The 65,185-nt window shown below is 36.4% G+C and overlaps 2 protein-coding genes across 3 annotated transcripts; both read left to right on the forward strand.

The window, feature by feature from the left end:
* Positions 1-10,150: 10,150 nt before the first annotated feature.
* LOC108758127 (protein atonal homolog 8) lies at positions 10,151-11,307 on the forward strand. The gene is made up of 3 exons (XM_018502922.1): positions 10,151-10,524; positions 10,600-10,804; positions 11,029-11,307. Exons 1-3 carry the CDS (start codon positions 10,223-10,225, stop codon positions 11,305-11,307), a joined length of 786 nt encoding a protein of 261 aa, XP_018358424.1. The 5' UTR covers positions 10,151-10,222.
* Positions 11,308-45,155: 33,848 nt separating this feature from the next.
* On the forward strand, positions 45,156-46,801 carry LOC108758124 (uncharacterized). Of its 2 annotated transcripts, XM_018502917.1 has the most exons (2): positions 45,156-45,379; positions 45,705-46,801. In XM_018502917.1, exons 1-2 carry the CDS (start codon positions 45,242-45,244, stop codon positions 46,668-46,670), a joined length of 1,104 nt encoding a protein of 367 aa, XP_018358419.1. In that variant the 5' UTR covers positions 45,156-45,241; the 3' UTR covers positions 46,671-46,801. The 2 variants fall into 2 exon arrangements, with proteins under 2 accessions (XP_018358419.1, XP_018358420.1); XM_018502918.1 differs by lacking the exon at positions 45,156-45,379 and having other exon boundaries at positions 45,635-46,801.
* Positions 46,802-65,185: the final 18,384 nt, after the last annotated feature.

Here is a 65,185-nt window from a genome sequence, read left to right on the forward strand (position 1 = left end):
TAAGCATTGCGGAAAGTTAAAAGTACATATGCAACGCTTAAACCTCCCGATCATTTCTTGTACAAAAGGAAAAGATCGCCGCGAATTTCATGTCAATTCACTTCCGTTGTAATATCATTCCAGGGCCTACTCTACTTTCTTTTCATACTTTCTGAGGAAATACACAACTTTTATACGTTTTATACAACGATACTTCTATAGATAGTTTCTCGCAATAATGTTGCGCATCTAATGTTGAAAGAGTCATTTTGAATTACGCGGAAGTTAGAGACTATTTGAGAGATGGAAATATATCATCTACAAAAAATATTTTGCTTTCGAACAGACGATGTGTAACTATAATCATTCTGATGCATTAAGTAATATAAAAATACTTAGTAAAAATAACAGCACTTTATAAAAAATTATATATATATATATATATATCTAATACCACAATATCATTTATATAGTTCGCATCCATTTAGTAATTGCTGTTACAACTTCAGTAATTATTTAAGGATTGCTCTCAATTTCAGATCCAAATTTCTAACCAATGTTAATCGGTCCTAGATCTAACTGGTTGCTGTTTCTAGAAATGATTATCTCATTAAAACTTGGAAAGCTGCGCCCATCAATGCGCCTTGCGCAAGAAAGTGAAATATGAGACAGCAGTCTTCACAATCTTAAAGAAAAACGGTCAACATTGTAAGTATAGTATTTGATTGTAAAATTAATACGATTACAACTATAATCTTGAAACTGAGAGATGTGTTTCAATTAAGGCAGAGCTGTCCAGAGTACCTCATGGAACATGTCGAAATGAATTCCGATCGGAATTATTTCGTTTTTCCTAAAAAAACATAATAGAAATCTAGGGAATAATTGAATAATTCCGATCGGAATCCATTCCGACCTTATTCCATGATAGGTGCCTAGGTCGGTGTTTTTCGGCTTGAAATCGAAATGTGTCGGTATTCACATCTATTACCGTTCCTGTTCCTTACTTCATTGTCGTTTATGAGACCAAGCATCGCGCGCTACGACAAAACAGCAATGAAGTGAGGAGTAGAAATGGTAATGGACGTGAATACCGACACATTTCAATTTCAAGCAAAAAAACACCTTGGACAGCTCTGAAAAGGCATGTAATGTGTTTTCCTAATACATAAACATTATTGTGTCAATGTACTCTCTCCCTCCCTACAAGTTCGGAACAAATTATCTTACCGTGGCGAATGTTTCATATTAGTAACAGAATGCTTTTAAGTATAGTGAAAGACACAGGTCAATAACTTTATACGATTTCAACCTAGTGTCCATTTATGAGACCAAGCATCGCGCGCTACGACAAAACAGCAATGAAGTGAGGAGTAGAAACGGTAATGGACGTGAATACCGACACATTTCAATTTCAAGCAAAAAAACACCAACCTTGGACAGCTCTGAAAAGGCATGTAATGTGTTTTCCTAATACATAAACATTATTATGTCAATGTACTCTCTCCCTCCCTACAAGTTCGGAACAAATTATCTTACCGTGGCGAATGTTTCCATGCACAAAACGAACATACCGCCAGCCGTTAATACGCACGGCGGCTGCGTTTTCATCATCATGAAAAGAACAAGTTTTTTCGTTCTAGGCGACGCATTGTACCAGTTCAAATTTATTCTGCAATTACAGATAAGAGCTTGCTCACATTTTACTAAGCTGTGCTTTTAAATTTATATATATTCATTTATTTACTGAAATTTATTAAATTAATATATTTACACGTTTTTATCAACAATATTAATTAATTTTACTCAACGTTTACGCGTGAAATACGTACAAATTAGTATGAAGGTATCCGCTATAATCTATCAATCTCTGAGCATTAATACATTCAAAGCATAGATGAAATAGTAACGCACAAGACACCGTTATTAGTCCCAAAAGCTCAGATAGATCATTTGATTTTGTCACAGCCTAAATGAGATTATATTAATCGCTGCTAATTAACTACAAAAATAATATTTTAACTCTAGGGTTATAGATCTATTTTTTTGTACATTTGGTAATTGATTTACACAATGGATTTTTTAAACCCCCAAATATACCTATTCTATTTTATTTCGAAAAAATAAACTTTTTTAAGGAGAATTTTACACATGGTAAAATATCATTATAAAATCAAAATTCACATTTCTTTAAATTACAAAATACAAACATTTAAACAATAAAAAATCTCAAGAATACAACTTGAAATATGTCACAGATGTATGACAATCCTAGAATTAATTTAATTAAATATACATATAACAAATTCAGTTAATAATTACATTATAAATGCAATAAAAGGTCTTTTCTTTAAACCATTCTTAAGATATTCACGAAACTAATTAATTGTAATTGTTCATCTATTAATGCATTACTAAATCAATTTCCAACTACCGTTATTACTACAATTAACATAATAATACAAGATGCACATACCCCAACACCTGTAACGCTCATAGCTATCATATTCAGTCCAGCATGAAATAGAAAGTGTTTGGAGTACACAATTTCTATGAGATTGACAAACCTTGATTCAAATATATTTTAATAAATAATGTCCCAATATCATAAAATTAAACAACTAAATCCTGTACTCATCTAAGACTAACCAGATTTATTTTTATTCCAAAACAAACAGAATGTTTAGAGATTTCTGCACTTAAATTGCAATGATTGAAGTACAAACGACACAAACCTTATAGCTGCTCTGTGATCGTGAACACACTGTACCATATTTCGGTACGCCGTATCTTTTGTAATTGGGGGATTGACATCTCCGGTCAGGTATATCTCCTGTATAGCTTGTTCTATTCGCGAGCTTCAAGGATAACGATATAAAATTGAGAAAGGAAAGAGCCCGTCGTCGAATCTCTGCCCGTGAAACGCTGTTACTCACCCAGTTATGATAAATAGACCGCAAGCGTGTCGCATAAATATGACAAATATTGCGTCGGTCGCGACAATGGACGTAACGCAAATTATAGCGGTGAAATATCCGTGAATCAGAATGTGAAAATAATACTTATCCATGTCGACGTAATATTCGACTCTATGCAACATAGGCCGGGTGACGTTAGTGACTTGAAGGATTAACGGTTGGAGGGGCATCACCAAAAATGCTACTGTTGATATATACATCACACCTAAAGAAAAGTGTTATTTAAAAGCACAAGCAATTAAAGATATAAGAAACTAAAAATTAATTAAACAATTAATTACTCACAAACATAAATGGTCGAGGATTTTTTGCCACTAACAGCATATTTTTCAAGCATCTTTATGTCATTGGAATTTCTTAACGAATAAAAATCATCTCTTATTCGATCGAGCAAGGCTCTTATCTATAAATGTAAAATATTCTTAAGTAAATGTTCAAATTGTTTGAGTTTTAACGTTTTATCGGAGTTAAATGTTTAACGATATATGCTTCGTAAATTGCCTTCGTACATTACCTACATTGAAATAACTTGCGAGCAGAAAAACGTGCTTTTATTAAATCAGAATAAGTAAGTTAATTATACTCTCTCTGATTGTGAGATACATTATAAAGAAAATGATCGTACGTACCTCATTCACGTACAGTACGGAATTCATTATTTTCGTCATACCTGATACATCAACCATTAATGGAACAAGACACTCGATCACAATATCCATATCGTGAATGTAGGAGAACATACCACATAGCTTGAACGAATGAGTTAATTATTATTAGTTATAAGAAAACATTGAATCCATGATATGATTCGTTATTTTAATCTTTTACCAACCGCAGACGGCATAATACTCAGTATAAAGATGCTTCTACATAATTCGCAAATCGCAAAAAGTAATCGCAAACGCAGACGCAGAATGACAATTTGCATTGTTTTTTTTATTGCGTGCGGTTAGTTTTCATCTGCGTGTATCTTGCGTGCGGTGATTGTCATTCTGCGTCAACATTTGTGAACTACGTTTTACGATTAGCGAATTATATAGAGACACCTTAAGAACGTCAGCCTTATTGACAAATGCACAGAACTATTATTGCACACAGTTGTTATAAAAATAAAAATTAAAAAAATAAAACAAAGTTTTATTTTTAATAAATAAAACTTTAATAAGTGCTTTATATTGACACGTTTACGGTAAAAAAATATGCGGCTCGCAATTCGTATTATATTTGTATCCGTAAATTGTTTCAGTTAGATTATGCAACAGCGGACAGCAAAATAATACAAAAAAATTTCTTGTACAATAACCTTTAAACATAATGTCATGAATATACACGAGAATTTATAAATTTATTTTCTTGAATTGAATGTTGATGCGATTAAGTATTAATCATCGCCGTACCTTGGCGAAAATTTGCGTGCAAACTATAGTTACTATGACGATGACTATTGCATGACTCGTCCTAGACGATTGGTAAGGCCATTGGCCGATTGCCAATAGTAGAATTTTGTTGACTCTGTAGTTGTGCCCGTCAAAGAAATCCATTTTACTTATGTTAGTAGAGTATTAAAGGCATTAACAGGTCTCTTCGATCCTTACCACATCGTCCAGTCGTACGCAATATCTCACAATATTAACAATTCTTTGTGTAACACGACTCTCGATGCAATTGTTCCTATTAGCTATAGTCGAATGATTGCTGAAAGGTATACACCTAATTTTGCGGTTTGATGTTCGTTGCAAAGCGACTTCGTAATTGCAGAACGCAATTTTCTTTGTATTATCCGTCATTTCATTCGAATTTTCAGAACGCTTCTCTACCTTTATCTTGCAATGTACACAGACTTTCTATCTTACCATAACTTTCTGTTTATTTTGTCACGAATTAATAACAAAAGGCTTCAGTATGACAAAAATAAGAAGACATTATTAAATTTCAATATCTACAATACACATTTTTGTCAGAAGATGCAAAGAATTTCGGAAAAAAACAGTGCAATTTCAAATGGCATGTTATGAATGTAGTTTTTTTCAAGTTGGATGTATATAATTGTTTATCGAAAATATTTGCAGAGATTTTAGAGATATTTTTATAAGCTGTTAAATTGGATAAATTATGTATCTTAATGATTGTTACATCAAAATGCTACGTAAGTTTTGCAGACGTTCTTTCGATGTCACATATAGATATGTGTGCACATATATTGTAATTAAATTATTTTATTAATTTCCCTGAAAAATATACCTTCAAACATGTATTGTTTGAAGGTATGTATTGTACAATGCACAATACGATTTCGAGCGTTAGAACAAGAAATTAAAAGATGCATCAAGGATTTCGCCACACGCTTACGATGCCATATGGCCCTCGGATACGTTTCGGATTCGTTTCCGAGAGCAGCAAAGTGTCGAAACTACAAACAACAATAGTCGATCTATCATACACTCGTCACACATTCCGCCCCTCGAACGGAGTTTCTAATTGGATGTGAAATAAGCTGACGAAAAGTTAATCATTATATGACGAGGGTACGTTCAATCATGACCGCAGTCAAAATCCAAAGTCAGAAAACACATGTAGAATATTTGCCAACATATCTTCAAAGTCAAATAGTTTAACATTTTCATTGTTAGCGTCTATAGGTGCAGCATTAAGTTCAATTGTCTTATGCCGTTGACGGCTATTGGCAGTCACTTATTTTATCAACAACTATTTAGTAACTAAAGCCAGTAGTCTGTTTTTATTTCAAAACCATCTTAAGTAATATCTTAAAATGTTAATTCGGCTCTGTGATTGATTTATGACATTTTAAGATTGTATTTAAGAAGATCTTAAATATATAAAAATCGACCATGAATACTGGCCTAAATATTGCGTATGTTTCAATTTTTATATTTAATGTTTGAATGAAAAATAGAAATCAATTATACAATGTTTTCTTCATTGTGAAACAATTCAGCGTTTCATTATTTCTGTAAAGAACACGCGCTGGTAAGAAGTCGTTGTAGTTGGCCATATATAATATCATTGCTAAACGTCTACCATTTATTTTATGTCAAAATTTTCCATAGCGAAAGTGTTATACCAGAATTAAATATTAACAAGACTCAGTTGTTTACATCGAGCGTGTTTAAATGTCCACTCGGCAGTACCGATTAAACTACTTTGCTCACCCGATTGCGCAAGGTGTCGTTCCTCATGAGTGCTTCTCAGGTTTCCTTCTCGTCGACTCCTTTATCACAAGATCTCCCGCTTTCGGTCACCAACACCTTACACTTTCCCCCCAAACTGTATCGCGATTCTTTAGTGCAAGATTATTAAAAGTCTCTTATCCAACGGCATCACTTCATGAGAAAGAATTAACCTTCATCCACCGCTTTTATTTCATTTGCAATGAGGAATTTGAAAGACAGCTGCACGCCACTTTCAGTAACAGAATACCCCATTTTCACAATTTTTTCAATATTTCATCACAATTTCATAAATTTTGAATTAACATTTCAGTCACCACGTTTCTTATATAAAATTAAATATTATATAGAATGTTAATAATTCACGTTAGGTATTCCAAATATTTGACGTTATTATATTATTGTTCATTTCGTACGAATATAAAAGAAGAAGTATTTTATTATCTTTACAATAATCCATTGAAAGCTTCATCGGTACCACGTCGCAGTTTGTCTTAAAGTTCCGGCACTATTGATAACGTTAACGCGTTTCAATATTACGGTAAGGCACCGAATGCAGTCTCTCGAGGGCTTCCTTCCGGCGCCACGCTCGTCTTTATCCTGAAATCTCCCGCCCTCGGCTGGTCGACACCTTGCGGCACCTCTCGTTATACGCTCGTAGACGAATGCCACGCGCGCCGAGTCTGAGGTCTGGCTCTGTTCCGTTTGTACGAGGGGTAGAACCCCGTAGGAGATGGATATCGCTAATTATCTTAAGGTGAAGGGGTCCGTAGTAATAGCACGCGACCGTTGTATTCTACTACCTTCCCTCCCTTCTCCTTCTGTATTTGTATCATTCCTCGTCGATGTATACGATTTCTTAATAGAGTATCCATGAATCAGTCACAAATCGATATCGATCAATATTACAGAATATCACTCGAATCATTTCAACGATACGCTATAAAAAATCGTAAAAGATTAAGATTCATATTATTTATAGACATAATCACATTATTAAACTTGAATTTCAAATGGAATATACTTAATAAAAAAATCGTACAAAATTATAAACAATATGATTTATAAACATGATCTGTATTTTTTGTCAAATGCAAGACTCACATTTATGTTTCCATAAATATTTTGGCATTAATATTTTTGTCGCATTTCACAAAAAGTTAACATAGAGAAGTTTTTGATATGCATTTTAAAGTGCAAAAAGAAAACTTTAAATCTGCGTTTGATTTTTTCTATGATATTTTGTTCCTAAATTAAAAATTAATATTTTTTTGCAAATATTGCAAAAAATAATACTTTTTAATTTAACATAATTTAGAAACAAAATGTCGTAGAAAAAATTCAAATGCAAATTTAAAGCTTTATCTTTGCACTTAAAAATGCATGGTCGAGAACTTCTCTACTATTTTTTTCACAGAGATATTTAACTTTTCGTGAAATGCGACAAAAATATTATTGTTAAAGATTTTTAGACGCTACTGTATCTTACAATTAGTCATATATGTTTGTATTGTATCTTACAATTAGTCATACAGCTTGTGATAATACACTTTTAAAGTTTAAAAGTCGCTCGACATATTCTCATTTTATTTTTCATTTAACATCTATTTGAATCTGTTTGATATAATAATATAAAGTTTGATAGAAAAAGTAGTGGTACTAATTAATTACTATTTTTGAAAAAGTTAATCGCTATTTTCTAACCATATCTAATTTCTGTAAAATTAATCATGCGAGAGCGTACAGAATTATTATCTTATACAATTATTTCAATATATTTTTAAAAGTAATAAAAAATCCTAATATATTTACCAAAGTAAATTTATTCATCATCGAATAATTTAAATAAGACATTTAGAAAGAAAATTTCATCCCACAATCGAATTTTAAACTGCTAATTTTAAACTTGTGTCTTTATTTTATTTTTAGATTGTAGACGACGGAAAACCGCGAGAATCATTAATGCTCGGTTTCCTCTCCCTTTCGTGTCACGTCTTCATTGTTCTTTTGATGCTACCTATACAAAAATGCGACGATATAACATGGTGCATACAGTTATTACACGTGTAGTGGCTTGTATTGTGAAAGCATCTGTTGTTCCGCTGTCGATCGTCGTGACGATTCAAACGCCAAGCAGAAAGAAAGACGGGAAATCGGAAATTGAAAATTAATTTCCGCACTGCCATCGTGATCAGTTCATCATCCGATCAGCGCCGCAAAATTCGGAAATATCACCGTGATATTGTAATGGACTCATTATCCGCGTAAGTTTTTAAGCTTGCTTAGAGCCGAGATATTACCGTGTCTCCTAACGAGTTCGTAGTAGTATTCAACAAATCGGGCACAGACAAATTTCTATCAAACTATTTCTGTCAGAAACTCATCAGGAAATAAGAAATTCTGACCATAACGGTCTAATCTGGAATCTTTTTAATGCTTAACTAATTTAAAGTGAATTAATGTATACTATATTATATGTACATACATATATACCATATTGTAGTCAATTGAATTACGCCCCGAAATTTTTCCGGACTTAAAACGCAGCTAAACTACCTAAATAATATCACAGTTAAATTTTTTAATGCTCAATAAACATTAGAGAGATCTTGATATAATTATATAGAAATCTGTAAATAAATTTAATTGTTTAATTTTTACATGTTATACTGAAGATGACCTGATATGAAGATTGAAACGTCTGTATATTAAATATTTATATCTATCAGATATTAAAGATAGATTAATTATTGGCAATTAACAACTAGCTTTGATTCGTAGCCTTTCTGCTTTGATCATTTTTATTTTTTTTTAAATTCTTGAGTCAGAATAATTTGATCTGTAAATAAATTTATTTATTGCGGAGATTATTACCTTGGCCGGAAGTCGAATCTCTTGCATTCCGTGCGAGCGTCCTAAGCCTTTAGACTACCGAAGCCTATTTATATCAGAGATCCCAGATGATGTTGATAGAATTAAATAATTTTAACGAATAATGTCATCAAATTTGATAAACCTATATTACAATGTACGCAAGGTCTGAAGGAGTTAATTTATCAATTTTTTATTTCATTTTTCATTTTTCAAGAATATATAGAAATAACATTTCCAATTTTTTAATTTCTTCTTTACGTTTTGCCGCACATTCGCTTATAATAACAGAACAATGAACTCTTTCCAAAGAACACCCGCGAGCATCTTTCTTTCAGGCCGCCGGTCGCTTCTCGGCAGGTCGCGGAGGTAGGACGGACTCGCGGCGCGGGCGTGCCTGCGGAACGGATGTCGAAGAACCTGAAGAGAAGAGGGGTAGATACAGAAGGAACCCGAATGAGCCGCTGCCAGGTGTACATATCGCCCATAGGGATAGGTAGAAAACAAGGTGGGAACCATATGTTGATCTGCTGACGGGAACTCTGGCACGCGCCAAGCGCACTCAAACTCGAGCCTTTACACCGCGAGGATCGGGGCTGTGGTGTCCACCTTAGCGTCCTCTCGTTGACCTGATCGAACGCCTGACAGTTCAGCTTCGATGTCCCTTTCTCACGGCCTACGGATAGAAGATGTTCGACACAAGGAACGTAGTGAACTGAGACACTATCAGCGAAGATACAGTTTGCGCAAAGATTCAATTGGATCGATTTCGCGTAGGTGATGTGTCGAATAGTACATGCAGTATTTTTCACGCACAAGAAGTCCAGCTCTCAATATTATATCGGATATATTTCGTTAGATGTAATGAAATCGTTTAATTAATACGATGTGTATTAAGTATTAGCGCTGTAAGATTACGTTTAAACTGTCTAAAAGTACTTGACTGCGTTGACAAACCCAATGAAATATGAATCAATCATGACGAATTTTGTGCTTCAACCCTTTCTTCAACGTAACGTCAAGAGGATTTGATGAAGACTGTAGCAATGGCGTGAAAATTTTGCTTATACAAAAATCTCGGATTGTAAAAAGAAGATTACTCTCGCTACACTTCATCCTACGAGACAACTCTGATGAGGCACTGTATATGCTACGCATAGAGATATATTCTCGTTGTGCCAAGTCGATCAAGTAACTTTTCCAACCATGGCTCTGCTATCGAATCACCACTGCAATTACCAGAACACACAATCTGACATGTTAACACCCGCTTATCCGAATTCAGCGAGGAGCTACGATCCCCTGTACCCGTCACCGTATAATTCTCCAAACTATGAGTCTACAAGAATCGTGTATCGAGACAATTGCACACACGAGAGCGAGCTCACGCCGCGAAGAGACATCGAGACACTGGATTACGCCAAGGACATGGTATCGGAATACACGAAAACTCCAGAAGGATACGATCGAGGACCTTATGGTGTTTTAACCCCTGTCACTCCGCAAAGGTAAACGCACGCGCTAAGAATAATCATTTCACCGAAATGATTATTTCAAGGTTCGTCATTCTCGCGAATTTACAGATACGAGCCGTCACACTCGATGGATCAGACCACGTCGCCGCGATCGACATTATACGAGGAAAGTTCAATGGACTATCAGTCGCCGTCGTATTGCTATGAGACGCCTCCTCAAGAACCGAGATATCAACCCCTGGAGAACAGCAAGCCGATTCTCACCATCGTCGAACCTCGCACCAATTGTTGGGAGCCCATTATATCGACGCAGGTAACTATCGCGAGTAATCTATGTTGTTTTTCTGATGAATTCTCGTTAAAACTTGATTCAAATTGCAATTTGACGGAACGGCTATTAGATATTTTGAGTGAATAAAGCTAATAATTAAATTCCAATAATATTTATTTATCCTAATTATTAACAATTGATGATAATAATAATCGAAAGCGTGCATCGAGTGCGTGATTTTTCAATCAAGCTGCAATTTTTTTCAGAGGATGCCGACGACGCCACCAGTAAGTCCGCGAAAGGGCAGACGGAGATCCCGCGATGTGCCACCGTCGCCGACAGTGCTAAAGCGTCGACGTCTCGCTGCGAACGCACGTGAGCGACGTCGCATGAACGGCCTGAACGATGCTTTCGACAAGTTACGTGAGGTTGTGCCAAGCCTCGGGACCGATCACAAATTGAGCAAGTTCGAGACCCTGCAGATGGCACAAAGCTACATAGCCGCCTTATGCGATCTTCTACAGAGACACGACAGCAAGAGATAGACACGGATTCCGAAAACGCAAGTATCATGTGTACCCTTTCAATGTTCTGACACCATTTCTCTAAAAATGCATTCACTTGAACTGATTTTCAACAAATCCTGCAGTGCAACAATAGCCTCTAATTATAAACTTTCCTAAAAAAATTAAGTTGAATATATTTTGAATTCTTTGACTAATTTTAATATTTAATATTTAAAATACCAAGAATGTAAAGGCTCGAATGATATACAATTAAATTAATAAAAGGGAAAAGCCTATTAGAGCCGACACAGGTTTTTCGTGTGTAAAAAATATAATATTTATTAATAAAAATCTAGACATTTCGATCATATTATTTTGGTCATCTTCAGTAACTGACGCAATATAAACTGTACGCTTTTAAAATAAGTCGCTTGGTAAATTTACGATAATAAAGATGTGTCCAAAATTTAAAATCTTGAAACATCATAGTATTCAAACTTCGTATTCAAACAAATGCTATGATGTTTCATGATTTTAAATTTGGACACATCTTTATTATCGTAAATTTACCAAACGACTTATTTTAATAGCGTACAGCTTATATTGCATCAGTTACTAAAAATGACCAAAATAATGTAGTCGAAACTTTTAAATTTTTATTAATAAATATTATATTTTTTACACATGAAAAACTTGTATTGGCTCTTATGAGCTTTTTTTTATTAATTTTATGTTTAAATAAAATTTATATATTTAAATAATTTTGATTTCAAAATTAATTTTCTCAAGCTCTAATAAGTGGATTAGATCATTGTTGTACTCTACTCCTAAATTTCAAATATTTAAATCAGTTATTAAAGCTTAATGTGTTTAAACTGCGATACGTATTATTAACATTAATTGTAAAAGGGATGAATAATTGTTAGTCTTTATCGTATGATCCTGAGATGTTTAATTACAAAACGCACAGACAATATTTCAATATATTTCTAAAGCGTAACAAGATATTTATAGTAATTGTAAAAAATTATAAGACTGAACTACACAACTGGTACCGAAGGCATTCTTAATACTCACAATTTAATCTAAATAAGTATATATCCAATAAAGCCTAATTATGTCCTTATAAAATTTTTGCTAATAATTATTTTTATTATTATTATGCAAAGAATGATTTTATATGGCAATAAGTTATTTAATTACAACTTTAATATACATATATGTAATGTGCTGACAATTTTTTCAAATACTTTTGAAAGTTTATACTTAAAAATTTCTAATATATCTTCAGTTTGAATTTAGCATCAAAAATAGTATTAACTAGATTTTGTACTTGTATCACAAATGCTATAGCGAACATATGTGTTTTATGTACTTTTTACGTATTTTAATATAAGATAAAAAATGAAACAGCTAAACATCCAAAGACTAAGCGCGATAGTAGCAAAGGAAGCTCATTGTATGTATGTTTGCATGTGTATGTACGTATGGCAGTTTTTTAAGACATATTTTATGTTTATTTATAAGGCTAATATATTATATTATATTATGTATCATCAACTCTCTGTACTTTTAACAAAGCTGTAATTTAACTTTTCAACTATTTCCGTCAAAGAAAATTATTATCATTGTATTATTACTATATTAGTCATCGGTATTATATAGACACACACACACACACACACACACATATATATATATATATATATATGTATGTAATTAGACATAGCTTTTTTTTCCTTAGTGTTAAGCGGAAATGGATATGGGTTTAAGATCAATTTATTCCTTGAAACATCCATATAGTACAGAATTTACAGCAATATCGCTGCAAAATCTCTGCAATATTGCTGCAACATGGTAATGTTGCTGCAACTTTTGTGCAACTTTGTGCTATAAGGATCTCATTGTGAATTTGTAATTATGTAGTATCTAGTCAAGATTACAATTATCAACTTTGATCATTTTTAAGTAAAAACACCAAAGATCTAAAGCAGAAGCTTAACTTTGTGAAGAACAATAATGACCAAATCGCATTCAGGAATTTATCATATAATCGGCTTTATTTAGCCAAAGACTTTTTATAAATAAGAAGTATTACGTAAACTATTTATAAACAAGGAAATATTCATAAATCGATAAATTACATGATGCAAATATTTGTAATATTAATTGTATTAAATAAAATATACTTTTGTACACTATTGTAAATAAAAAACAGTGTTCGTAATAAAGAGAAATAAATAAATAAATACGATATGATATTAATACTTCTTCTTCGAAAGGATGAAATATTAATATTCGAAAAAATCGCAAATATTAAAAGAAAAGTTCCATAAGCAGCCACCTTGTGTTACGCATGGAAATGATTTAAAAAAAAAATTAAAAATACTTTTTATAAAAAATTTAAAACGGTTTTTTGTGTTCCTCAGTAACATAAATTTCATAAGAGTTGTTTCATGTTACTGATCGAAACATATACAGTGTTCCAAAAGTAACGATAAATCTTTCGCAAAGGGGCAGAATGGACTAAACTGAGAAGAAAAGTCCATTTTGCAATTTTCGCAATAATTAAAGATATTAATTGCTAAAAATTACCGAAAATTGAATCATTTTTTACTCAAATACTATCAACTTTACAGAAAAACTGCAAAACTTTACACAAAAATTATTAATTTTTTTCTCATAGAGCTCTAAGAATTGTTTTAAAATTTTTTCAGAACTTTTTAATACCGTATTTTCTCATGCGAAAGATTTATCGTTACTTTTGGAACACCCTGTATAAATACTGTTAAAGCTGCTCGTATAACAAAGTATCAAATAATCAAAAAAAGATGGTTGTGATTGCTCGCCAATTTAATCGATATCCTGTGTCGCGTGTTGCCATTTAAAATTAAAACAAAAAAGAGACGGATGATTTTACTTTGTCTCGACTTTTTCAAGCCGTATCAGCTGTGCCGATTGGATATGATTAAGCAGAATGAATCGCTAAACCGCGATGCATGATGTCATACCGCATTCTTCCGGTCATCTCGTGCATAAATGTCGATTTTCCGGTTCTGCACGCGGGCGCGTGACCGGCACACGCACTTGTTGCCCACCTTTCCGTTTCTCTATGGAAGTCTGCGTCCCCTACCCTTCGGAACCCCTTCCGGATGCGAACGATTCACGTGCGCTTTCCTCTGACAGTGTCTTCATTATTTTCGGTTTTGTCACTATCGTCTTCGGCATAGCGGTCGCTTTCTCTCTCTCTCGAGGGATTGTCCAAGTCGCATGAGATGGTATTTGTACGTCTATTGCAAAATATCTTATTGATGCCGTGAGAATGCCTTACTTCGCATAGACGCTGCTCCGTAATTTCGCTCTAATTACTCGCGTCACGTCTGTCCTTTGTCCAGTTGTTCCTCGTGTTTCTTTCTTTCACTGCCGAAGCGACCGGACGAACGCAAATTAATATAGCGTTACGCATATGACAACCAGCAGCTGTCGCTGATACCATGCTTTGTGTTCGCGGCATACAATATATTGAAATATATACCGTTAATTTACAAACGTTTAGAACAATCATGTTATAGACATATATTTATATATAATTAAGCAACTCAATTCATGACGAAGTCAATAATGTATAATATTATAGCAGTATCTGTCGGATCCAAATTCGCAAGTTATTTCTTTTTAAATAGATATAATTGTGCAAGATATAGGATTTCCTATTCTTAATACAATTATTTCGTAAGAAAAACTTTCAGTTTGTGAATTTATAAAAAATTATATTTTTTATAAATAAATTAAACAGATTCAAAATAACTGCATCGTTTTTTCCCAAATTGATAATCAAATATTACTTTACAATGACATTCTTCATGGATACTGACAGTGCTTGTATAAACTAGAAAAATATCAATATTTTTCTTTTTCTTTAAAATAGTTACCCGCACGCTATAGGTATATCAAATGTGAGAAAAGAAAAATGTCACTCGTGCCAAACGCTTGTTGGACAACATCGCTTATGGTAATTTCGACGCCCCGAAGGTGATACAAGACTCGTCGAAAGCAAAATACAAGAAAAGAACATAATCGCGAACGATGAAGTAAGATACTGTAGAATAACATGAGAACATGACGATGTCCTTAAAAGATGCTGACGTATGAGTGCGTCTTAATTGAATTGATAGTCACTTGAATTAGTCAATTATTGAAATAGTCAATTAACGCATGTCGAATTGCTCTCAGCGGATTTATCATGCTGATCGCCCAAACGTATTTCATCTGCTAGCTCTCGAAGCCAAAGCATTTGACTACCCGCCGTTCACAGGTTCTTGCCCGCAGAAAAATTGATGGACATACGAGGGATTCGTAAAAAAAGATCTCGAGAATAAAAAGAATTAACTAGATATTTCAGCAAAAAAACGAATGAACGAAGATCTTTTCCTTTCAGAAGATTATAGTAAAAAATAAAAAACGATGTAGATAAAAAAAAGGCAAAAAATAATCCAATGTTTAAAAAATGTTCACATATGGAAGGATTAACTGTGTATTACAGCAATTCTATTAATAAAATAATATAATACGGAGATTTATAAAGTTTTAAGTTTCAAATTCTAGAGGCGATATTGCTGTTATGCGTCAAGGTTCAATGTGAAAGACGAAGATTGAGCGAGTTGTCTAAACCTATCCTCGGAAAGAGGCAAGATGACGAACAAATGGACAAAACACGAACGGAGGTTTTAATCGAGTCCTCTCCTTCCGTTAAATTGGCGAGATCGGGAGAAGGAAAAAAAGAATCCGTCACATTTCAAGATACGTAGGCGGACAGCGGCACGTGCCCTACAATAGAGCTCGTTAGCGATTCCGTATGATTTCCTTTTTCGTTTCTTTCTCTAGATGGACGTCCACCTTCCTGTCGTAAATAAGGATCCCTTCCAGCACCAGATGTCCAGTAATTAGCGATCATTAATTACCTGAACGAACGGACCAGCGTTCGGCATTGGCTGTTATGAGAGAAGATCCCTGATATCTTGCGATATATCTGCTAGACAGTAAAATACTTTAAACGGGATTTTCGTCCTTGGGGCAAATTACATTACATATAATTAAGCATAAAAACATATATAATTGAGCATAAAAACATCACGACTATTTGACTTTTTTTTTATAAGATCTGACCCTACAAATAGTATTTTACTGTGAATGACGAATAAAAAAAACAATTTTAAATGTGGTTTAATAACAGCTAAACGTAAAAGTATTTATGTCGCGTTTATTATAAGATTTTCCTTTTTGTTATTAAATTAATGTCTAAATATTTAAAAAAACTAATTAATTAAATTAAATAAGATATTTTATATAAACTATAAAAAAGTCATATACCGAGTGTTCGAAATAAAGCATTACAAATTTGTATCTCGAAAACACGGTATTATTGAGAAAAATTGTTCAGACAAAAGTTATAGGGTTCAAAAAGATATATTATTTGATTTTATTACTTTGACTTTGGGAGGTGTCGCCAAGGTCAAGATCACGTCGATTTTTTAAAATAGAATATCCTACTTTTCATTCCAGAATCTAATAGCCGATGTCGAGAGCTTTCCAAAATACTACATTAAAGTATTTTTTTATTAAGTACTTTTCGAGTTACTTTACGATGCTTGGAAGTTACAATACAGGAATTAATATTACCCAATGTGTCCGACGGATCGACGGCTAAAACCTCTTGAATGTTGTTGAGGATCATGTCCTCGATAACATTTGTCAAGATCAAAGTCATTGTGTGGAGATTATTCCTCTTATTTTAATTTTTGCACTAAAAATTCATTTTTACGTAAAAATAAAAATAAGAGATACAACCTCTAATGGCTTTGATCTTGACAAATGATATCCAGGGCATGATCCTGAACAACATTCAGGAGGTTTTAATCGTCGGTCGGACATCTTGGGTAATGCTAATGCCCAAGGTACTGTAACTTTCAAGCATCATAACTCAAAAAGTACTTAATGAAAAAATATTTTCTTATAGCATTTTGGAGAGCTCTCGACATCAGCTATTAGATTCTGGAAACAAAAGTAGTGTTCCATTAAAAAAAATCGATGTGATCTTGACCTGACTTTGGCGACGCCACTCAAGGTCAGTAAATAGACTTTTTTGATCCCTACAACTATTGTCTGAACAATTTTTCTCAATAATGCTGTGTTTCCGAGATAAAAATTTACGCTTTATTTTGAATACCCGGTATATTACTTTATACATATATGTATATATGTACTTTTGTGATAATGTATACCTATAGGATACATTACAAACCATAAAAGTGGTATAATTCGCGTTTTTAGATTTAGCTCTTAACACTAGACTAGTACAAGTAAGAAGAGAAACATATAGCTAATATCCCGTTAGAAAGGAGGGCGGAGAAGGGATACGTTCCCAAAGAAAACGAAGAGACAGCGGGAAACTGAGACAGATTTTGACCGAGTGGTCACTCGGTAGGGCGTGACCAGAGGTGGTCAAGCATCGAAAGGATCGCTGAAAATCGATTTCAGGCACAATTTGCGTCGAACGCATTGCTCCGCGCCCTTTCAACTGGGAAAACAAATTGGCCCGAGAGATTCGATTATCCTTTTTTTCCATTTTCTCCGCGTTGCTCTTCGTATGTATTAATATTTAATGAATTGTATGACTTTATGGATTTTACACTTCACGTATCTACAGTTTCTTGTTACTTGTCAGCAAATTAATTTATTAATTTATTAGTGTATTCATTAATAAATTATGCATTATTTGCATAATGAAATAAAGTTTCTTTCACCGATATCGAATACTTCTAAATATTCTAATTGCAAAATCCGTTTTCTTCTTCAATTTTATTATGTGCCTATTAAAACTTTATTATAATTTGTTATCAGGAATTTAATAAAATTATGTGAAAAAATATCCGATTAGACAATTCTATTAGACACAAAAAACATGACTATATATACTTTGAAAGTGTCAAGATCCCGATGATCGAAATCAAATTTAGATCGCAACCTTCTTTCGACGCGTCTCGTGGGAGAAGCGATTCGTTCCAGGTTGCAGGTACAACGAGAAGGCGATCTGGAAATCGAAAATTTCGAGACACCTTTCGTTACCCTTATGGTGTCAAAGTCGGCACCCCGGACGAGGATCAATTTTATAGCCATCTGACTCCGTGTCGAGCGGATTTTTCCATCACCTCGACATTCGGCCCACTTGGAAACTCGTTAATCCTTTCGAAGCAATCGTTGAGTAATAAGAGGATGCGCGGAACCGATTATAAAAATCAGTCTAACTCGTTCGCAGGATCGTACCGCCAAAATGCGTTTCACGGTTTTCTAGCACCACCGAAATTCGTTTTTTCGAATTTCTCTTGTGCCGCCCCAAATTCCTTTGAAAAAAAAAACCACAACCTTTTTAGAGAAAGGTACTAATTCATTTTGTAATGTAACTAATGATTAGTTTTTAATTTTATTTATTAATTGCTAAACGATAATAAGTTTTTAATCATAATTAAATTTATGATCTAATGTTTCTTATATTTTCTAATTGTGTGTAATTTACAAATAATTATATAACTTCATATAACTGTATATAACAACTTTCCTTAATTTATATCTTTAGAACTATCTTGATACTTATCACATCGAAAAAACGTTAACATAAATATTCTGCTTGAAAAAAGTACAAAAGATAGTAATGATACAAATTAATTAGCAGTCTATAATTTTCGTATCAATCTGCTTAGTCATTTAACTTCACGCTTTCCATTAAGGAGGAGCGTGCCGAAAAATAAACGAGCGCTTTGATATACCGACCGATTAGTTTTGCTCGCTAGTTATTAAACTAATTTTCAGGAAAACTTGTTAAAAAATGATCGAGCAGTTTTGTTAGTAGTAAAGTAAAGCAAAGCATTACGATAACATCAAGGCCGAAATTTTTATCGGGACGTGCTAATTAACATGCTTAATCAACATCGCGCGCAACGAATGCTCAGCAAAGATTCGAAGAAAAGAAAAAAAGAAGAATTTCCTCGAGCGAGAGCAATCCGATAAATCATAAGTGCTGCCACACTGCCGATCGTTATGATATAATAATCTGAATTCTCAGTAAGGATGTCCCCGGAGGACGTGCGCGCGTTCAAAGAAACTCGTTGCTCATCCAGAAACTGCACCACGCAAAAGATAGCCGGTTTTCGATCGCCGTTCGGCTGAAGCTCGAGTTTGATCATCAAACGCATTCTTTATTTCTATAAGGATCCTACTGTTGAAAATTGTACGACAATCCTTCGTAGATTAGATAATAAATCTGGCAGAAACTAATTTCTTCTTTGTCGGTTAAACTTATATTTCTTTCCTTTTATACAGACAGTACATATACGTGTAGATGGAAAAAATAATGTATATTAATTGCATTAACTAACAATTATTTAGTTGAAAATAATCTTCTTAATTTAATCAATAATGTAAAAAAACGACTATAAGGGTCAATGTAATTCTTGGTGCGAATAAGTAATTATAATGTTGTGATATAATTTAGGATAAATATATATAATTACACCTCTTAAATATTTCGGTTCCTCTTTGGTTCATTCTCACTTTATTAATTAAAGAACATTGATGAAATAAATACATCATGCGCTTGTTTTTTAATAAAATTTGATTTACTTCATTAATGTCAAACTGACAAGACATTATTTTCAATTAAATTGTTGTTAGTTAATACTAATAATTTTTCGTGTATGCATTGCCCCGATAAAATTAATTACGCTTAATAATATGTCCACATTCATATTGCGGTTAATATAAAATAAAGAAGTTTCTATTGCTAAATCTTTTTACTTTTTTGTATAGTTTATCGTTTGTAGAAAGAAATATTTTTGATTTTAGTCTATTCTTTAGAGCAAATTTGCATCTAATCAGAGATTAAAGGAACACGCCATCATGTGGTTCATTACATAATTCGCGGAGTTTGTGAAAAAAACGTGGCGCATCGGTATTGTATTAAGAGTTGGACGTTTCAGTCCGACGTACTTTTCTACACGCGTGGCATAAATGCGACTTCATAATAGCAATATGACGTCGTACGGCAATAAAAAGAAGTCATTTGAGACGATAGAAAAACGACGACACGCGGCGCGGCGAAAAGAAAAAGGAGTTACGCCGCAAATGAGTTCGCGTCACGCAAATCCACTAGAAATTATAGAAATAGTATAATAGGTGCGCGCAAGTGAGAAGCAAAAGGTACAAAAAAGGAATTAAAGAGAAACCACACATTATTAAAATTCGATTCACGAGCTATTCAGCACCCGACTGACCGTTCTATACATTAAATTAGGTGGTCCTCGTCACCTTATTATTATCTCTTACTGGACTTAGCTGGACGTCAGTTGTATGAGATAAAATAATCAATAGGTCAACGAGAAGCTATATCATAGTTTATTTCCGCTCTAATTAAACCACTCCTGATGCAGGAATCAAATATGTATATAAATATGTATACATATACAATGGAAATATATATATGGAAATTAATATAAAATATTAAAATTTGAAAGGGTAGAGATATCAATAACATTCATGTATCAATATCTTAATTATTAAAAAATATAGCATGAAGTAATATATCGAATTATATATAATTAATATATATTATATATTATTATATAAGTAGAGTATACACGCACGCACGCACGCACACATATATATATGTATATATAATAAATCGATACGCTATATCTTTTGTATATTCAAAGTATGTATCCTCAGATCAAATAACTACGGTTATTCTTTGCAAGCAATATTTTTCAACAACTTAAAATATTGACCCATTTGCATACGAAATAAAACTTCTTCACAAAACTTTTTTTTTGTTACCACGTGATATACATCAGATGCGCCGTTTATCGATGAATACGCGTATATATACGCTAATGATGCAAATGGGTTAAAAAATATTCAATTTTCTAAAATTACGTAAAATAAAAGGAAATGGTACAAACTCTTCTCAAGAATTACTTACTGCAGGTCTGACAGAATATTCAAGGATTACGAGTATTAAATTCCCGTGTAAGATCGGACGATTTTATTTCTGCAGCGGAATTCAGTAATTCGTTATGCAATCGTTATGTATTCATCACGACAGTTGCGCAGATATTTTACATAGTAAAAAAGCTGCGCAACTGTCATTATGAACACATAACGACTGCATAACGAGTTACAGAATACAGAGGCAGGAGTGCTATTCTGTATACGTCTACCGATAGCTGTTGTTGGTGTCGTTATGTCTTGTGCAGATATTTTGTATGGTAAAAAAGCTACGCAAGACACATAACGACACTGACAATTATTGGCGAGTACAGAATAGGCCCCCTGATCTTCGTAGGTACCGATAATACTGGAAAGGTTCCCTCGCGGTTCTAATCATCGGACACTGCCATATGCCATTCGCGATATCCTTATATTTACGTCTCGATCGGTAAAAATTATTGCTTCGGCATCGACGCCCTAGCATTATACCGTCGACTGTTGTGTCTCTGAATTCGCGTCAGTCTCTACACGATCGCGACTCCCTAAATTATTGCGTTCGCGGATGCCATATTATCGGCACGCGGCACGCGCCCTGTCCAAAATATGGCGCACAGATGACCACTATGATGAATACACCTCGCAGTATTCACGACGAACTTCAAAACCGATTGGCGCACGTCGCCGATCACCTCTGTCGGGACAGATTGACGGAAGGACATCGGCAAGGGTTGGTCACGAATCGGGTGGTTGTCTGGGATTCTTGAGTCAATCCGCCAATTCTGTTCCTTGAATTTTCAAATCGAACAGAATTTTAGTGAAATAAAAACTACTAATACTTATACACTGTTGAATTCATAATATCAAATTATACCTAATTTGAGATATTTTTATAATTTCAATAAGTCACCATTGCTCCAATTCAATATGTCGTTTATTTAACTATAACAATGGAGTTTAACAATTTAACTCAAGAAGATATATTAAATTTAATTCAGAAATTTATTATTTATTAAGTGTATAAGTTACTATAAACATTATTTTGAAATTACCACAGGAGAATGAATGGTTTATATTTTAATATACACCCACGGAGATAAATGTATAGTGGAATTAACTGAAATTCTGGTGGAAAATAAACAATCCAGAATTCTGATTAAATCTACTAGATTTTCTGGTTAAATCTACCACAATTCTAGTAGATTTAAAACGATTCAGTTCACTAATAATCTAATAGACTGAATCGTTCATTTTCCACTAGAATTCTATTGCTCCTTTGATATCTAACAGTGTAGATCTTAATAAATTTTAGAGAAATCAAAAAGCAAAATTATTGTAACTAAAAGCATTAAAAAATCGAAAAAATGTTATACTAATCAAATAGTGTCAATATATGCGTGTATTAAAATTGAAGATGTTTAGTTAATTCGTGAATGTACTATCTATAGCAAGTGACGGCATAGCAAGAAATCACATTGGATGCCAATTTAAATGTCTCTGACAGTCGTTTAACATCAGACCTTTAGGCCTTCCTTGTTGCCAACTGATCCTCTTATAATTGCATATCTAAGGTCATCGACTGTTAGTTAGGTATGATACTTCAAAGCAGTCTGTTTTGCATTGAATGTATCTATTCTAACTGTAAACGTTGCATTACGTGGCGAATCGATAGTAAATAGATAAAACCTAAACTCTCTTACAGGATAGAATATTAAAAAAAAAATAATGCAAAGTCGATGACAAATGAGTACTGTCCATCTAATCGAACGGTCTTTCGACATTATCCTCTATGCACGTCTTTACAGCGGCTTCCTTATAATGCGTAATAGTTCCTGTGTCAAGCTTGCATATATTGTCGTGCATCAAAATTAATGTTTCCAGACGAGAAAATATGTTTTAACAAAGATGCGTTACCATATAAGGATCTCAGGCCTCCGCAGAGCCGGGAAATAAACGACAAGTGTACGCAGACACGAAATAATCGAAGACAAATGTGTTCTGTCCATCCAATCACGAGATCTCTCCGAGCATTTCTTCTCACGCTCGCTCACTCGCTCGCAATTGCATTTTGCACATCTTCGTACTTTTTTCCAAAGCGTCTCTACACCGACGAGAGGTACGCATCATTTCATCGACCGCAAACTTTTCAATAAGTTCGATGAAAATCGACCGGTCTATATCTATCGAGACCGAACTAACCTGTCATTAAATAATTGTTAGGGGATACACGTTGTTAACGGGCCCAGCAATTAGGGGGTAGTTAGCCCCGTGCGCGCACCCTCGTTTACGGTGGCCGACTACCGCCGACAGTGCTGTGCAGTCACGCTCTGCCGGTCAGGATGTAACCGATGCAACAGATGACACCGACTTCTCGATTGCGCGCCACGCTATCCTGACTATCATGACGGGCCCGGGCACGAGAGTCCCCATTTATTGCTCCCCGGTCGACCGGTCGGCTCGTGCCATGTGGTGATCCCCCTCGTCTACGTAGAAACGATCGCCCCGACGACGACGTGTCATCGGTACGCCTAATTTACGATCGCACCGCTCTCTTTCGACCTGGTATACGCTAATAGACTGAGTATTCTCGTATATTTCAGCCTCGGTTGACGTCAGATCCGTTTATTCAAGCCTTTGAGTCCTAGCCAAGCTCTAACGTGCTCCAATTTCCAATTTCGAAGTTGTTAAATAATGAATCCTTGTTTAAAGAAAATCCGCCGACACAATTTTTATTTTTTAAATAATGATAATAAAATTAACATCGACTATAATAAGCTCAATAATTAAATTAGGGAACTAATTTTTTCAGTAAAGCTATAGTTTGCTACGTAAGTTTAACGTAAATTTATAATTAAATAGATTTAATGGTGTAGCAAAAAATTTATAATTGTAATTGTCAGAATGTTAAAACAATTCCTTGATGCGATAGAAATTTTTAATGTGCTAAATTTCGATCGACATAGCAAAAATATATATTGCCTTAATAAATAATAAATAATATGTCGGAAATTTTTAATTATATTTTATTTTTTAGAAAGTTACCTTTACTCTACCAATAAATCTGCTGAGCTATAACTAAATTTTACTAGTTGTAATCAACGATTTTATGCAACTCTGAGACTTAGTTGCTATAACAGAAAACAGGTTGTCCGTATATTTCTGACAAAGAAGATTTAAGTAGGCTAATCTTAGATAAGAAGAAAGATTAGAATGGATTTTATATTGTAAATGTAACAATTGTTAGAAAAACAGAGAGAAAAAAGGAATAATAACAAAATAAAGTTTATAAGTCGAGGAAACGAAATATTCTTTATGTAACTCGGATAGGATTAGTTTTAAAAAAAAGTGTTGATAGATAATATACAGTAATAAGTAAAAACTCGATAATTGCAATAACATGAAAAGTACAAGAAAACAATGTATACATTAACGTATATTTTTTATCTATTAAGAGCTTTTTTAGTATTACAATAAATTTTTCATTTTTCTATTATTATAAAAAAAGTATCTTTTATAAAATTATTAAAAACTTCTTAATCTGTTTATTTTGTTTCCTTAGAAAATAAACTTTCGATAATAGAGATTCTTAATGCCTTTGATAATTCATTCTCCAGAAATAAATTTTTCAAGAAGAAATTATTCATTTTTTTTACATGGATTTTCTCAAAGAAAAAAGTACGTTCCGGAAGGACTCGTCGTCGAATTGTCAGTACTGTCAATATTATCTTAAGTTTCCTTATAAAAATCGTGTGAAGACGTAACAGTTTCCTAATCTCTGCATTTTGTCAATCGTCGCAATCATTAACGAACTGTTAGACCGAAAATTTATGTTCACCGAAAGATTCGTTCCCTTTTTTCTTCTTTCGGTGTCGTCGGTTGCGACTATTGTCACGAGAGATTACTACAACAATAGATAGCCTCTTGTCTCTATCTCGTTGCTTTCCCGACAAGGGCCGAGCGTTTTGACGAGTAATTTGCAGTCAGTCGCGCCGATCATAAAATACCGCTACCTTGAACAGGCGCCGACAGACGACTTAGACTAAGCGAAGTGCTATGTTAAGCCACTTCAGTGTTACCATAGAACAGCCGCATTTACCTGTCCCCTGTTGTCTCGTAGGTTGCAAGATCGGAGAGAATCGATAATTATCCATGACTGTCCGCAATATACGATTATTGCTTTCTGCCCTTCGGCGCTACTTGAACCGTCGATAAATTTGCGGACGGTTATGATATCAGCGTAAAAATTATATAATCCGTTGGGACAAACGTAAACTACTAACTATCTTCCTTCTCTATCTTTTTCTTCTGTCATCTATTCATTTTTCTATCAGCTTGTTTTCCATCATCAACCTAACCTCTTTCTTTAAATATAATACAAGTAAAATGCCTATAAGTGTCCGCAGATGTTAATGCATAAATTACGTATGTTTCATGTATTAGATATAATTCGCAACGAATTGGGATGTACTTACCAAACAAAGTTTAATTAAATGCAAACAATTGCGACTCTGGATTTGAAGAATTATTTACTGTAGTTTGTACTTGATTTTCGCATTAAAGAGAACTCAAATCCAGACTCGAAACGTTTGTATTTACAATAGACGAAGGCTTTATAATTAAATCAATAATAATAGATCAGAAGATAAAAACTAACGCCATAGATATTTCATGCGTAAATACTGAAGATAACCTAATAATAAAGTCGAAACATTTGTTATTACTGGAAGATAATAAAATTATTTACGCATAATTTTATAAATTTCTATTCTCCAGTACTAGCAAATGTTTTGACTTTATTATTAGGTTATCTTCAATATTTATACATAAAACATTTAGCATAGTTTTTGTGCTCATAATTCACCATTTGTATTAACTTCGTTTGATAAGTACGTCCCAATTGGGCGAACTGTACCTATCGCGTCAGGAATACATAATTTATGCACTAATATCCGCGGAGATTCACACAGATATTTTATTTTTATTGGATTTATTCTTGGAGCCACAAATATTACTATTTTATTTTCTTTCTTTAAAGCTACCTGGTTCGCTCTTTCGATAATAGAATTTGTATTCTGTGTAAATTTTTCCTGATTGACCGATACAATTCCGATACAATTCCGTTACGCCGCGGTGCATGCGAAATGCAGGGTGCAATATCAGCAGCATGCCATCGGTAAAAAAGGGGTGGCCGGCCGGCCTCGACCGGGGCGTGACTCTTCTCCTACAATTACACCCCACGTGCTGCCGGTCGTGTGGCTCACCGTGCGTCGTTCGTGCGGTGTCGAACGTCAGGCACGTTCTCCCGTTCGTGTGGCTTTAATACCGCGCGCATAATGTCGTAATGTCGTATTTCGGTGAGTCATGTGCGAGAAATCGCCGTTGCGCCACATCGGACGCGACGGAGCGCGACGATTCTTTCCTCCTTTCCATCCACCGTCGGCATTCACCCTGTATTCCTTCGCGACGACGCACCTTCCTTACCGTTCCTTCGACCGAGCGTGTCGAATGCATCTCGTCCGACGCGGCCGAAGGCTTGACGGATTTCTGGTGACTCGTTAATGTCTTCCGATAGGAATTAATTTCTTCCGTGACGTTGAGATTCGAGACGCTCGTTATATATCGTCTACTAAAGATTTTTATATTAAGCTCAAGTATACACTGATAGACATCATCGGAGCAACGACAACCCAATCTCTTCATTCAAATAACATTTTGTCATTTTTAACTTTCATATATGTCAAAATGTAAATCAATCCATTTCTATGATTAGTTTCATTACAAGTAATATCCATATTAATATATCTTTTAGTAAATAATAACTAAATTCGAGTCAAATTTTACATATTTTCTTGAGTTAAATTGTTTAAGTTCAATGTTTTAATTAAATTAGAGATTCTACAACAGAGAATCTAGTTACGAGATGACAAACTTTATTGGTCCATCATTTTGTCAACTTCAATAAGTTAGAATAAGGAAGACACACTATCTTACAGTTAACATGATGAACTAATAAAAAATTTGCATTTCATAGCTAAACTCTGTCATAAGATCTCTAAATTAAACTAACGACATATTGACTAACAATTGAGGAGCAGACTTTCAAATGCGTTTTGTCCAAAATTAGTGATCAGAAAACGAGAAAGAAACTACGAATACAAGAAAACTACACATTTTACAAAAAATAACAATATGTCAATTACTAGAATGCGAAATATTGAACAAAATTGCTTAACAATTACTAAAAATATTAAACAAATACATTTTGTTTGTTTCTAGTTAAAAAACATAATGCACTTCAAAATGTCTGTTTTTTCAGCATATAAATTTTATTTTATACTTTCTGAACATCTCAGAGTAACTTACAATATAAGTCATTCAACACTGAACGCTACGCCATCTCTAACTAAAAAAATGAAATTTTAGACAAAACGTATTTTGAAAGTTTGCTCCTCAATTATAGAAATAATTAAAAATAATTCAAATTGGGTACAATTTTACTTCATGAACTTAACAATGTAATCTGTTGATTTCTTTACGCGCACGATAAAAAAGTCAAATTTCAGAAATAATTACAATTCGATGTTTTTTAACAGCAAATACTTATATCATCTTTCTTTATTTGTTATAAAAAAACTTGTTTAAAATAAAATATACAGATATAATCTTTTGGCCTTAACACATCCCCTGTTCAGTTAGAGTCATAAAACTTTTCTTGACATTAACTGTTAAGTCGAATCGCATCGAAACGTCAGAGGATTTCACTGAGATCTTCACGATCTTTTTCGTTGCCAATCGGGAAGTTATGGCTATCCGTTCGTTAGAGCGTTTTTCGAGAGAATTTTCTCGGTTAACACACGCCACGGCAACGTGACTTGACGAAATTACGTAGTCGTTGTTCTACGTTTAGAATTTATCATAGATAACGGGAAGATGATGACCATACGATTATCGTAAGTATCATCCGCCATCTCTCTTTCTTTCTCTCTTTCCTTCTCTCTCTCTTTCTTTTTCTATGCATCCGCAATGTTCGTCTCGTGACCGAGGTATTGTTAGGGCACAATTTACATTCTTACACCCACGCTAATGTCACGTATACAAACATGGATTCGACGCTAATCGTTCGGGCATCAAGTCAACGTCGATCTTCTCTCGCCGCGAAGAGAAAGATCCGTTGATAAGGAAAGTCGACACCATTTATTACAAAATTTCCTCATTTCCGCGAAGTAAATTTAAACAGACAATCGGCCTCGGTATCGCGATGTAAAACGTTCGTACGAAAGAACAATTTTATATATCAATGCTGTTAAAATTAAATAATAATTCTCCATATATACTTTAGAATCAAGACAGTAAGACAGGTACAGGAAAATAATTTAATAAATTACATGAGATAAGCAATTAATTAAGCCGAGATTGCAGCCAAGTAATCTCAGTTTGATATTCACTTCTAGAAGGAAACAACCACGTAATTGTAAACGCGTTAAAAACGACGCATTAAACACAATTATGGCGGACACTGCGTCTTGCCGTCCCTATTATACCTGTCTATAAAAGATAACGATCATAAAAGACCAGTGATAACTAAATAGAAATGCCTAATGGCGCTGGCACGGTACTCGAGCACTCGCGCAGGTACCAATACGACGGCCTGCGCAGGTACTCGACCGTACGAGAGCCGATTCCAGGTAACGGTGCTGCCACTTTAGCATATATATGTTTATACGCGTATCTATCGAAATAATAACGACGTTTTATACATATAGCAAAAGCATTGTGCGGACAACGTCGCGTCAGGAAGCAAGCAAGAAATTTATTTTGCGGTCGCTGTAATGGCATTTGATTATTTTCAAGTGTAGTCGCATCGATTTCTACTTTCCGATTTTCCTGATTTACATGAATGCGCAAACAATCCGGATAGCCTGAATAATTCAGACACTATATCTTTATCCTCTAGGAAGAAAATCTTTCACAAACGGTAAATCAACTTTGCTCTTCAACTTTAACTAAACTTAATCAAACGCAAAAGAGAAAAGAACCGCACTTGAGAAGAGAAAGAATTATGTATCGATATTTATATGATACTTCCCAATAGCACGATTCCAATTTCCTTTCTTAATTAATTACGTCGTTCTTCTTCGCGTTCGAGATACTCACATGAATGTAGTTTCCCGTGTCGAAGATACATCCCAGTATAACGCTTCGTAAATTGTACGGTTTATGGCACTTCGAATTTTACGATGCAGCTGATATTGCAGCAAAATCATGTAGACTGATAATTACAATCCCATCTGCTTCCGTTATTGCAAGCAGTTCCTAATATGTCCGATACATTTTGACGAAATACAAGAATGAAGACTCATTTAAAAAATTAGTAAAATATATACATAAAATAAAATAAAAAAAGAAAAATAAGTATTCGCTCTTCTATTTGATAAACATTTACGATTGAATATTACAACATTGATAACGTTATTGAGTAAAAATTAGGATATTTAATTGAGATTTTCTAAAGATTACTTTTACTGCTAAAAAATTAAATATTGTATTGATTGTTAAACGATAAACGCCACGTTGCGACGAACGTTTACAACTAACAATGCAATTTAGCCGCCGCCCTTTGATTCAGCACGATCGCGGTATAGTCGTGAGCAACGAGCCGTGGAAACACGAAAAAGAAGAGGGTACCCGATGGAAGCGCCCTATTTACAGTCTGCCCATGTAGATTCCAACGAACCTCATGCATTTCGACCGTTGCAGCTTGGAGTAGCCGTATTTTTAGCGGATAGTTATCTACAAAATCTCCCGCCAAAAAGGTGTGCGGCGAGTCGCCAAGCGTGAAGACGATCTCAACGAAGAGAGACCGGCGCATCATAGTAACGGCTTAATATCGCTATCTTCTGAAACTATCAAAGTAAACGTTCATTTCCCTATTAAGTGGTGAGTTCATCTTTTTTTTTAATACTATCGCAGATATTCGCAAGAAAATTGCTTTATGTTGGCAATAATTCGTTTATGGAATAAATTGGATATGTATAAGAAAATATAATCAATTTTTTTAAAAATAATTGTCTAATAAATAATATACTCGCTGTTGTATGAGACGCGAATAACGTTCACATTAAATTGAATAACGAGTTGGCAATTTATCGAGCGATTTAACGAGTGATCTAACGGTGAGATTCAAGTGATCAGGCAGAAATTATAATACATAATGTGCGAACCAATACATCAGGCTTCCTACATCCGGTAGTTCAGAAATACATTTAAGGACAACGACTTTGAAGATTCCGTTTGGGAAACTCCGTTAACTTCGAACGAATCGTTAATCTTGAAACAGGCACAACTATAACGTCGCTATTAGACGCAAAATCCTGTACAAAAGTGTGAATCACCGTTATCTTTAAATTCATCATTAATTTATCTCTATACCTATCAGTATATTTATATTATCTTTATCTAATTGTATATTATTGTTATTGTTATCATAATTGTCGGAACTCTTATATTTTGTTTTTTTTTCCTTATATTCTGCTTCTTATTCTACTTATGTATATGTAGCAGTTATTTGTATTTTAGTTCCAACTTTATTTTTATTTTCGAGTCTTTTAGACAACATTACTGCTTCGCCCATTGATTGCGAGTCTTCTTTCTTATTGCGTTTTATTGTATGTCTTTATTTTATTTATTATTACGCATTAATAAAAAGTTATTATTGTTATAATATAATAACTAATTAAAAAAAAAAAGAAAACATTACAAAATATTCTTACGTTTTTCCTATATTTTCATAATAGTTCCTTATGTATCGTTGAGATTGAGCCGTGTTAATGGCACACCGCCGTGTATGACGTTGCATTACAGCACGCGACGACGACGTGCAAAATCGACTATTGTTTCATGGGGCAAACTGCTATTTCCGCGGTTTACCCTTCGCGCTTTAACGACGAGCGGCGTGCTAAATCGAGCCGTATTAAATCGGCTATCGCAGCCTATCCGTGGCGCGTGGCCAGACCGGCAGAAATTAGTTACGCAGAAATTAGACACGCATCCCGCGCACCAGGAGAAGTCGTTAAGGTGGATGAGAGAAAAGAAAGAAAAAAAAAAAAGGCAGCTCCCGGCGATCAGTGTCAGGGGAGCGATCGCGTCAACCAGGGCCACTCGAGGTGGATCGATTTCAATATGGTACTCCGCCATGTTTAATGACTCGTAAATTGGTTCGGCCCACTGCGAACAAGGATACCCTCACCGGGGCTCGTCATCATTCAATTTTCCGTAACACGAGCGGCTAGAGGGTGTTATACTTTATTCCCCATGGTGGACCCCGGCCGCGCGACGATTATTGAAAAATAATCCTCGATCAAGATCACGATCGGATGAACGAACCGCAATTTGAGGAGCTCTGAATAAAATTTCATGGAGATGCGCGCATGAAAGTTAATGAGCGACGCTGAGGTCTTCGATTTCACGGATTTTTTAGAATCTCGATCGCGCGACGGTAACAGCAATTCTTTTACTTGAGAGAAAATTCCTCGCGGTGTTGATTAAATTTAATTGCTAGTAAGATAGCCATGATTACAAGAAAAATAGACAAGATCAGAGTTAAAGAAAACATGGGACAACAGTTTATCTAAAATGAACGAACGAATTCAAACATGTTCTTGCCAGTAAGCGAGCTCTATAGTGTAGGCGGGAACAGTATAGAGTCTATAACACATAATGCATAAGAAAATGAACCGATCGAAGTCCTTCATTTTCTTCCTTTCTATGACATAAAAAACTTTGGTAAATTTTCTTATGTTTTATGCGTTATGCAAAGATGCTCCGGTCTTATGCGATACTAGAACTCATTGGCAAGAACACGTTTAAATTCGCTCATTAAATGAACGAATAATTAAATTACTAAAACGAACAATTAAATTATTAGGACATTAAATGAACTAAAACAAATTTTATTTTAGATAAACTTACAATACCAGCTAATGGTTGCGTTCAACAGAGAAAGCGGCTTTTCAACTGTTGTAAAATTCTTTAATATGATTGATCTTGCCCTTTATAGTTCCTCTGCATCTAAATGTATAAACCAATCATATTCAAGAATTTTACAAAAGCTACTTTCTCTGTTGGACGCAACCATTGGCTGCGTTTAGCAGAAAAAGCCGCTTTGCAACTCTTGTAAAATTCTTCAACACGATTGGTTCTTGCTTTCGGTTTCTTACGGATCTAAATATATAAAGCAATCATATTGAATTTTATAACAGTTGCAAAGCTGCTTTTTCTGCCGAACACAGCCAATGTTACGTTCGTTTCACGTTACTTTCATCTTCGATCTTCCGTATTGTAGCATTGAGTCACAAAAATGTTAATAATATTTATACAATATATACTTGCGCGTAGTTTTCACTTATGCGTCACACGTATGTATAACCAGCAATCGGCCTAAGCCTTAATTAATCAGGATGTCTATCTTCACGCATACGTGCGCCCACCTTGCGACCAATTATGCCGCACGAGCTAATTTTAAATTACGTCTGAGCTTATCCCTCCTTCTGCATGCACGTTTTTGCATATAAAGAAGATATAGACGGTACTTCAGTAATCAATGATAAAAAAGACTTACGTCGGTAGTAAGTCATATATTCATTGGAATTAATTCAGACTTCACACGATTGAGTCATTACTGAATCGTATACGAGGTCTAAATTAATTCCAATGAATATGTGACTTACTACTGACATAAGAAAGTTTTTTGAATGATCGTTCGCGATATTCGGCAGCTAAATCGGTATACCGACGATCGTTGATTCGAAGCCGTAAATTATCAATCGAAGACTCGAGGCTCGATCGAAATGACTACAAACGAGGCACAAATTGGAGCCGCGTCCTCTCCTCGCGGACTCTATTCGTTTCTTTCCGCGAACGGCAGCGGCAGAATGACGTGGCAGGTGTCAGAACGCGCGCAGCCACTTCCTTGGTGGCGATGTTGTCGGCAACATCTGGCCAGCCGTTATCCACGGACCGGGATAACGTTGTTGGTCCTATGATTCTCCGATTAACGCCACACAGTGCTGTGCCTCCCTATCCCTCCCTCTCGCCGCTTTCCGCGCCCTATTCCTCTTTCTCTCCATGCGAGATGATACCGCTGTGATTGTGCGGCGCCGGTTTCTATCCGCGAAACACGATGCGCCTAATCGACGCTGACTTGCAATTAATCCACGTTTCGCGTTGCACCCGTAGAAAGTCCAATTTAACAAATTGCGCCGGTATGGTAATGTGTTTCGCGAAATGTCGAAGCATGACGATAATGGCGATACCAGATCTCTTCTAGCTTTGATTCGTCTTTATGCTCGTTGAAACTGATTAACGACATTTCTCTGCCAAAAGAACGGAAGTGTAGAAACTAGGATATTAGTGTGATTTAATTCTATCTGTCTCTCTGTTATAAAAATATATATAGTCGTACATTTCTATTTCTTTAAATAAACTCAAAATTGCAATGTTGATTTATTGCATATCTTGTAATCTTGTTCCTTTCTCTCTAATGTTTCTTTAATCCTCGACAACAGTGAACATTTTTGACGGTTGTATGATTGGTACTATGAGATGGTTTTAAATTGTAGGTAAAAGAAACTTTAAATCTTCCCGTATCGATCGCCATAAGGCGGAGTTTCACATGCATTCTGTATTTCAAGTAAGACGCTTTAAAACTTAGGTATAGTTTTTACAGCTATGGTTGAAGGTTAATGATAAAATCCTTTTTTACTTATACTATAAAGTAACATTATGAAAATAAATCGAAAGATCTGCATTTCTCTTCTGAAGAAAAGATAGTTGTTTGCTGAAAATAATTCCTTCGATAGCTAAAGCAAACAACTCGGAATCAACGAGGCCAATTATACTTCCGCTCGATGTCAACCGGACTGATATGTAGCCTCCGTTGCGATCTCGCCTACCAGCTTTCACGTTCGATCATTCTCGACGTCATCTTCCGAGCTGCTTGAAAACGGATCACTGGAGAGGAGGCACTTATCGGTAGGGTCGCCGGAGAGTCATATGCGATCCGGGCCGCTATTGCCATAAACGCGACGAGAATATTTACACAGGTCCGGGCATGAATACGTAAATGTAAATAAATAAAGTGAAAAAGCGAAGCGCTGCGGCAGCCGATTTGCATGCACTGGCTACCGTTGCCGTAGGGAGCTTTTTTCCCGGCCGGTTCGCATCGCCGCGGGGCACAGGAGTCGCGCCGCGCTGCAGCAGCCCATGTTTACGAGGGGGACAAACACAAGGGAGGGAATAGGGATTTAAATTAGCGGCGGCCTCGACCTACGTACGCACGCACGCACGCCGCCAGTGTAGTAGTCCGCGTACAGAAAAGAATAAGAGAGAGAGAGAGAGAGAAGAGGTGGTTGAGGCATGTCACACCTGCGGTACTTTCCCAAGTTGTTAACTCTAAAGGGTCCTCTACATAAAAGTCGTAGATGGCCGTGGAGTCTTAAGTCGTAGGAAACCAACCAATCACTATCAAATATAAGGAGAATACTCGATTGGAATTGGTCAGTTTCCTACGACTTAAGACTCCACGACCATCTACGACTTCTATGTAGAGGACCCTTAAAGCTTCAAACGACGACGACTGTATGGTGGCAATCCGATTATTACATCGATACGGGTCCCCCGTTAAATAATTCTAATCCTACGAATGCCGGGAAATACTGAAAATGTTATTTCCTCATTAATCACGTAGGATGAAGCTCCGGATCATCAAGGCGACTTACGGTGACACCGCGCACGATCGTTGGTGGTCTAAGTCGAATTTCTAAAGCTGCCGCAAACGCGCGCGATACCGTCGCCGGGTTCGTTCTGCCGGCTCTTCCGTTTTCCCTCCTAGTTCGCGATTCTTACGTAGTAAAGAATACCCGACTAACGATTCACCGGCTCCCGCGAAGCTTCGTCATCCTTGCAAACTATCCCGCGCGCGCGCACACACCGACCGACAATCTTGGCACAGGTGTAAGTCACGGACGCGACGACCAAGAGGCACGGTATATCTTGTCGGACTTGCAGGGCTGCGACTGTGCGATACCCCGATATACTCTGCGACTAGCACATTCGCGAATAGCCTAATCTGCAAGCTAATGATCGTGGTTGTCGCCGCTGGAAGCACCGGAGGAAATTACACCGTCGCGTTGACACTGATTATTACGGCGTCGTGATGAAAGACGAAACCTCTAAGAAAAACCTCTCCTCGTCTCAGCTTCACATTTATCAAGGTGGATTCCACACGTCCATCGGCTCTCTATCTCTTTGGCTTTACAATTATCAAGGTGAATTCCACACATCCATCGGTTTTCTATCGAGATGGCAAATATACTCGATCATACACTCAACCATAATGGTACTAAAAGGTGTTTAAGTATACGCGTAACAATGAAATAAGGAAAGACAAAGTTTATATACGATTCTACGAGATCGACTCTGTCCTTTGCGAATCTAAGCGTATCTATGCGTATATAAATAGTACGTGTTGTGTACGCAAAGAGTTCACAATTGCTCGATATATCGCACGTTGTTGCAGTGACTGTCAGTATCACGAACTTGACTTTGACTTATCTCGATCACTACTAGTAGTCGAGATTGAAATCGAAAATTGCGGTCTACGCTATTTTAACACAACTAAAATTTAAATCCCAGAAACTGATAAATACGAAATAGAACTTCAAATTACGTTAAATAACTGCGCAATTACATATGTGTAATGTAAAATATTCGAAAATATTAAAAAATCAATTTATTAAACACTACTATTCTTACGTGTTATCATCTGTTATTGTATACTTAAGAACTTTGATTATTTTTCTTATTAACCTTTCGAAGAAAGCTTTTTAACAATGAAATTAAAAAAAAAACTTATATCTTAAGGATTTACAGAGTTTGAAGTTACTGAATTCGCCTTCAGAATTCTTTAAATTAATAATAAGCTTTAAATAAAACCAAACTGAAAACTAGATGTTATTTTGCAATCAAAAATTTTCTAAAATTGATTTTTGTAATAATTATATTTTTTAATTTTGTCTACCATATTGGATCTATCTTTTCAAAAATTTTTTATTTTTAATCTTAGATTGAAATAAAGCACTATTAAATTACTCTATAAACTTTCATGAAAATCAAACGAACAGTTTATAAAAGTGTATATCTAAACGAGTATGCGTCCTTTAACAAAGGATTAATTAAAGTGATGTCAATTAATAAATTATGATTTCTCAATCTCTTTTTTTCTATTATATTGATACATTATAATATTAAGTAATGTAATGCAATCTTAAGCTTTCAACACGTGCATTATCCATAGCTTCGTGATCTATACTTTCGGCGGGACTTCTATATCGGCATTAAGCGAAGATTGCTTACATAAGTTGCTTAACCAGTGAATGATCGTTTGTCCATTAATATTGACGTCTCATTAAAGCGCTGAGATTTCTAATAATTCGCCGCGGTTCCGGCCGTTCGAAATTGATTCGCTTTGCGACACGAGCAACCGGGAAAGCTGACTCTCGTTCCGTAATTTCACTTGAACTTAAATAATTCGCCGACTCGAATACATCGCGCACAAGGGTAAGGTACGGGTGGTAATTCGTATTAATGCGCCTATAATTATTATTCAGAAGCTTTCACGCGGGAGAGACGTGAGCGGCCCTCTTGAGCACCGCTGGATCTTCAGAATGGTACTGCCAGTAAATAAGTAATTAGCACTATTACCGGCACGTGTTACGTCGAGCCAACGGTTCGCAGCGCGTTAAGTATCAAAGCATCTGCAATGATGCCGCGAAACGCTGGTGGTCCGAGTAAAGCACGTACCGCATTTAAGCGCTGATCTAAAACTATATTGTATAGCTATTCACTACAATGTATTATATATTTCCCGTTTTTGATATATAAATAAAAATATTGTTTTTTTATCAACTCGGAATCATTAATGACGCATCGATTTTCGATATGTAACAATTTTCTGACGATCATGACGCAAGTATTAATCTTTCGATACCTTGGATAAATCGTTCCCAAAATAAATTCAAATGAAGCCGCATCATAGAGATACTCATCGATTTAATGCGACAGCACGAGCGTTTTACAAGTCAGTGCCCTTCGACCTTGCACCTGCATAAACTGCGATCAAGGTACTTTACCACCATGACATGCATGTATGACGTTATCTCGTCAATTTTGTACCGATGAATTTAGCAACGTAAGCAATTTGTAAGAGAGGATGCTATTTTGCGATTGTCAACATTAATGGGATCAAACCGGTTTAGTGAAAGAATATTATTAATATGATATTGTGTGTAGTATCTCAACGCTTTATATTTAATTATGCTTTATCCTTGAATCAATAAATTGCTACACCTCATAAAACACTATTCTACAATCTCGTCTCATGTACATTTACACGATCAGCAAGCAAACACAACATTTTTTTAACGGCTAATAATCTGTTAACCGACCAATAAAATCCAGAGCTTGATGAAACACCTGTCGTTTAATATAGAATCACTTTATAAAGGATGGGAATACCATTGTAAAACACGGTGGTGCGTGTGCAATCTCTTCAATGCACGTCCCTTCGATAGCAAATAAACATCTGAATAAACGTGCACATAGATAAAATATATATTTTGCTCTCTTATTCACAGCAAATTTAATTTTTCCTAGTATTATAACATAACGTATCTATTATATAAATGAGGAAATAATGTATGAATATGTTATATTCGAAAGTAATATGACGTTTTTAAATTTTCCAATAGGAAATAGGAAATAAAAGTCCATAATGAACGAAATTGTATCTTTAATGCTTGAATAAGTTAATGTGAATTTGTATACTATGTATGTGCATGCATATATATCAGATTTCTTTAATAGATGCCTATTGAACATCAAAATTTAATTATGATATTATTTCAGTAGTGTTTAGCTGGGTTTTTAAGTTCAATAAAATTTCAACGCACAGTTCAAATGACTATACAAATATGGTATATATGCAAGTAATTATATGTATATAGTATATATATACAAATTCACATTGAATTATTTAAGCATTAAAGATCCAGCTTCGAGCATTATAGGCCTTTATTTCCTATTTTCTATTTGTTGAGTTTTCACATGTACGGTCCAATAAAATTCTTATTAAATTTTTCGTTAAGAACGATCGCTATAGTAAGTTCTAGATGTTATTACTGCACAAACCATCGTTATGCGTGATGGTTTGTGAGGCAATAATAACCTGTTAATCGGTCAATAAATTGTAGAAAAACTATCTCTTAATCCATGATCGTTTCTCGTCAGAGCCACCTATAACGATCTAGGGATACGACCTCGTCAGTTGGATTTTTGCGGAAGATCGTTTTAACGAGTAAAGCCAGGTCGCAAGTGTTCAAGCAGCAATGTGACGCGATATGTGATTGAGGAAAAAAGGAAGAAGGAAAATTCCGTGGGCTTAATCGATCGTATATTATGGACGGACAGGTAACAGGAAGTGGCGTCGATACTCCGGCGTAAATCATTTTTACAGCATATTTATCAGCCTAAAACTTATGTACCCGCGTGCTACATCCGCGTGGAAAAATTACCGCGGAGATTTAGGACGCCGGGAGACGTGAATTTCTCGACATGTTAGACTATGAGTCGTGCATAATTAAAGAGAAATTACTTTCTTGATAGATAGATACATTGGACAGCTGTATATAATTTATCTAGTATTTTTTTCATGCACACACAAGCACGCATACACGTATATACAAGAAGAACTAACAGCGATATCAACATCGTAATAAATATATTTTTTACGTACGAATGTGTACAAAATATTTTTTCCGGCAGAGAAAGAGTGATAAAGAAGAACAGAGAATGTAGCAGCAGGCATGTTTTTCGGAAAAACCCCAGTTAATCAAATGTAAATTTGAAAACGTTCACCGCCCACCGGCTGCCGTCCGTTTTTCCTACAATTAACAAGCTGTCAGTAAACAGCTCGAAATTGGCGCGATTCGCACCGTTTTGCGCCGAGGGCACAGCTTTAAGAAGTTCGGGCAAGCGCCACGGTCTAACCTGTAATTAGGACACCTTGGGTGTGATTCTAATTAAGGGTCTTGGTAGGTCATAAATCTCTAGCTTGTACGAGGGTCATGTTTGGATGAACCCTGAGGAATCGAGCCCTTGGACCATTTAGAAAATCAAATCACCCCCGGCCATTATATGATCAACCGGCCAGACAATGAACACTGTTAGAAGCATTAATAAAGATGAAAAAATCGATTAATACAAACAATATAATCGATCGAAACAAATTTTATAAAATAAGGAATAGAAAACATTAACTCTCTGTCTGTAATCTGGATCTTTTTAGGCACAAGCGAAATTTCACTCTCAAATTTCTTCGAAATACAGGAGAGCGAAGTCCGGTTTCCTTTCTTAAAATATCTTGTTAAGAAACTATTTAATAACTATGTAATACAGATGCTAGAAAGTAGCTCTAAGTTTCTCCATATTTTTTGAAAGCTTAGAACAATAAGAAACTAATTACAAACGGAGAGAGTAAAAATATGATTGTAGAATTAATGAAGAAGAAAGATATGTAGAAAGTTTACTCAAAATTGATCAATAACTCGAAATTGCCAGATTAAAAAAAGCTCTATAATATCGTACAATAAACACGTCATACACTGAAAAAGAAAATATTAAATCTTAATAAATATTTATTTGAATAGTTCTAATACTTCCTAAATGTAAACATATATTTGTTTGATACAGAACTATATTAATTTTATTAACTGTCATTTTTTTATTGAGTAAATATTTATTCACTATAAATAAATGTTTATATATTGCTAGTACTATTAAAGAAATATGTATTAAGATTTAATAAAATCTTTTTTTAGTGTGTAACGATCTTACACACATGCAAAAAAAGGACTTAGTAATATCAGTTAAACATCAGTTATTGGTTCAAACCTTGCTGTTATGGCTAAAAGTTGGCTATTGAAGATAAAATACATTTGCTACCGACATCCAATTTTATTAGTTAAAATTAAAAGCGTACTTAACATGAGTAGCTAAGTAAAAAAAAGTGGCTATTTCTCACTATTTTAGCCGCGTAACCGAACATTTCATTCGCAATTGTTTCTGGGACGCTGCCGATTGCCATTTTATTCTAGCAGAGAATATTTTTCGCTGCAGCATGTAAATTTTAGCAGATAATAAATTGAGCTTTAGCAGCAACGACATTAGCTGTCTCTATTATATAAGGATACATTTTAACTGCCACAGCTATATTTTAGCTACGTTGGCTAATATTTTCTCTGCGTGCATGTGACTTTTACTCTTTGATAAATATTCGATTTCATAGCGCATCGAAGGGATCATTCCTGAACAAATTATAGGTCACTCTAGACATATTCTTGTGCAAATGACAACGACGTTGCATCTTCGGGGTCCGGGAGCGGAGAAAATCGCGTGCACCTTCGGAATCGAGGTTGTACCTTGCGGCCGCAGGCGGGTAACCGTACGCATGCAGCCGATGCCGCAAACGCATCAAGCCGCGTGTATACGCGCGAATAGTCGCGCGAGTAAGCCCGCGTCAGTCAAACGCGCGCCATTATGTTGTAAATCATCGGTGATTGTCTGAACTGGAACTCACAGCGGCGAGATGCGTTGCCGGCTAGTAATAATCAATTTATGCACTTCATCGGCCGCAATAAATTTGTTATTAGCCGCAGCCGCTGCCGCCACCGCCGCCACCGCATCAGCCTGTGCGGCGAATCGATCCAGGATCGGATAAGAAAGATGAGAGATCTTACTGTCCACGACAAGGAAAAAGAAGGAAGAACGATTACGCTGATGTTGTGAAAGGCCCTAAAAAGAATTTTACCACGCAGCATTCGTTTCACCCGCGTTGCACGCGCGATATCGACAATTCGTCTAAAAAAATAAGACGAGATTTTCCTCGCATCTTTTCCACTCGGTCCGATCCTGACTCGATCGTATCTGTGTTGCAAAGATCTATAAATAGGTCCCTAGATCACATGAGCCTCACGTACACCTGAGATTAACGTCTCCGACGCATGTATTTGTCGCCTACCTCGCAGGAGACGTTAATATCGCGCTGATGGACAACGCGATGGTGTCGATGGATCGATCGATTGATGATCCTGCGACCAGCGCAATCACGCGCGGTTTTGTTGGACGCGAAATCATCGGGACTCTCATTAGTCTTTGTTATATAATTACGTAATGGTACAGCTCGATTGCGAGGACCTCACCTTATGGCTAAGAGCGATCACCGTGTGAATAGTGAATGTAAGTACACGAAAAAAATGATTTTGCTGAAGTATCTAAACATTTAGCTAGATACCAATCTGAAAATAATTTTGTTGGGTAATCAAACTAATTACATAAAAATCTCAAACATGATAAGCAATGCTGCAAAAAGTTTCGACGACCAACCGTCCTATGCAATTGTTTTGATGGTCCAACAAAATTCTTTTCAGATCTGCATCTAGCTAACTTTTTAGATACAAAACCGTCCTTTTCGTGTAACTGTGCGGTTTTGAAAATGTTATTATTACTTTAACGTACTCGCATTTTAATAATGGCAATGTATTATTTTTGTGATTTATTTCCGTTCTCGTATCTCAATCTATGCTATCACGGAAAGAATGGTTTGCTAAAATATCTAAAAATTTAGCTGGATGCAGATTTGAAAATAATTTTGTTGGACGATCAAAACAATTATATAAGATATTAGATAAACTGATTGCTGTCAAAACTTTTTGCAGCAAATCATGCTTAAATTTTATACATAATAATTATTTATCTAAACTTTGTCTAATTTAGATAAACTTTTGCAGCAAAATCGTTTTTTCTGTGTGATCTTGTTTAAAAATATAACAATTCATATATCGGATAATAATTAATTATATTAACGGTTGTGTTTTTTTGACAATTAAGATACAAACTAATTTTCTTCTCGATTCGTGTCACCTTATTGAAGAAATTAGACTATCTGTCAAGTTTACAATCTTAAGAAATTAAAATCAGGATTGGAAACTAATCTAACATTTTTCCCAAGATTCACAGCTTGTTGCGCAAGCCGCAAAGAGTGTTTTCAGTAAATTAAAATCCGCCAGTGGGCGTAAACCCTTCGGATTCATCGGGACGCGAACGTTCCTTTTCCTCTGTGGACCGAACGAACGCGATCGGCTCATTTGGTGTGTATTAGTGGAGGATAATGAACTTCTTGAGGCCGCCGCCTTTTGCGAGAATGACTTCAAATTCCCGACAAACGAAGGAAAACGAATGGAGATACGCCTACGGGAGTACCCGAGTTTCTCTTTCGGAAGGAGTGGAATAGAGCTCTGTTTTTCCTTAAAACACGGACGGGTTAAGTAGTACATACACTGTTAGAAATGTAACCACGAGCTTTCTTTACATGTAAATAAAGTTCGTGGTTATGAACAAAATTTACAAATAATGAATGATTTAACTGAAAATTAAGTTGCAGTAGTTACTTAAACGTAATAAACGTGTATATTAAATTTATGAAATTTAACATACTTTTCATAAAATTTTATGAAAAGTACATTAAATTTCATAAATTTTCATGAAAAATACATTAAATTTCATATGCGTGTGCACAAATATACTTTTCAGTTATAAATACATTAAATTTAATTGATGAAATTAAGTTCAAATTGTGTAGCTAAGTATATTAAATTTCATGAAATTTTTAACTGTATACATTCTCGCGTTTATTTAAGCGTCACAATATAGAGTATTACAAATTTGTAATATTATATCACGGTTTTAAATAAAGTCCAAACATAAACTTCGATTATTGACGTAGTCATTAGCATGTACGAGTCATTTACTCATTGCATTATGGCGATTCAAGATCGATCTCGCGGGTCTAAACGAAATGTCAAGCACTGTGACTACACACCAATGTCACAAAAATAGACGCTTCGAATAAGAACCGTCAATAGAGATGTTATTGTAACACTACCTGTGGTATGCATTTGACACAGTGCGCTTAATCAGTGTTATAAACACATTAAAGTGCATTACAATATACCTAGCCTAATTATCGATAATTGCGAAATCGAAGACGTCAAAAGACGTCATTCACGTTATTCATTTACTTTAGATTATTTATCAAGCACGTAAACACGCCTTACAAAACTCCTCGCTGCAAATTAACAGTCTCGTAAACGTTAATAATTTTGTCAAATTTGATTAACGCTAGTAACGATTAAAGCATGTTTCACAATATTTACTTTAAAGTATTACCGATGTTAAAAATGTTCTTAAATTTTTGTTAACTTTTAATATATACTGGTGAATGAAATTTAAATTCTCGGTAACTGTGTGAGAAGACTATTAATATATATGTCAATCAACCCTTAACTCTTAAGTTATGAAAAGCTTATATTTTATTGACATATACGTTAATGGTTATTTCAATTACGGTTAATTAAAATGTCATTCATATCTGTAAATGAAAAGTATAGTAAATTTCAATACACTTAATTTTCCAATTATTATAAACTTAAATCTTGTTAATATTATATATATTAATAAACTTTTCAATTACATAGAATTTAAATTTCATTCACCTATGTACATTATAAGTTAATGAAATTCAAGTACATTTCTAACAATACCTATATAATAATTGACGAACTCCCAGATTTTCGCAACCCTCAAAGCTTTTCATTCTGACCACTTCAAAGGAAACTTGTAAGAAGCATATGGGTTTTAGAAACCTCGTAAAACGATCAGAGTTGTCCACACTTTCCAGCCCCATCGTATTTAAAGTCTCGTAAAGCACGGCAAGGGGCTTTGCAGAAAAAGTAGAAGCTGACTTCAGGTAAATAAGGAAACACGGGGCCAATTAAAGTTCCGTCATTCGTTTGAGAAAATATTTTGCCAACATACACCTACCAATGACACAGCGAGTTATGTCACGGTCTATTTTAAGACTAAAGTATTTTACACTCAGCGATGGTTAAACGTGTTTTAATACTATTAATAATTCTAGTCAACGCTCGTTCATTTCTACGCGGTATCCTTTCCTCGCATCACAATACTACGGTTTTAGCGGAATGGTTGCGCTACCAATTAGTGTCAGTTAGACGCATCCATTTTTATGCGCATCAGCGTAATTCAATAAGGACCCATATCAAGAAAGTTTTACTAATACCATTTATAAATCATTTCCAGGTGAGTGTTAATGGGTTTTAGACGTGCCAAACACTTTCCCTGGTTCATGTTTGACATCAACGACCTGGAAAGTTTCGCAAGGAAATTATTTTTGCTATTATCTTGCGAAATGTATTGTATTCCATATACGTGCCACGTATCCATTAATATAACACCTGCGTTTATTGTACATATGATATATTGTCAGTTAAAAATGTCACGGGAGTCAGTTCGACATTACATATTACGCAAGAAAATTTTACATTTCTTTCTCTTAATCTTCTTTAGTGACTAATTACTATCCTTACTAATTACAGCAAAGATGGTACCAATAAGGAATAAATTAAGATGAAATGCATGATATTAAATAGAAGTCATAATATGTTGCCTTTCTCTAGGAGAAATTAGAATGTCACGAGGGTATTGTGCAAGAAAGGGAAGAAATAAAATCCAATTAGTGCAAGAAGAGAATGCGGGGGACGCAAGATCGCAGCTCGACGACCGGCGGCCGCGGATCTCCAATGTCAAGAACGCGGCGCCCGGTCGGTGCGTGCCACACGATCAGGCTTTTCTTTTTTCGAGCTCCGATCGCCTTTTGACTCCTTAGAGGGCCCGGAGAGGAGCCCCCAGCGAAGAGAAGACGAAGGAAGACGGGGGGCGTGTCTGGTCGCGCGGCTTCTACAAAGAGATGCCCACTTCCCAGTGGACCCCTTCCATTCTTCAGGAGATCCCCTTCCACGTGGGCCCAGGACTCCGTCTCGACGTTCTCCCCACCAGTAGGCCCCAAGAAAACCGGGCGGCATGGTCCAGACCACGAGATCGGCAGGTAAAGGCAGTTTACGGAACGCTTCCGTACACGAAGCATACTCGGCGGAGATCCTCAAACGGTAGCCTGAAAAACTGACGGACGTAACTTCAAACATTCCCGAAAAAACCATTACACCTTGCATCTCGAATTCGATCTTTAGATCATTCTTAACGAGATTTGTATCGGCATCGATCGATCGGTCAGTCATCGCAAAATTCTACAGTGAAGGCGATGACAATTGGTTGAGAGTTTTCGCGACCAGAAACACGTTATGATATAAGATTGCCAGTAGCCAAGGATCAATCGTGCACACATGAGGATGACCTCCTACGTGGCCTTCCAGCAATACGACCTCCTGGACTCCGAGGGCTACGGATCGGCGAGCAGCCCGGAATCGAATCCACGTGGTAATTGGCATCATCAAGAGATTTATCCGCAGCCGCCGCGGTCCAGGGGCAGCAGCTGCGGGAGCGTTAGCTCTGTGGATAGTCATCACCAACAAGAATACCAGGAGAATAGTGGCGGTGCCCCCAATGGAAGCCTCCACGTGACCGCCGGTTTCAATTTCGGTGATTTCTACGAGGGCTACTATCAGGAGGGTGGCTGTCGGAACGATCATCAGCCAACGTTGAACGGTGACGTTACTAGGAACGTCACGGATCTTCACGCCAAGCTGATCTTCAGGATGAACGAACAGTGTGCGACTTACGATGATACCGCGTCTAGGATGGCCTTCAATGAGGGTATCATGAATAAACAGGATCCAGCAGGGTACATTCAGAAGATGGACCATCTTTCGGCCGGTGCGTATACGAATTCGAGGACCGACTTTGGTCAGAGTCAGCCTGTCTTTGCTGCGAAGGGCTATGCGAAGATCGGTGCCTATCATCCGCGGAACGAGAATCACCGTTATACTCAGAGAAATCACCCTTACGTCACCTACACTGTGCCGAGAAACGAGTCTGGATTGTCGAGCGGCCAGCCAAGCAAATGCGATCAGTCGAGGTATCATCAAAGGAATGACGGCCTTCACGTCGTTTTGCCGGCGGAATACACTAGCCAGAAATCCAAGGAAGCAGCCGTGCAGAAAATAAAGAGCAGCGCGCCTGGTGTCGAGGTGCTGAGGAAGAGAAGACTGGCGGCGAATGCCAGAGAGAGAAGGAGAATGAACAGCTTAAACGACGCTTTCGACAGGCTACGCGATGTCGTACCCAGTTTAGGCAATGACAGGAAACTCAGCAAGTTCGAAACGTTACAAATGGCGCAGACTTACATCGCCGCGCTCTACGAACTGCTGCAGCGCAAATGAACACTCGAATCTGGCGATTCGGATCATCTTCCGAAAAGGAGAACAATGTCTTGTTCAACTGTGTTTTCTTGCATGTTGCTGCAATGACCTAGAATCCTCGAAAATCGCGGAACATTGAATAGAAAAACTTAGAAGCCTAACGAGCACAAGCATCCAGTTGAGAAGATTAAAGCGATAATGATGGAAACTTCCGAGTTTCGCTGCGAAATCAACTGAAATCAGGATCGATATCTTCGTCTTTGTGGAATTCTGAAGGATGCTCCTGAATCTCCTCGTAACAACTTCCTCCGTCGAGAGATGCAGAAAGATCGCTACTCCATTCTTCGACGGGAACGACGAGGCGCGTCCTTCCTCCGACAGACTCCGAGACGTCCGCAGATAATGACGAATTGTCGGGGTACCGAGAACGAGACAGCTCGCTCGCGGGGAGCATGAATTAACGAGCGAACTGGGAATCGAGACTTCATTAACTTGTAAACGAGTCACTCGACTACGGCGGCATCGACCGTGAACGGTATGTAAGCAGCAGTAAGCAGAAAAATATAATACCGGCGTCGTTATCTCTACCAAGATCTTCTAGCCTTCTCATTACAAACTCGATTTAATAGATAAAAAATTTGGAAAAGTCGGCATTCTTTTTCTGCTAATATATTAATAATTATACAACATATTAATTTAATGGTTTCAAAATATCAAATAAATTTTTAATAAATTATATTTTGATAACAAGATGATAATTCATTTCATTGTGTTACCATTTTTCAAGAATAATTTGTCTATGTTTCAAGTATACATTTTTGTAAAATTTAAATGTTTGTATGCAATTTCACATAAATTTTTTACAAATTAATTTACCGATTTTTGAATTATAATTCATATTGTATTTATGTATAACCTTCATATATATATATATAATATTTTCAAGATGTTATAAATAATATACAAATGAATTATCTTTTGGCATCATTAATACATCAGCAGCGATAGCTTACGTCAAAACTAATCGATTACGAGGTCGGCGAGTAAAAAGGCTGCTTTATAATCGCGCGCGTCAAGCTTAACCGAGCGCGTAAGTTTAGCGCCGCGCGGTAATTCATCGCCGATACTTATCCCGACATCGCGGCGCATCGCTGCAGGATTCCGGGACGTTTTTCTAATCGGTCGTGATAGGATCGGAGCGGAGAGCGGGAAAAAGTGCGACCGGTCGAGGATCCTCCCTGGAGGAACAGCCTCCGAGATCGCGACTGATATCTCGCGACACCGAGCGCGGATAGAATACTCTGTGTGTTAACTTCATCGGATTATCGATGAAAAAAAAAATATTGCGCTAAAAAGTCGTTGTCTCAAAAGGTTCTCGCGTAATCGCAGCGACGAGAAATGTCGCCGATCCGGTACGGGATATCACTACAAGGCAAGTGGGTAGGTCAGAGCGCATAAAATGTGATCGTTGACTGTAATATCGAGGCTTCCCTCAACCGCTATCGCCGTGCCAAGCTAGAACGGCGGGGGCGTACTCGCCTCGAGTTTAATTGTAAATAGGCACCGTCGTACATTGTCGTCCTCACGAGGCACCGTGTAAATATCTGATTCAAGGCGCGTCTAACTTATTGCGAGGCTGTATAGGTAATTCTGTACATAGGTACATACATGTACGCGTGCGTGCAGAGTGCGGGGGCAGGTATCTCTCGCACGTGCGTGATCGTTCATTGATGCCTTCGAGTCGACGATAGGTATCAATTGAGGAGTTCGCCCCAAAAGGGCGCGTGAATAAATAGCCATGAGAAATTAAAGTGGGGCTTTTAAGAATTAGTATTTTTCAAGAGAAAAACCTTGGACTGTGTTCAGATTCCCACCCCACCCAGGTGTCATTTTATCCCTGTCGCTCACCGAATGTTAAACTGGAATAACATGATATCTGAGGGGAGCACTAGGGTGGGAATCTGAACAGCGCCCTTTGGAGGAAACAAATGAAGGCGCAATTTGTAAAAATAAATGGTTCCTAGAGCAAAGCTCACTGAAGATAAAGAATTAAATTCTATAATCAGCGCGTTTCTCGCATATTTTCCTCTCTTTGCGGGCGAACTCCATATGATTTTTCACGGGTTTCGGAAAAAAACGCTTAGCATTACGTTCGCCTCGTGTTACCTGAGTATTCACCTGTAACTAGTACTCTGCTCAATGGTAATTATTAAAATAGCTGTACGTAATTATAAATTATCTCGGATGAGATTGTGGCTCAACTTGCGATCGCTTTAAATGCAGAGATTACACGTAACAAAGCGTACGTGCTAATTAGAGAAGTGAGAAATGAACGAATTGAAAAACTTGAAAGTCAATTTATCGATATTTACGACGTCGATGCTGTTTATATCTATCGTTAGATTAACTGCGGTCATCAACAAGATCATTACGGGCTGTAATAAAATACGGCGATAATAACTAATTCTCTACACTTCTCGATGGATCTCGTTACGCGGCTAATTACTAGCCGAGCATTAGGATCTTCTAATCCGAAAGATCGGATATCAACCCGCGGATGACAATCGACTCTCGGCTTCGATCGACCGTCGCGTCGCGTTTTTTTTTTTCGCCACGAATGCGAGACGACGCGTGACTGGAATAATCTCATTCGGCCGCGATTCAGCTCGCGACGTACCTCTCGCGCAATTAGGGATATGCAAAAATCGCGGGACAAATGGCGGCGGCCGGCCACCTCCACTTAGCAGTCAATCACAATTAAATACAATTTTGCGCGGGCTGCGGGGCCCGGTAATGGCGCAAAAAGAGAGCAAATTGAAATCTCCTAGCTGACAGAATGATAGATGGTACCGGCCAGACGTGAGAAGACGCGAGAGCGACAGAGAGAGACATAAAAGAGAGACGGGAGAGAGAGAGAGAGAGAGAGAGAGAGAGAGAGAGATATGAGCGAAACGGGGCGAGGAGGATGAAGAGAGAAAAGCGGAGAAACAGTCTTTCTTCCATATCCCCCGATGTGAGAAAGCTCTTCCTCTCCGTTCCGCAAAGAGATCTACGTGAAAGAACGAAAACACAGAGAGAAGTAAGTCGGGAGCTGATGATAGCGCCACTACGAAGCCGATTTCTCTCGCTAATATCGCTAATCCTCTCCATCTGTTGAAGATGAGGATCTGATCTTTGCACGGAGCAGCGGTAATTTATATCGATCGGAACGGAGAGAAAGAGACGGGGTGAGATGGAAGCTCATTCTCTCTTCTATAACCGCGGTCATTATGGCAGCGCCGTTTAGAGTCGCAGATTAGTTACGCGCGCCTCGAAATAAAGCGCGATGATTATTCGCGATGATAAGCGGCGGTACGATCATTGCGATATTCTATTCTCACGAAGCATAAATAAGGGTCGAAAGTAGAGAGAAGTGAGGAGAATCGCGTAGGATACATGTACTCGTAATTATCACGCGCAATGTATATCCTTCTAATTTTATCAAAAAACACATAGGTATTTCGATTATATATACAAACAAATAGAATAAACATTTTTCGTCGCGGAGAAAACTTGTCCGCGTCGCAATTTTTAAGATGACACGTATTACTATCGCAACGAAAGAAAAAAATCCAGCAACCGGCGTCGCTGTAATATAATACTTTATAGTTGCCACATTCCGCGTCCCATTACGGCTCCGTGCGCGTTGTAATGGCAGTATTATAAAAGGAGACGATAAGTCGCGCTCATCCACCTGCTCGGTAATCAAATCGCGGGATTAAATTGCCCACGATTTCGCGTCTTCGCGCGTCGAAAGGGAACTACTAAAGGGGGGTAGCGCGTACGTACCTCACTCGAGACATTATCATTCAATTGGCGCCGCTACCGTCGCGGATAAATCACGCGTAATTAGTGGCAAAACAACGAACGGACGCCAATTAATTTCGTTATAAATAACGGGGCCTTTGTCCACCGTGCGAATGTATTTTCCATACCGGCTTCCTCAATTAAGACGCTAGAGATTTATTCGATTCGCGCGTCGATCGAGCGATGTTGAGGAAAAAAGCGAAAGGGGGATGGTGGGCTAATTATTCACCGACTCATTCGTGGCAACAGCATTTCATCCCACCGGGTGAAACGAAAAGCGAAAGAGACGAAGAACGGGAGAAAGAGAAAAGAAAGTCATCGACGCCAAAGAAGGAAATACTTTAAGTAATATCAAAGCACAAGGATTGCATACGTTAATGGCGAACCAGACTCATATGTGTGGGGCCTCCATACCAGTGTACGCGATACAACAATATACTCGAACGCTAATCAGTCGACGCGCAACGTCTTCATTTACGGCCGGTCGCTGCATCAGTCGCGCGCTTCGTCCTTCTATCAGCACGATTTGTCTTCCGTCGCGGCTTGATTTAGCTCCAAGGCCAAGGACGAAGTCCCGCGGTAGAGCTTGGAAGAGAAGAATTGAAGTTGCGCGACAGAATAAACCGGCTCTTATTAAATTAATCTATTTAGTACCGCTCTGATACTTTTTAAGAATTTCTTTCGATGGTTTAAACAGCACGCGATCGCCTCTCGGCAAGAGGCAAGTCACTGACGATTACAATAATTATATCTCGAATATAGACAGTTGAGAGAGCCTCATTTAGTTTGAAAGTAGCGTGATTTCTTTTGCATTTAACGCGAAGTTTGAGCCACGAGTGATTAATCGTATTTGAAATGATAATCGAATGATAATTGTATAAAAAAGATAAACTGCGATCGCGATCTACCTGTTGTACAATGATCTCTTTTGTGCCTCCCCTAGGCACGAAGAAAGATAATTTTCCTCTTCACGGCAATCTCGCGCACGAAAGGGGAACTTTTTCGAAGACTGTATTTTGCGTTGTTGGCACTGCCGTCAAGTACCTTTGTAAATAGATTGTTTTTTTTTTACTTAAATATACGAGTTAGACAATAAGACTTAATTCTAAATGGTCCCTATAAGATTAATGAAATAAATTCCCACCAATAATGTTCCTCGACCAAGACCAAATGTACTTAAGAATGTGCAATGTTAATAAAGAAAAGATTCTTTGGAAAATGTATATCTTTCATTCTTCAACAAATCATATTATATTTTATTTTTATTTGGTGAAACACTTCAGCTTTTAATTAATTAAATACGAGATTGTTAGAATCTATATTTATTTATCTTCCTAAAATATTATCCAAATAGCTGAAATAATTTGAATACATTGTATATGCTGCGCCATATCTTGTCACGAGAGACGAAATATCTGGTCGGTCCTCGTCGTTCAGCGGCAAAGAAAATTATGCAGATGCCGCGCTGCGTTTCGACTGGATCATCGTGGGCAACACTCGTAAGTATAATATCGAGTCTCGGAAATTATCAAAATCGGCCCGATCCTGGCCTACCATAATTTCTATCTAGTCGCGAGACGTGGAGCCGATCGACGAGACGCGACCAGCCTGACCAGACATCTCGGCAGGATGCATATAGGGAGATGCATATTCCGTCTTGATTTTAGGCACCGCGAAAGAGGCAGAACCAGGCACTAAACTGTTCCTTGAGGCCATCACCTTTTTCTAGGAAGTCTAGGATATAACTGCCCGTAAATGCGGCTAACGTTTACCGCGATTACGGACGAGAGAACTAGGCATTTCGCAAATATCCACGTCGGGGCCAGCGGCCGTTTTTCAAAATTTAGTCGACGATTAAGTGACGATCGGACAATATGACTTCCGTTGTCATCAGCAAGATTTTTTTATTCTCAATCTTAACCCACAATTACACAGCTACAAAAACTATACCCAACACAATAAATTCTAAAACATCCTATATTTTAAGTACAGAATGCAAGTGAACCCCCGTCTATTGTATACAAATAACAACTCTTACAGAAATTTAATACTGACTAATTTAATGAAAGACAGTAAATAATTATTTTAAGTATTAAAAACTGCATTGAAAAAAATACCGATTCAATAAATATTTGTTTAAATAGTTAGAAATAAATATTTATATATATTAAATGTAACATAAATTTATTTGATACAAAAACATTATTTTGATTTATCATTTTTTATCGACTAAATATTTATTTACTATAAGTAAACGTTTGCTTATTAGTATTTAAACAAATAGGTCTTAAGATTTAACAAAATTTGTTCAGTTAATGACTGTCTTTTAGTGCTAATTAAGCAGTATTAAATTGGTTAATATTAAACTTCTGTAAGGGAATTGTGTTTAAACATTTTTGCTTCAGATCCAAATGACTTGTTGTAATTGAGAATTAAAGACTAATATAATTTTCACACTGCAATATCGAGCATCAATGGTATAAGTAAATAAAAAGAGAAAGAGGGTAAAGGGTACAGTTTGACTTTCGATTTCCATTCGCGGATCTCTAAACTGTCGCGAAGATAATCGATATCTTATGCGGCCGTAGAGGGAATAAATCGATCGCGTGGTAGATGTTGCTTGGTTTGATAGAATACCGGATAGCGGCTTGCACAAAGCGACCTTCGGGACCAACCGGCCGAACCTGCTACCACACCAGACAAATTGATACCAGGCAACGCACTCACTCTCCCTATCTTTTCCGTTTGTGCGCAGGGGTACGTATGCCTTACGTGCCTGTAGTAGGTACAGTCGCATAACTTTCAGACCTCGATACGCCGCCAGTGGGAACGGTCATGGTCGCGAAGAGAAAAAGAAAGAGTGCAACGTTCATCTCCGTTTTACTATGTGAATGTCATGCGCATAAAATTATCAGTGAATCTTCCTTCAGGGCCCTCTGCCGATTTCAGGTCATGATCAGCCCGCTATCGCCAAAGATGATTAGAGACTGGAGACGTATCTCGAATTTTACTTATTATTTCTTTTTTTACTCTATAGCGACTCAAAAATTTCAACCAATACGTAACGCTGTTACTCGATATATATCTTGCTAGTTTGAATTCCTAATTAACCCAAAACTTATTTATTTTTTCCCTAGTATTTTATTTAAAATAGTAGAAGTTTCTGTAGTATTTGATATATCTTCGTTTGTTAATACAAGATCGTTTTTTTGATAAGGTTTTTTAAACTTTTAATCATATTAATCCAAATAATATGATAATGGAGTAAACAGACTAGCAGGATTAATTTTTTATTCATTTTTGATAATAAAATTTTAGTTTTTGTTAAACATAAATTATTAAACATAAAGCAAATAGACACTTTAATTACTAATATTTATGCATCTTGAAATGGTTAGAAAGCGATCAATTGACACATTTCGTACTGACGATGTAAGAAGGAAATTATTTCGGCGCGAGTTTATAACGCAGACACTCGCGGGTTGACGGCGTGTCACGACAAATAATTTACGCGGGTATATACGGAGAGACGAGTGCCGGCAAATTACCGATACTTACGATGCGACTTCCTCGTATATATAGTATCGGGGAAACGGTCCTATAGTCTTGGCAGGCAGACACGCACACGTCAGGTCCGATTCTTGTTCCGACGTAACTGGCATGAGACGGCTCAAGTGCCGATAACAGAGTACCGAAACTATAAGACCACATGCAACGCCGTTCATTCGTGCCACATTTTATTTAAATTAATGTATATAAAACACGACGTGTTTTATCAACTCGCTCTTTATAACTAATTGTAAATAATAAAAAAGCCTTGTATGCTAATATCCAACTTGAATCGATAAGGCTTTTTCATTATTTAGTTACAATTAATTGATAAGATTGGTTGCATTGTTTAGCATTTTAAATACTATTACGTGGTAAATTTATATACATATTCACACACACAGCAAACTGCGTGTCGAAATAATTTTTGGTTTTGAAACGTAGTTTTAAATTGAAACTGGAATAGTAATAACATAAATTAATAACCTTATTCTGTAACTCTTAACGATATTATCGTTACAGTCATTAAAAGTTACAGAATATAGGGGCTCAAATTGGCAAGTAATTTAAATAATATTGATGCTAATAAGTATCTTAAAAAACTATAAATAATTTATTGTGAAAAATATTCTTTTTAATTTTTCAAACAATATTTAAATTTAAGTTATAAATAAATGTCTTTATAAATATCCCGTTTGTAACGCGTAAGAGTTGTCATACAGATAGAGAGAAACATAAGATAAATAATCATTTAAAATAAATATACGACACAAGTTGAAGTAAATAAAACGGAAATTGCCGGGTCGCTACCGAGACATAAAATAAATTACACGCGAATTGCTACAGGTATAATTTTCGCGCATTTGTGCAAAGCTCATTGAGCGTTGGATCACGCGAAAATTCCGAACCGTCATGATTGTCGCTTCGCCATCAGGCACAATCGTTATAATTGCAATAATAATAGTAATTACAATAATGATGGTTTAAGCGAGCGCATTAGCTTTATTACTGTAGCGTAAGAGCGCAACCGGCTGTATACTTGTAAATCGACGTCTCATCTAACTCACTTCATGATCGAAATCGTAGGCAGAACTTTAATATCTGAAGAATTCTAAGACTATTAACACAATACAGCATTATATACATAGAGTCATAAATTAACAATACTTAAAAATTTTTATGTCTTGATCAAATTGATTTATTATTAAACATTAAGATTCGTTTTGAACGAAAATATTATATAAGGATTATTTCTCTTAATTGAAATTTTGTTTTGAACACCTAATATAATAATGTTAATTTATTCTGTGTAGAAAGAATGGTTTTGCTGAAGTATTTAAAGATTTAGCTAGATACAGATCTGAAAATAATTTTGTTTAGATCAAAATAGTTATATAAGACGCTCAACTGGTTGGCAAAACTTTTTACAAAATTGTCAATTATGCTTAATTATTTTGTTATACACAATTATTTTCATAATCAAACAAAATTTTTTTCAGATCTGTGCCTAACTAAATTTGTAAATTATACATCAGCAAATCACTCTAACCGTACAGGGGAGACTAGGAACAAACGCAACAATTTGTCTTTGATTTTATAACTTCTAAGTTATGTGACATTTTTAAACAAATCCTACACGATAATAAACCTAAATTATTAGACAACATAATCGAATCGAAAAACTAGCAATATATTACATCAATTTTTTCAAATAAGTCATTTTCTAAAGAGTATCGTCATTTATTACTTTTGTCCTTATCCCTAGGGATAATAAATGAGGTAGGAACGACTGTAACATCCTATTTAACTTTAAATATAAAACGAATTAATAAGAGAGATGCTTTTAAAAGAATTTTTATTTATTCTGAGGGTGAAAATAAATATAAAAATAACATAAACTTTTCATTAAAAACACTAAATAATAATAAAAGGAAACACTGTTAAAATTTAAAGAAATACAACAAAATTATATTTTAGGAGCACATCATTCAAGAAATCAAACATCGTATGATTCCACCTTAAGCAAAGAACACAGAAAAAACCGAATGAAGAATCTCGTTACTTTTTTCCCCATTAGCGGTATCTCCTATTAACGTGTTACTACATGCTAACCTAACTTATAACTGTAACAAATTTTATGCCAACCTTTAAGTTTAATATCTATTTAAAACAATGAAAAAAAATCGGAGTTTTACGAAATTTAAAAAATGAAAAAATATACAGTTGAAACTGATATTAAAAATTTATTTTTGATATAATATTTCAATAAAATAATAGAATTCTAAAAACCGCTTATTTATTCGTATTGTCAATAATAACTGAGGTAAAAGATCAGAGGTGTAATTGACATGTAAAAATGGAAGAAAATTATTGATCGATTGGTATTTTTTTTAAACCATTTGTTATTTTCGTCCCATGTTATATTTGTCCCTGGTCTACCTTCTATACTTCTAAATAATGCGTAATAATTAAACGCCAAATCTTCATAAAACAATTTAACAATTATTCTCATAATTGCTTTTACATCTCAACACGTCTTTTAGTAAAACACTTGTCTTTCTCTATCTTCCGGAAAAGCATCAGATAGAGAGCCTTAAAGTACATTTTACGCATCGTTCAGTTCGGTGCTGCAAATTGCAGCGCGCGCGCGACATAATGAAAGACGACTTAATTCGTCTCGAACGCGAAGGCGACTCGTGAAAGCCGCGCAAGAACGACAAAATCCACATAACAGCGTAATAACGCTGCGGTGCACGGGGGAAAAAGGAGCGCGCTTAATTTTTCGTTCCACTTGGCGCGCATCGCGCTCGTAAAGGCGTTGCGCTCGGAAACGCGCTTCAGGACTTGACGGATGGGAAATTCGGACGTCGCAGCAGGGTGTAAAGCGTTGCGAGCGTTCATCGACCGTCATCGAGCGAGATGTACCAAGAAACAGGAATTGTTCGGGGTACATGTCGATCTTTTCTCACCTTTCCATCCGTTGTTGGTTTCTACCTGACCGTTGCGATATTAGTACTTCCCAGGGTGTGTTAATTTGACAAATGTTATTTAAATATATATTTTCTTAGTTCCACTATTTTAAGTTCATAATGTTATTTTGAGTTATTTCTAATTGTTTCTATAGACCTCCGCCTGCTTCCATTCAATATGTAGTTAATTTAAGGAGTTTGCTCACCTTTTGTGAGGGGCGTGCGGTAAGGGAAGCGACTCCTCCATTTATGCATAGAAAAGAATGAGACAAATGAAATCCAACACTTTTGACAAAGGACAGCAATAGTTTTTTTTATTTATTATTGGTTGTCACACAGAAATCGTGCAGTAAACATAAAAATCACGACCTTTAGCTTTAGATTTCTTACAAACTCCTTAAAATTTTAACTGTGAATGTGTTATGCTGCTAAGAATTTAATATTGAACTTTTATGCAAATCGTAACATTTTCATTAAGGTGAGCAAACTCCTTAACTAAAACAATGGAATTTTAAACAAATTAACTGCAGAAAATGTATTGAATGTAAAATTTAGTTTATTACTTATTAAATGCATACGTTAATATGGACGATGTTTACTTTGAAACGAACTACAAAAATGGATTAATTTACATTTTGACACATATGGAAGTTAAAAGGAAAATATTATTTCTATTATTTGTATTTCTCATTGTTAAAAAAATATTATTTAACTTAAATTGGGTTACCATTACTTCTTTGATATCTAACAGTGTATTTCTGCTGTAGAAAAACAAGAAAAGCAGGACAAAAGAAAGAAAGTTCTATTTATATGAAAGAATAGTTTCGAGAAAATTTAAAATAAGCACAAAAAGTATTAGTAAATCTTCAAATGGATGATCACAACACGCATATTTACCTTAAAAATCTTGTTTCAGGAAAGAAAAATAAAAAGTAGTGCTGATAGGGGGGGGGGGGTCTTAAATTCATTATTTTTACATTCTCTTGTTTTATAGGGACATGATTAATGTAAATATACAATAACTCTAAAAAAATATAACTATAAAAATAAAATTTTTTAGAATATTTCAAATAACTCCATTTATCGAGAAGTTAATATTTTATACAAATTATTCTTTTGCGAAATAAATGTTTAAATCTCAATGTACAGCTTCCTTTACGATTTGTAAATTTCGTATATGGCATTTCTTTTGAACTTTATTCGAACATCTAAAGATCCATGAATCAGTTTCGCAGAGGTGCTCCAGACAATCGGTTTACGGGAAGAAAAAAAAATAAATCATCGCGACGCGCAAGTTCCGGATTCCAGAAATTCTTAGTTTTTATACCCAAGTCATTTGATGCGCGCAGACCCTCGAAGGACCAATTCTCCCTCAGGATGATTCGCCACGGCGGATAAGAGGGAAAAGCCGGGACGGAAAAAGCGCGCGGGCCGACTCGCGTCGTCGACTCGAGTGCCTCGCGTCGCCTTGGCGCGAATTCCATCGCGGGATTCATCGATTTAACGGTTCGACGGTTGCCGTGCGTGTGGACCGCGCTATAATTTAATGGAGAGGCGTTCAGCGCTCTCTCGCGCGTCTTCTTTCGCGCGCGTCATCCACGTCCGTCCGATTCATTGACCGTACGCGCGTTTTCGCACTGTCACCGCGTAACCGTTGCCGTAATGCCCGGCACGGCACGACGGAGGAACCAGGAGGGACAATAATACACGGCCGCGTCATTAATTCAAGTTCGCTCGCAGAAATCCTTCGTAGCTTCAACGCGGAAGTTGTTTTACGATCGGTCCTTCTCTCATCGCTGCTGTCGCTGCCGTTGCTGCCGTTGCTGTTGCCTCACAGCACCTATTTTCTTCCTGCTGTCTAAACGTGTCGGCTCGATTAATTATCAAGCCGCCTATTATCGCCTGATGAAACACGACATTTCAACGCGTGCCGGGTGGTCATCACGATCGCATCGTCAAAAGTCAGACACATCGACAACGCAAGCCTCAAATATTAACGAAATCGTATAAAGAAGCTTTATAGAGCTCAAATTCTCTAAATTATGGGTGTTTAAGCAACACCAACATTTGTTGCTTAATTTCTGGGATATTTTGATGTCTCAGTTAAGAATTTTTTATTAATAAATGTAATATTAGCTTTATTAAGTTTTTATCACAATTTCTCTGATGTTCCCGATGTTTTCCTAAGATAAGCGATATACCACTCGACTCTGCTTAAGTAATCCTTTAATATGACACATAATTTGTATATTTTTGGAACCTTTTCATTTTAGGGCCGAAAAACAGCCCTAACTTAACATCCTTCATTATAGAATAGTACTTTGAATTATATATATGAGTTTAAATAATCGCGTAATTATAGAAATTTTACTGACGCTTAATAAAAATCCGTGGACATTAGAAAGTCTTGTTCAATCAAATTATGATTAATCTAACGATTGTTGCAGGAAACATGATTGTTGAATAATTCATTGCAGTTAATAACGGATGCTTAATCCTTGTTCTAAAAGTACCAATATCACAGTATAAAAGTTTATAGCTCATATAAATTAAGCGACTTTAACTACTATTAAGCAGTTTTACAGCACTGCATAAAATAATGGTTTATTCACCATCATAGCTCGGAATTTTCATCCTCGTGGATTATGGCTGGCATCGATACAAATATCGTTAAACTAATTACGTTCGTTACTTCTCTAATAGCTTCCTCACCTCGATTTTTTACTAGAAATATTATTTTTATTAAAATATTTCCGATGTCATCTCTTTAAATTCTTTGGAATGGAATCTGAAGAGTGAGTCTTGAAAGAGAACAGTTCGATTTTCAATCTTTAAGAGTGAGATTTAATAGATGAGAGAAAATCATAAATCGAAGAAAAAAAGACATTACACTTTGTTGCATTAAGATACTTAATGTACTTACGCGACATTAATTTTACATTATTATAATAATTACAGATATATGTTGTCAAACATAAAATCTAACACGTGTATACAATCCGTTTGTATAACTCTCATTCTTGCGGGTGATTTGGCCGGGATTACCCGTATGCAAATGCAACCAAGAAAGACGAGGTCGAATGCGTCACGATCGTCGTGCCCGATCGGAATAAGCGGTATGGTAATAGCAGCCTGGAGGTGCCATCTCGAAATCAGTATCATTGGCCAATAATCAGCGTCAACGGTTCGGTAACGACGCAACTTCGGCTACGTCCTCGTATCACACCGCAAAATCGTACTCTCGCTGCTTCTTCTACCACTTCGCCTATAAATAGTCTCTCTCAAGAGAAAGATCGCGCGCGTACGTCCGTGTAATAACAGATCGCGTCGCACGCGGGTTTACCGTCGATTCATATCGCGGATATACGGCCGCACCTCGATCGCACACCGATAATTAAATAGCCGAGCCGCCGCCGACTTAGCGGCATGATCCACGCGCCTCGTCTAATCCTCGCGCCGAGCGACCACGACGACCCACGAAGCGTCTCGCATTTATAAGTAGCTAACTTTTAACTTCGATCTATTACATCGAAAATTAGTCCTCAAAACTATACGTTAGATAAATATTTATTTTCGCGGATTTCATAAATTATTTAATAAATTTTTATTTTTTATATAAATTTTAAAGAGTACTCTCTAAAATCCTTGGAGTGGAATCTAATTCTAAAGAGTGATAAAGAGTAACAATTGAACCAGTGTTGAAAAAAAGTAGTTTAATTATCAATTTTTAAGAGTGAGATTTCACTCTTTAGAGTTAGATTCCACTCCAAAGATTTTAGAGAGTAAACATTAATAGAAATAACTACAGAAACATGGGAACTATGTATTTGTAATTAAATTCTAATTAAAGAATTCAATCTTACGTCAAAAGCTTCAATTAAAGTAATTTAATCTTATACGTAAAATATTCGAAATGTATGATAATGTTGAGTTAAGCCAACAATTTGCTGTATTAATCTGTCAATATAACATGATTATAAATTAAGAAAAGCCTTGAATATGCGGCACATTGGAGATATCGATAGACTCGATCATGGAGACGCAAGCCTGGAGGTCGTAACATGAAGGGCGCGGCCACACCTGCCTTATCGTGCCGCTAAGAGTCCAGGAGGAATTATCTAGGACTGCCGGTGCATCGGATCCTTCGAATTGGCGCCCCAAGCCGACATAGGACACGCCTAGTTAAGCCATGTGATGAATGCGCGAAAACTGGATGTAGATCAGCCGATTAGACATCACAGAAGAGCGGTGGCAGATACCGAAACCAATTCGCAAAGGGATGCACTCCGCGTGAATCTCCCACATCCCTCCTTTCCTCCCACCCAGCACCCATCTGATTGTTAACCGGACCACTCTCGCGTCGGTGGTGCACTCTACTCTCGCACCTTGACCGCCTCCGGGAATGCAAATTATTGTCGGTCTCGCTGCACTAGGCGGAATTTCTTCGCTCGCGCCTACCGCTCGAAACTACCCGTGACTTATCATGCCTAATTGTACGGTCCATCCGATGAATTATCACCGTTTTGTAATATTAAAGAGGAGCCAATTAACTGCGCGAAGGTACTCTTTTTTACTATCCACACGCTGCGGTACGGCGGATCGAAAGCGCTTCTCGCTTCGATCTTTATTTCGTGTCCAACCGCATCGTAAAGATACTGCAAGAACAGTACTGGTGACGTAGATTCTGCGCTCTCTCGTATACGTCGTTTACAAGGGTTAATTTTCAACACTCGCATGTATAACGCTATGTGCGACCAAGTTTCCATTGCCAGCGGCAATGTACAGCTCGACTTATTGAAACACGCGAGTGATTTCAGAAGAAGATTCCTAGTCTGAACACCTCGCAGGGAATAGTGAACTATCCCGTGTAACGACTATTAGCAACGAGCGTGTAACTTATAGGGTTTATAAAGATCCTGCTTCTTTGCGATGGAAAGCGAAAGATCGGCAAGGGCTATCGAAACGATCGAGGTATAAAGATACATCGTACAACGCCTTCAGCCAAGCCCGGTCCATTTCTCTTTCGGGCCCTCCCCGGCTGCCCCCTTTCTTTCCGCTTAGTGTAGCGCCATCATTCTTTCATTCACGGCGTGCATTTAAACTGCCGGCGGTCCCGTGGCGCTGATTTCACTAACGAAGCCAGCGATTTATATCGGCGAAACGGCGCGGCGTCCGCGGTAGGCGAGTTCTCCAAGTTACTGAGTTCATTGTTAAATAGCACCCGGCAGCCACGCACGACCCTTATCGTTTGCATTGACGATCGAATTGACGATGATACAAACGATTGCCACGGTAATCCAATGCCACCATCATTATGGTAACAAATTCTTCATTCTAAAATTCCATAACTTTTCCTGATTTCTAGATAAAATTTCACAATTTTCCCTGATGCTTTCAATAATATTTTGAAATTTTTTGTTTTTCCATCCTAATTTGAAAAGTCAAATATTTTGTTGAGAAAACAATTTAACGTAGTAGTGTAAATTACTATTAATGTTACTGACCTTGCTTGCATTTAATCGTTAAGTTAGTAGCTTAGATGTGATATACGTATATTAAACTTCTTTCAAAGCCAAGAATTTTAATTTTTCAGAAAACTTTACAAAATTTTCTAAATTTTCCCTGATTTTCCTAAACATTTTTTAATTTCTCTTACATTTTTCTAATTTCTCTGATTTCCAGTTTCGTGGTAACTCTGGCTATATAAAAGGTATTTTAAAGATTATACGTTCTTTCAACGAGTTCCTAAATTGAGAAAATAATCAATTTTTTTTTAGCAAAAATGTTCAATATATCTTTTCTATGTCGTAAATAACAATAGCTAAAATTAAAAAAAAAAAAAAGATTATCGCAATTTGTGTTTTCCATCATTCTATCTAAGCTATATAATCACACTAACGAATATGATTGACGATTGACGATTACTTTTCAACCAGTTCAAGCAAAGCAATCGATAAATGCTTTGCATCCATTGGAAAAGTAATCGCAATTATAATCACACAATCGCTAGCAATTGAGGCTTTACTTGATTTACTATTACGATTCGAAGTAATCGAGTCGAATTATTTTTCTACTTTCATTGACGCTAATTCAAATTCAAAAACAACTGTCTGACTTCCTCGAACAGATCGACAGATCCTCAAGGATCATTACTGAATTCGCGGCAATCGTGGGACGAGAGCTTTCTCGCAAGCAAGATAGTAACTTGGAGTTAAGGTAGGTCGGGGCGTAACCCAGGATCAAACGAGTCAATAACTCGTACCGTACCTCCTCCACCTACAATGAGAAATCGCCATGCCCTGCGTACAATGAATGTGGGTGCACGCTGACGTATTGTTGCGAGCGGACGCACACGCGCGCTTGCACGTGGGTGCCCAGGACCGCGCTCGCGAATACGTCTTCATGAAATCGAAACCCCGGGCGACACCACGCTCGCGTAATTGCGGCCAGCGTGAAACAATCACGAACGAATCGGTATCGTGAAACGCGATCGAGGGAACGCGATCGAGAGGCCGTACTGGAAACACACATTTGCATAATTTATGTCTTCTTGCTTCTCTCTTAGCTCGCGAATAATATTGGTTGCATCGTTTGGTACTGCTATCAACGGAGAAACTTACTACCATAAAGAAAATAATGATCGCTTTCTCTTCCATATGATTTCGCTATATCTTTAATATACGAAAAATTTTCAATATTAAAAATTAAATTTAATCGAGTTGTGAATTATGCTTTAATAAAAAAAATATAATCAATGTAAAAATTATTTTATCATTCGAAAAGAGATTCTATTTGTGCATAGATATATAGGAAAAATTTCCAAAGCAAGAAGGTGCTCTAAGAATAAACCGGCGCGCCGATAATCGACACGAAAGATTAAAAGTTCGATCTGGTGTAAGATAATCGACACTAAGGATAACTGGCACTGGAACAATCGATGAGGCATTTTTGGATCACGCTCGCAAAGTGCATAAGGGGCATAACATTGGGCGTTAATATCAATGCCGTAACTCTTTACGCGAGGTACCAGTCTGTACCCTACGAACACCGCCGCCGCCGCCGCTGCAGCATCACCACCTATCCTGTTATTTTCTCCCTCGCCATCCGCAGCGATATTATTTTTCGCTATTTGGGCTTTTCGAGGCCGGACCCTCGAGAGGAGAGGCCGCATAACGTGAGGCCGCGGCTGCGTGAGGCACGAGACAATAATAATTCATCGCCCGGAGGCGCGCAGCACGCAGGGCTGCCCGTGCTGTTTCCAATCCTTCGGCAATTTACACTGAGCGCCATAATATAAAACGCATGGAGGAAGAGAAGAAGAGCAGGGAAAAGGGAGACACTATAGGGACTCGCGAAGGATTGTCTTTTCGGATTCGGCGAGACGCTTTCGGGGAAGAGAATCCACGGCGCGAAAGCAGCGCGAGAGAGAAAGGTCCAAAAGGAACGCGTCAATGTCTCTTGCCAGATGTCTTGTGAAATGGCAAGTGACGTCATATGTGAGTGTGTGTTCGCTAGTATCGATATGTGTCACGCTAAATCCGAACAAATCGATGGAATCTGTGCTCGACGTACGGATTCTCAAGAATCGATCATAAATTGATAATTCTGAGTGTGATTCATCAAACACACTTAAAGATATAATAAAGATATAATATTTAAGTAACATTTACACTGAGAGAAATGTTTGGTATAGCCAACAACAATTTTTTTATATGTAACTTCCCAAAATTTAAGTATTCTAAAATTTTGTAAAGATGGGATAAGTAGCGAAATAAAAGATACAAAAATTATTTCAAATTAATACTTTTTTTTAACAAGAAATGAACATTTTAATGATAAAAATATGTAAAACAGTAAATGTTTGAATTAAAAAAACATAAAATTAAATTTTGTTTTATAAAATTGAAATACAATAACAAAAACAAAAATAATATTATTTACTTTTTATAATTAAATTTACATTAGTTACATTCTAATAAAATAGAGATAGTGAAAATAATATAAATAAGGAAAGAAAAGTAATATATAAATAAGACAACTCTGAACTACAGCAGAAAAAAACTTCTGACTATACAAAAACTCAAAAAAAAGATAAAATATAAAAAAAATGGTAAATATGTAGATTAGGGGAGCCCCCCCAATGACCTTGACCTTGACATATGTTGTCAAGGT

The sequence above is a fragment of the Trachymyrmex cornetzi genome, unplaced genomic scaffold, assembly GCF_001594075.2.
Source record: "Trachymyrmex cornetzi isolate Tcor2-1 unplaced genomic scaffold, Tcor1.1 scaffold151, whole genome shotgun sequence".
In the NCBI taxonomy this organism is placed as follows: domain Eukaryota; kingdom Metazoa; phylum Arthropoda; class Insecta; order Hymenoptera; family Formicidae; genus Trachymyrmex; species Trachymyrmex cornetzi.

Coding starts and splice junctions, on each gene's coding strand:
- LOC108758127 (XM_018502922.1), top strand. CDS start 10,223: ATGGCTCTGCTATCGAATCACCACTGCAATTACCAGAACACACAATCT. Junction 10,525..10,599: donor ACCCCTGTCACTCCGCAAAG/GTAAACGCACGC, acceptor GCGAATTTACAG/ATACGAGCCGTCACACTCGA. Junction 10,805..11,028: donor AGCCCATTATATCGACGCAG/GTAACTATCGCG, acceptor AATTTTTTTCAG/AGGATGCCGACGACGCCACC.
- LOC108758124 (XM_018502917.1), top strand. CDS start 45,242: ATGCCCACTTCCCAGTGGACCCCTTCCATTCTTCAGGAGATCCCCTTC. Junction 45,380..45,704: donor CCAGACCACGAGATCGGCAG/GTAAAGGCAGTT, acceptor GTGGCCTTCCAG/CAATACGACCTCCTGGACTC.